Raw genomic sequence first — 72,089 nt, 5'->3', positions numbered from 1 at the left:
ACATGTGTGTGTTGGCACCTCTATAATACCAGAAAAAAAGTTAAAGCACTTGAGAAAACACATGTGATTCAATTGTATTGATTATTACATGTTTTAGGATTTTAGAGGATGTATCTCAAAATTGCAGTAATGGGAAATGAAGGTCAAATAAGAGAAGTAAAGGAGGAAAGGAAGGATCATAAAGAATGAAGTAACACCTCAGAGTTATTCTACCTGGTATAGTACTAGGAATCATCTGAACAAACCAGCTTTTAAATCTACATTCTTACTTTGAAGTTGAAAATCTCATCACTTTTCCTATGAAAAATAGGATAGCAAAGTCAGTGTCAGCTACCCAGGTTAGAACCCAACTCAATCTCAGTTTCTTCTTTTGCATAGCATGGTGAATGTGAGAAAATACCTGAAAGAAATATTTTCAAGATGAAATAAGTCATACATGTAAAGAAATAAGCACAGTCCTGATGTGGTAAGTGCTTGTGTGACTGCAGTATAATTTTCACTCCATTTGTTCTGGAAAAACAAACCCACAACCAAAGGAAGGTGAAGAACATCAACATTTGAGAGGACAATTTTTGGAGAAACCACATCAGCACTTGATATGACAAGTGCTTTAAATCTAAAGTTAGAAATCTTAAGAATCGATGAAAAAAGGGGACCAAACATGGAATTTTATGGACAGAGAATAAGCAAGAAAAGTCAAAAAGACCCTACTGAGGAGGTTGTTGAGGAGAAACTAATACAAACAAATAAAAGTTTAATTTGGGAATTGAAGAAATCAAACATTTCTTTTAGAGCAGAAAAAGAACCAGGAGATTTAAAGTCTCAACATTTGCTTTGGGGCCCACAATGTCCACTAAATTCTAAGGCCAGTGACCCATCACAGACAAGAGGCTGCTCTGCTGAGGGGCCTTCCCAGGGCTCTCTTAACATCCTTGTTCCTCAGGCTGTAGATGAAGGGGTTCAGCATGGGGGTGACCACGGTATACATCACTGAGGCGATTGAGTTTCTCTGGGAAGAATGGATCACAGCAGAACTCAGGTAAACCCCTAGGCCTGTTCCATAGAATAAGGAGACCACTGAAAGGTGTGACCCACAGGTGGAAAATGCTTTATACTTTCCCTCAGTAGAATTCATCTTCATTAAGGAGGAGACAATATGAGCGTAGGAAAAGAGGATTCCAGTGAGAGGAAACACACACAGCAGGGCAGTTGTCACATACAAAAAGATGTTATTAATTAGAGTGTCAGAGCGGGCTAATTTGAGAACCTGAGCCAGTTCACAGAAGAAATGTGGAATTTCTGTGCCTATACAGAATGTCAACCTCATTATTAACAGAATATGAATCAAGGATATCCAGAAAATGATGAGCCAAGATATCAGAACCAGGAGGCCACAAAGGCGTGGGTTCATGATCACTGTGTAGTGCAGGGGGTGGCATATGGCCACAAACCGGTCATAGGCCATCACGGTCAGGAGGAAATTGTCCAGTCCAACAAAAATTGTAAGAAAACACACTTGAGTGAGACATCCCATGTAGGAAATGTCTTTGCTCTGTGTCTGGATGTTCACTAGCATCTTTGGGATGGTGGTGGAGATGAAGCAGATGTCTATGAATGACAGATTGGAGAGGAAGAAGTACATGGGGGTGTGGAGGTGGGAGTCAGTGCCGATGACTAGGATTATGAGCAGGTTCCCAAGCACAGTGATCAGGTACATGGACAGGAACACTCCAAAGAGCAGGGGCTGCAGTTCAGGATCCTCTGAGAGACCCAAGAGGAGGAATTCTGAGACTTCGGTGTGGTTTCCTGATTCCATGTAGCTGGTGTGTCTTCTGGAGAAGGAGGCAAAACCAAGGTGCAATGATCATTCAGTTGGAACCTCAGCTAGTCAGCGCCTCTTGATTCCATGTTTTGATGGATAAATTCACCCTCTCCTGAGTCTTTCCAATAAGAGTAACTCACTCATTCAATTGGTAGCCCATTTCCATTTTAAATGTGTGTGATCACTCAGTTTCTTTCATTTAGCAGAAATCTCTCTCTCTCTCTCTTTTTCTCCTACTCACTGGTTCTAATTCTCTTATTCAAATCTATAGACATAAATTAATTTCTTCTTTGATATGACTCTTAGTTGAACACCGTTAAGATCTTTTCTTTGGTAATGTCCATATTTCCTTCATTCTAATAACTCTATAATAGTGATTAAGACATGGATTTGCAATTCGAACAACCTTAATACTGTGACCTGATGCTTCCAATTGATGTCACAGTGAACCTTCTTGTGTCTTATAATTTTTCTTTCTAAAAATGTGGTTACTGGGGCCGACCTGGTGGCACAGTAGTTAAGTTCATGCACTCTGCTTTGGTGGCTCAGTGTTTGCAGGTTCGGATCCTGGGGGCAGACCTACACACTGCTCATCAAGCCATGCTGTGGCAGCATCCCACATACAAAATAGAGGAAGATTGCCACAAATGTTTGCTCAGGGACAATCTTCCTCAAGCAAAAAGCGGAAGATTGGCCATAGATGTTAGCTCAGGGCCAACCTACTTCATCAAAAACAAAAAAAAGTTAAAAATGTGGTTACTGCTATTACCTTCTTTGTAAAGTTTAGAAATACCTTTATGCACAGTAGGTGCTCAATAAATGATGGTTATCATCATTATTAATCTGTTCCTTGTATGACAATTATTTTTGATATATAACTCTACAAAAGTATGGTATAGAGATGTGATTTAGAAGATAGGATCTTGAGTCAGACTTCCTGGAATAGAATTTTGGTCCACCAATTTACTGTGTGACCTTGAGGAAGTTATTTAATCTTTCTTAGCTGCAGATATCTCTCCTATAGAACGGGAGTAGTAAATATTCCCTGCATTGCAAATCTGATGAGTGAATTAAATGAGACGAAGCATGTAATTTTTCTAGTGTGATTCCTGTGACATACAGAAGATGTTTGACAAATGTGAGTTTCTGTTCTTAACATCACAATAAATATGTCTTACATGGCCATCATTTCTCAATATTCTCTCTAAACTAGGGTAATCATCAAGGATGGAATTCTGACCATTATAAACACAACAGCTCTATCACCTCTTTTGATCACCATTCAACACTTCTGTTTAGTGAAGGTCCCCATGGCTCCCCCTTTCAGAGACTGCCTGCCAGGTGGTTTCTTCCACGGAGAGAAAAAAAGATGTGGACTACATAGATAAGAGGAAGAAACAAATCACAAACCATTAAAACAATGTACAAAGCACGTGTGAGAGTGTTTGCTCATGTGTATGTGCTCAGAAGTAAGGAAGTATTGTACTAAAAATCAGTATAGTTAATTTAAAAAATATGATTGATTGATTTGATAAAAAAATATTCAAAGCTTCAATAAATAAAATCTTCCTAAAAGTTGAAAGGCAAATTTAAGATCTGATGATAAATGTTTACATTCTCTGTGACAGAAAAATGTCAATGTCATTAATGCCTAGAGGATGCTAATTAATTAGAGAGAGAAAAAAGTTATTGATGATCAATTTACTCTGGGGAGGTGAGTGGAAAAGGCTTCACTGAAATATGAATATTTGAGCTGTGAGAGGAAGAATGAGTAATTATTAACCAGGGGAAATAAGGAAAGGGCAGTCATTTTAGGCTGAGAGAACAGAATTCAGAGTTGCCATATGAGTTGATGAGCTTTGGAATAGAAGCAATTTGAAAAGGCAGTGAGATGGAGAACAGAGAGTGAGGGTCAGGAGGCCAGAGTGTGTGAGGTCAACAAGTCCAGCATCCTGTATTATTCCTTCATGTGCCTCTCATGTTGGTAATTGTATGTTTATTTATGGGTCAGAGGACATGAGTGTTTCTGCTCACCATTCTCTTTCCAGTGACTTACTTGGGGCCTGGCACAAAGAAGTTGCTCAACATATACAAATGTTACATGGATAATAAAGATTGAGACCCAAAGCATCAACTATGACACAAAAAAAGAAATCTTCAAGCTCACATATGCCTGACTATAGACACAAAATTGAACTGTAAAGTTAAATATAATGAAGTCACATCTATTTTAAGAGAATAATATATCATGAATAAGTAATACTTATTCCAGGAATAGGAAGCTGGTTTAATACTGTGATGTTTATTAACATAATTCATCACAAATATAGGTCAATGAAGAGAATCATAACCATAATCACAATAGAAAATGCATTTGAGAGAATGTAACAGCAACTACTGTGGTTAGCAGCCTGGACAGAGTCTCTCGCTAAATGAGGAAACCAAGAACAATTTCTTAGCCCAATAAAGAATGGTTGTTTTATAACTGCAGCCAAGAGGCTGTTCTACATTAAAAAAGCTAAAGTATTTGTGTAAATTCATGAACAGGCCAAGGCAGTCTACTCCAACTTCAATCACACAATAGTCTCCTGAGCATTTAAAAAGATTGGTAAGATGAGAAAAGGAAATTGGGCAAAGTACCGAACATCAGAAATAATTACATCATTTGTACATGATGTTGAGGACACTAAGGTAAAACAACAACAATCAGTACAGAACTATTAAGTGCCATCAGTGAGTTGTATCTGCTGCAAAAATAGTTAGGAAATACAATAGAAAAAATCCAATCACACAAGCAATAAAATAGACAGTACCTGGTGCATAATAGATCTCCAGTGAGTGGTTAGTGAATAAATGATTGGACACAGGAAATCCAACAGCAATCTACAATTTATGAGAAAGAGTAGAGAAGAGGTGGAGACTCTCCGAAAAATAACTCTTATCAGAGAAAGCCTCTAGATTCATAAAAGAGACAGAAAGAAAAATAACAAGAGCTGGGAAGGACTGGGTTAAACAGAAACTAAAGTCCTTCAAAGTACAGAGACTTCATCACAGTAAACTAAATAAATATGGGACTGTCCCAGTCTTGATACTCTAGAGGTAAAACCCAGTACAGACTTTCTCTCCTCTTTTCCTTCTTACTCCACCAGCCCTCACTGGTATACTTTGACCCTTTCTGACTGATATCACTAAAACTTTCTGTTTTCTGAGGTCTGTCACTGGGAAGCCCAATTGGTTTTGCATTTGACTGGGATCAGAGAATTATGGGTGAGGGTCAAAAGAAACATATTTAAAGTTTCCAGTCTCTAAGGGCTGAATTCTCAGAGCTTCTCATTAAATAAATTGTTGTACTGACTGTCCTCACTCCAAACAATTCAGCTCTCTTGGGGTGCAAAGATAAGAGAATGAAAACTCATCAGCCAATGTTGTATCTGTGTAAGCAACAGTGGGGGAAGAAGCAGCTATTTTTTTTCCACGGAGAAATTCCTCTTTTGGTTTGATAAAAAGTGACACGGTGTCCCCTAAGGAAAGTTTAATTTCTACAGGCATCAAACCTAGGGAAAAACTCTCTGTGATGTTCTTTTCTTGAAGAATCTTTGTTGATTTCAAGTATCACTTGGTATCCACAATGTCATGGAGGCAAAAGATCTTTCTGAAGAAAATCACAGTGGCTCATAGTTTGGGTTTTGTTGAAAGGGCTAATCAAATGAGAACTAAAAAGTATCCCTTGGCATTTGCGAGTAACATGGAAGCTTTTCTTGCTATGAGGGATAGTGCCACTTGTTACTTCTAAATAAAGAGACAGAGGCAGAAATAATCCAAGTACAGTGGGTTGAAGAGTGAATATTGAAGCAACATAGGTAGCACATATAAATCATATATAAAGTCTGTCAGGAAAAGGTAGTACAGAGGTAAAATAATGTTGAAAGGGAGTATAGAGTATGTGAGAGTTAAAAAAAAATAGTGGAAGATATGGGAAGACATTTCATTTTGAAAAGAATGATCATATTTCATGCAGACATTCGGATACACAGAAAGTGCTCACTACATAATTCACAGGATACAGTATACACTAAATCAACGCCGATAATAATGTGCTGTGTCTCCAATTTAGAGAATACATGGGTCCAGAAATCAAGGGTTAGAAGTAGAGGTGGCCCCACCTAACATCACTCCCGGGGAGCCACTTGGGGAGTTTGTGCTTCAGGTCTCCACAAATCTGGCCTCTGCAGGTGTTGAGGTCTTGATTCCTAAAAGATAACACTTCCAGAGACATGGCAAAATCCCATTAAACTTCAAGCTGTACTCCTGCCTGCCACTTCAAGTCTCTCATGCCAAGAAGGGTCACCACCCTAGCAGGTATAATTGACCCAGTCATTGATGTCATTGTGTGACCAGGACAATCTGTATGCACCGGTAGTCTGCTCTGCTCCCAGTGGGAGCAGCCCAGGAGCAACCTCAGTGTAAACACAGTTGTAGATGCAGATAGCTATTGGTCACTTATGTTCCCATAGCAAGAGAGCTGAGTGGTGTGACCTTCATTGAGGCAGGTTCCTTCAGCTGAGGGCAATTCTCAAAGACAGTGAGGTCTGAGGAATGTCAGATGGCTGCACTCCTTGCACCTGGAAGAATAAACCCTTAATCTTGAAAGAGGATCTGGGCAATGCAGCACAGCATTCACTAGAGTCCATCCCTTTGGACATGTGGATCAACCTTTTTTTTTTTTTTAATTTAGATATAATTGACATGTAACATTATCTTAGTCCCAGCTGTACAACATAGTGATGCAATATTTGTACATGCTGCGAAATTATTACCACAATAAATCTAGTTAACATTCATCACGTGTTGTTACATTTTTGTTGTTGTTGTTATGAGAACTTCAAGATCTACTCTCTTAGCAACTTTCAAATATACAATACAATATTATTAACTATAGTCACTATTCTGTGCATTTATTTATTTAAGTTTGTACCTTTTGGCCTCCTTCACCCATTTTCCTCCCCCGCTAGCAACCACATCTCTAAGTTGTTTTTGTCTGTTTTTTTGTTTTTAAGGCTGTCTTTACTAGTATGTTAAAGGACAATACAACATGGGTCAATAATGCTTGTCCCAGGAATTTAAATATGCTTTAATTTTAGGAAATTATTTAACTTTAGGAATTATTATTAATTACATTCATTTGTTGCATAAATATGTCAACATAAAAGCTGGCAAGTTCAATAAGAATTGAAATGTATTTGATGACTTTTAACAGCCGTTGCTGCAAATGGTGGGATGTATGCATGTGTGTCAGGAGGGATACTGGCTCTCAAAGTAGAAAAATAAGGATATATCTTTCAAACTATAAATACTGTGCATTTTTCAATGAGATAATGCTCTTTTCAAATGGAAGCATTACGAAGTGACAATTAAAGATTATACAAGAATTGCTGCTATAAACCATAGGTATTTAATATTAAAGTAATAATTCAAACAAATGCATTAGATGAAAAAAGAAAGCAGAGTTAAGTATTATAATGTTGAAAACAAATATACCATTATTAGTAGATAAGATTTTGGAGGTGGAAGGCCCTCAGATGTCTGAAGATGCTGCCCTGTGTGGGAGCTTCATCACCCATTTCAACAAATCCTCTAGGGCAGTTGTTTTCAAATTTTAGACATGCATAAGATCCACCTTCATGGATTTTTAAACACTAATGGCTGGGCCTGACCCTGGAGTTTCTGATTTAGTAGAACTGAGATGAACGACAAGAGTTTCCATGTCTAACAAGCTCCCAGGGGACGCTGATGCGATCTAGGCATGCTTTGAGTGACACTTGCTTATGTCCTAGTTATGTTATGTACCGACACTTGTTTAGTACCCTGGTCTAATAAAAGTTTTCCCACCAGTGTATTCATTTCCGCTCCTCCACCTATATCATCTTTTACTAGGATACAATGGCTCTTTCAGATGGCATTATGGAAACCCCTAGTGGCTCTAGCTGTTTTTCCTAAAGAAAGTTTTCCCCAGAAATTACGGAGAGATGCTCCAGGCAGGAAATTTATAACCCATATTCCTGGGAGGCCCAAGATGGTTTACTCTGGGGGCACTGGAACCTTATTTAAAGTTTCCAGGAACTTGAAGGTTGAATTCTCTGACCTCCTCTTTTAATAAATTGTTCTATTTTCTTTCTTTCTACTCTTTAAACAATCAAGCACCTTTGCAGTAGATGGGGAATAATAGAAGCAAAATTTTCTGCCACTTCTGTTTCCCTGAAGAAAGCGCTTGAGAGAGGCAAATTTCTTTCTTCCAATTATTCCTTCTTTATCTGGTACATCCAACCATTCATAGTCAACAAGATGATTCTGGATATCGAAAATAGTTTCTTTATCTTCCTTCAAAGAAGTCTCCCGGGGCTCCTTCAGATTCTGCCCTAATTCTTTCCTCCCCTTCACAGGATTTAATTTAACAGTTAGATGTTTCAATGTTACAAGGAGCCCAGTGTACTTGGCCCTCAGAATCCCATTGTCTCAAAAATGAAATGCATGACAAAGTCTCTGTTTTCAGAAGGAGAATGAAGCCATTAATGACATTGCTACTGAAAATCAAGCATTTTGAAGAGTGGAGATATCCCTTAGAATTTATGGGGACACATGCTTACTGCAGACCTCAGGGAAAGCAAACATGATGGAGGTAGAAGGACTCCAGATGAGTTGGTTGAAGAGAGACTGAACAGAGTGGAAACAGAAGTTACAAGTATAGACCAAATTCTCCACAAGTTTGGAGCAATACCCCAAGGAGAGTATGGGTCTATGAGTGAGTTTCATTTTCATTGAAAGAAATGGGAATGTAGGACATTCCCATGACATTGGAAATTATAATATTGCATACAGACATTGGAATATACAACACAAAGAAAGGATGAGAGACAGCATAATTTCCCACAAAAGTAGGAAGGGATGGGATTCAAAAAGTTCAGGTGGAGGTTTTTAAGAGGCTGGCAGGCATTACTAAAATAATTCTACAAATAATCATTTAATTACAATGATGGCTAATGTTGTGATGCATGGTGTAGTGTCTAATGAGAGAATATATCCAGCGGGACCTTATAACCGAGAACTGAAGGATTATGGGTAGGATTCAACCCAGCACTGAATTGTCTTTCTAACTTCTGACCCTCTCAATAGAAACTTCTCCCTTTCTCTCTACAGTTAATTGATTTATGCTGCCACCTGGTGGGCCGATGATCGCCAGCCCAATACATTTGACCTCTGAGATAATAACACCAATATGGTTGTGGAAATTTATTAAAGAAACCTTAAGTAAATTGGAGTCCAGAAGGCCTTTAAGGGGAACTCTCATCACACCTCGTCAATTACACCAAACAGGAAGAAAGGGAAACTTGCATCTTGGACAGAATGTAAAACTACTTTGCTACCGAATAAAGACTTCCCTCCTCTTCCGCCAGTAACAGCCCAGATAATGAGAAACTGGCAGCTCAGCCAATGAGAAGAGTTGCCACCCTGAACTGTTACTTTACACCAATGAACTTTCATTTAGAACAGCCCCTCCCTACTCTCCCTTTTCCTCTATAAAGGCAGCTCCTCTTCTTCCTTTCCTTATTTGCCTATGTTTTGCCATACCACGCACATTCCAAATTGCAATTCTTTTGGCTATTCCTGAATAAACTCATTTTGAGACAAAATAATAGGCAAATTTACTTTTTAAGTTGACAGGGTGTTGGGTATGCCCCACATCTCAACCTTTTCAAGATGAAACTGATGTTTTATCTTCCCTAAAATGTTGCTTTTACTGTTATTCCCATGTCTTAATAAGTTAATAAGTTAACACCATCAACTCTGGCACCTATGGAAAGTGTTCTACTCAAGTGCTTCTCAATCGGTTTGATTTTGCCCCCTATGGGACAACTGGCAATGTCTGGAGACATTTCTGATTATCACAACTCAGTCCCGGCATTTAGTGGGTAGACGACAGGGATCTGTTTAAAATCTTATAATACACAGTATAACCCCTCATGACAAATAATTATACAGACCACAATGTCAGTGTTGTGGTAGGTTAGAAATCCTGGTAAACACTGTTGAGGACTAATGTTAAACTTTTTAACTAAAAAATCCCAACCATTCTCTATTATTTTATAATGATATAGAAAATATTATTTGAAAGAAATCTCACAATCTTTCTTCATTATTTTTTGCTAATTCTTCTTTTCAATGTGGTTAAATTTATATAACATAAAATGTACAATTTTAAGCATTGTTAAGCCTATAATTCTGTATACTTTGCATTAAGTATATTCACATTGTTGGGGAACCATTGCCACCATCCATCTCTAGCACTTTTTTATTTTCCCCAACTGAAATTCTGTCACCACTAAATACTAACTTCCCACTTCTTCCCTTCCTCCCTTTCTCTACCTATAAAATTGACTACTCTTGGTACCTCATATAAATGAAATTGTAGTATTTGGAATATCTCAATTTTGATATTTCAAACCTCAACTTCTGATGTCCCCTTTCATTGCCAAATTTTCTCCACCCACTGCCCTTCCTGATTCAAAGGAATTCTATTCTTTCAGTTGTTCAGGCTCCAAACCCTGGACTCATTCTTGTTTCTTCTCTTTTTCTTACACCCATATCCTGCATGGCAACAAATCCACTCGGCTCTACCTTCCAAATATAGCCTAACTGACCACTTCTCAACCATTTTGCTACTATCTCCGGTAGGTCCTAGCTACCTATATCTCACCTGGCTTGCTGCAGTCAGCTTCAAGCAGGCTTCCTCACCCCATACAATCCATTCTCAAGCCAGCATATGGAATGATTCTTTAAAATCCTAATCATATCGTGTGTCTGCTCAAAACCCAGAAATGACTCCCCTTGTCACTCTGAGTAAATTAAAACAAAAGTTCTTCAATGGCAGAGAAAGCCTCACATGATCAGACCCTGATACCCGTCCACCTCTTCTACTATGCTTCCCCTTACTCTTTCTGCTGAAGCCACATTCCTCCCAGGCTACATCCCACTTCAAGGTCTTTTTACTAACCATACCCTCTGCCTGGGGCGCTCTTTCCCCAGATATGTACTCACCTAAGTCACTCACTATCTTCACAAATGTAACTTTCTCAATGTGCTTTATTAAGACCATCCTTTATAACATGACAACCAGCCTTCTCGGTGCTCCTGATCCTCTTTATCCTTGGGAGTTGGGCCTAAAATATTGACTGACGCATAATAAATACTCAGTAAAAATAGGTTTTATGAATTGAATAAACAAATGTCGTTCTGAAAGGGCTGCCAGTGACACTGTCTTCCGACAACAATTTATTTGTGATAGAAAGAGCACACAATTGTATCAATTAGAATCCTTTTCTGAGATTTTTTTTTGTTTTACACGTGAGCAGCTAAAATAAGTCTTTTTAATTGTGAAGCTATCAGTTGTGAGTTGTCAGAACTGCTGGTTTTTATGTCTCTTTCCATGTGGAGGTAACCAGTCTGAGAAAATAAAGGTGATAATCTGAAAGAAAATCCTCATAGTGTTTGAGCCCCTGTATCCAGTGTACAGCTGAGCCTCTGCTCAGCTAGGATAAGATGAATCAGGAAATTCTCTTCTATCACTTCCAGCAAAGAAGACCTGGCTGCTAGTGCAGACTTATCTTTCTGTGAGCCAGGACAATGAGATGATCATGCCCTATGAAAATCAACAAGGAGTGTCATCACAGACCCTCCACCTTCTCAGCTCAAGGCCTTATCAATCAATTGTTGGCAAATTCTATCTCACACATGTCTCTTGTGGTAGTTTGACCGTAGCCTACCAAAGATGTCCATGTACGAATCTGCAGAACCTGTGACTATATTACCATAGATGCCAAAAGCATTTTGCAGATGTGATTAAATTAAGGATCTTGAGATGGGAAGATTATCCTGAATTGTCTGGGTGTGTTGAGATAATCACAAGCATCATCAGAAGAGAAAATCAGAAGGGTTACAGGGAAATTTGGAGATGCTATACTGTTGACTTTGAAGACAGAGATAGGGGCCATGAGCCAATGAATGAAGGGGGCCTCTAGAATCTGGAAAAGGCAAAGAAACAGATTCTCCTCTAGAGCCTCCAGAAGAAAGCAGCTTTGCTTATACATTTTAGATTTCCGACCTCCAGAATTATAATATAAATTTATTTTGTTTTAGGCCACTAGAATTATGGCAATTTGGTACAGAAGAAATAGGTAACTAATACATCTTTCTTTCAAAACCTACCCATCTTGTTGCTACTGGCTTAGGTCAGGTCCTCATTATTTCTCCCCTGGACTGTTTTCACAGCCTCTTCACTATTCCCTCTTCCTCCAATTTCTCACACTGAGGACAATCATAAAATCCTCATATGATACATATGATTACGGCATGGAACTGGTGATTAATAGCTTTAAATATCTTTAGTATGTCAAATTAGATTTTCAATGGTCTGTCCTCCATCTACATATCTGACCTTATTTCTACTATCTCAGCCATAAGTTCCACATATCTTCCTGATATGCCTCATTCTTGAATGTCTCTTGAATGTCACTGAAACCTATTCTGTAGTTAAATTTTTACTGATTTTTTTTGTTATTCAACATTCAAACATAGCCTCCTATTAGAAGTTTTTCATGAATAGCAAGTGTTGGCCAAGATGTAGGAAAACTGGAACCTTCATGCTTTCATGGTGAGAATGTAAAATGGTGCAGCCACTTTGGAATATAGTTGACAGTTTCTTAAAAAGTTAACTATAGGGGCTGGCCTGGTGGCATATTGGTTAAGTTCACATGCTTCACTTGGGTGGCCTGGGGTTTGCAGTTTTGCATCCCAGGCACAGACCTAGCACTGCTCGTCAAGCCACGCTGTGGTGGCATCCCACATAAAATAGAGGATGATTGGCACAGATGTTAGCTCAGTGACAATCTTCCTCACACAAAAAAAATAAAAATGTTAAGTATAAATTTACCATATAGCCCAGTATTTGCACTCCAAGTCATCTACCCAACAGAAAAGAAAATACGTGTCGACAGAGAGGCACGTGAACAAATGTTCATAGCAGCATTATGCATAATAATCCTAAACTAGGTATATCCAAATGTCCATCAGCTGGTGGCTAGATTAAAAAAATGTGGTATATACATACAATAGCATACTATTCTGCAATTAACAGGAACAAAATATTGATATATACTTCCACATGGATGACCCTCAAAAACATTGGTAAGTAGAAGAAGCCAGATACAAAAGATGACATATTGTATGATTCAATTTATATAAAATATCTAGCAAAGGCAAAATTATAGAGACAGATAGTGATAGATGGCTTTCTAGGGCTGAGGTGGGAGTTGGAATTAACTGAAAATGGACAGAAGGGTAGTTTTGAGATGATAGACATATTGTGACGATTGCCTAACGATAAATTTACTAAAATCATTGAATTTACATTATCATGGGTGAATTTCATGTATGTAAATTATACCTCAACAAAAATGTTAAAAAATAAATGCCTAAAGAGCTTTTCCTGGAATTACTCAAGATAAGTTGAAAACTTTTACCTTTGTTTTCCACAGGATCAAATACACAGCAATATTATTATTTTCATCCCTCTGTATTGCAATCATTTGTATCTCTCTGGTCCCCTGCTCAATTTGTACACAGTAGACAATACACACACATTGGATTAAACTTAATAGAATCAAAGTGAATTGAAACCACATCAAATAAGTCTCTAATGAATTGCAAGTTTTGAGTAACTTTGCAGTCCTTACTGTCTCCAATAATTATTTCTTTTTTTCTCTCAAATTTCCTAAATCCTTTCATAATTTTGTTTTGACACATCACAGTCCTTATCACCTGTGTTAGTTTCCATTCCCACAGAAGCACATGATGGGCCAAGGATTCATGTGCAAGCATTTTATTGGAAGGAGCAATAAATAGTTGGGAGACAGTAGAAGTATACACAGGGAAGAAATTACATCCAATAAAGCTGGCATTGAATCACCTACCTAAGGAAATGAGCAGAGTTTTCATCCTGTGGGAAATTCTGGAAAATGACACAAAGTCCAAACCTCAGAATTGTCCCAGCTAAAGGCTGAAGGGGAATGTATTCCCCAAATCTCTCCCTCAAAGGCCGTCTCTGATGAGGCATCATTTCCTGTCACTTCTGTTTCCACATACTGGGCAAAGTAGGTTCCGGTTCATGCTGGGCATTGGCAGTTATACAATGGAGATGCTGAGAGGATTTCAGGGAACATGGGAGGAATGTTGACAGCAATTTCTACTCCATCCTTCCCTGTAAACTCAATTCTATCAACATTCTTGTCAATAAGTAACTTAAGTTCTCAACACATTCCACATGTGTGTAACTAGGATTCCTAATGGCACTTCCAGAGTGTCCCAGAAAACAGAAAATAAATGACACAAGAAAACAACTCTGTTTCTATTCTATTCATTATTATGTGTTTTAGGATCATAGATGGTATATCTCAAAATTGCAATGATGGGAAATAAAGGGCAAATAAATGAAGGAAATAAGAAAGGAATTAATTAAATAAGGAAAGAAGGATCACAAATAGTGAAGCAACACCTCAGAGTTATTCTAAGTGGTATACTACCATTAATCATCTCAACAAACTAGCTTTCAAACTTACATTCCTACTTTGAAGCTGAAAATCACATCACTGTTCTTATGAAAAACAGGGTAGCAGTCAGTGTCAGCTGGCCAGGTTAGAGTCCAACTCAATGTCAGTCTCGTCTCTTAAAAAGTAGGGTGAATGAGAGAAAATGTCTCAAAGAAATGTTTTCAAGAAGAAATAAAATCATATGTGTGAAGTAATAAGCACACTCCTGATGTGGTAAGCAATTGTTACTACTGTGTAATTTTAATTCCATTTTTTTTTAGAAAAATAAGTCCACAACCAAATGAAGGTGAAGAACATCAACATATGAGAGGATAATTTGGGGGAAACCACATCAGCACCTGATATGATAAGTGCTTTAAACTGACAGTTAGAAATCTAAAGAATGACTGCAAGAAAGCTGACCACACATGGAACTTTATGGACAGCATATAAGCAAGAAAAGTCAAAAACCAATTACTGAGGACATTGTTAAAGGGAAACTAACACAAAAGCAAATAAAAGTGAAGTCAGGGGAGTTTTGGGAACTGAAGAAATCAAGCATGTCTTTTAGAGGAGAAAAAGAACCAGGAGATTTAAATTGAAACACTAGCCTTTGGGGCTCAAATGTCCCCTAAGTTCTGAGGCCAGTGACCCATCATGGACAAAAGGCTGCTTGGCAAAAGAACCTTCCCAGGGCCCCTTTCACATCCCTACTCCTTAGGCTGTAGATGAAGGGGTTCAGCATGGGGGTGACCATAGTGTACCTCACTAAGGCAATCAAGCTTCTCTGGAAAGAATGGGTCACAACAGAACTCAGGTAGACCCCCAGGTCTGTCCCATTGTACAAGGAGACTGCAGAGAGGTGAAAACCACAGCTGGGAAGTGCTTTATACTTGCTTTCAGTGGAGGCCATCCTCATTAAGGAGGAGACAATCTGAGAGTAAGAAAACAGAATCTCAGTGATAGGAAACACACCCAGTAGGGTAGTGGCTACATACAAGTAGATGTTATTGATAAGAGTGTCAGAGAGGGCCACTTTGAGAACCTGAGCCACTTTACAGAAGAAATGTGGAATTTCAGTGCCTATACAGGTCAGCTACCTCAGCAGTAGAATATGAAGCAGGGGACCCAGGAAATGATGAAGCAAGACATCAGAGAACCAAGACGCCACAGAGGTGTGGGTTCATGATGACTGTGTAGTGCAGGGGGTAGCATATGACCGAAAACTGGCCCGAGGCCATCAGAAAATTGTCCAGCCCAAGAAAAGTCATTAAAAAATATACCTGAGTGAAGCTTCCTATGTAGGAGATGTCTTTTCTCTGTGTCTGGATGTTCACTAGCATCTTTGGGACAGTGGTGGAGATGAGGTAGAAGTCAACAAAGGACAGCTTAGAGAAGAACATGGGGGTGTGGAGCTGGGAGTCAGAGCTGCTGGCTAGGATGATGAGCAGGTTCTTGATTACACTGACCAGGTATATGGGCAGGAATAGCTCAAAGATCAGAGGCTGCAGTTCAGGATCTTCTAGGGGACCCAGGAGGAAGAATTCTGACACTTCTGTGTGGTTTCCGGCTTCCATGTAGCTGATGTGTCTTCTGGGGAAGGAGGCAAAAGCAATGTTCAATGAACATCCACCTGGCACCTCAGGTAGTTGGCACCTCTTGATTTCACCTTTAGGTGGACAAACTCCACCCTCTGTTGATTCTTTCCAATGAACCGATTCACTCAGTCAAGTGGTAGCCCATTTTCATCTTAAATGTGTGTGATCATTCAGACTTTCTCTAACTTAGCAGAAACCTCTCTCCCTCTCTTTTCATTTCCTACTCACTGATTCTAATTCTTCTATTTGAACCTATGGACATAAACCAATTTATTCTTTGATACGACTCTTCCAAAGTAATTGAAGACAGTTAAGGTCTTTTCTTTGATAATTTCCATACTTCCTTCATTCTAATAATTCTATATAGTGGTTAAGACATGGGTTTTCAACTCAAACAATCTTAATTCTGTGACTTGACACTTCATATTGGTGTGACAGTTAACTCTCATGTGTCTTATTTTTTCTTTCTTTCTAAAAATGTGGCTACTGTTATTATCTTCTTTGTGAGGATTAGGAATAGCCTTGTGCACAGTAGAATCTCAATAAATGAAAGCTATTATTATTATTAATTTCTTTTGTGACAATTATTTTTGAACTATAACTCTCCCAAAGTACAGTATAGACATGTGATTTAGAAAATAGGACCTTGAGCCAGACTTCCTGGAATAAAATTTTGGTCCACTAATTTTATGTGCAACCCAGAGGAGGTTATCTAATCTCTCTTAGCTGCAGATACTTTGCCTCTACAATGGGAGTAGAAATATCCCCTACATTGTTAGATGAGTTAATTAAATGAGATGACACATGTAAGTTTTCTAGTGTGGGTCCTGTGACATACAGGACACTTCATACGCGAACTTTTCTTCTTATAATCACAATAAATCTGTTTTTCATGACTATCATTTATCATATTTCCCTTAAACTAGGGAAGTCATCAAAGATGGAATCTGATCATTATAAACAGAACAAGTCTGTTACCTCTTTTGACTGTCATGCAGCACTAATTAATGAAGATTCCTGTGGTTCCCTATTTCAGAGACTGCCTGCCAAGTGGATTCTTCCAAGAAGAAGAGGGAAAAGCATGTGGACTACATAGGTAAGAGGAGGGAACAAAATCACAAAACCATTCAAACAAAATAAAAAGAATGTGTGCTCATGTGTACATGCACAGAAGTGGGGATACATTGTATTAAAAATCAACAAAGTTACTTTCAAAAATTATGGCTGATAGATTTAATAAAAAATATTCAAAGCTTCTATAAACAAAATCTTCCCAAAAGATGAAAGGAAAATTCAGGAGTTAAAAATAAATGTTTACATTTTCCATGATAGAAAAAAGATTCAGTGTTATTAGTGTTGGAGAATGTTAATTAATTAAAAAGAAAAAATCATTGAGGACCAACTTAGTCTAGGAGGTAGGTAGAAAAGTCTTCTATGAAATATGAATATTTGATCTGTTAGAGGCAAGATGGAAAATTGTTATCAGAGGAAATAAGGAAAGGGCAAGTATTTTGGGCTGAGAGAACAAAATTCATGGTTGCCCTGAGGGTGAGTGAGCTGGGGAATGGTAAGGATTTGTGAGGCCAGTGAGATGGAGAACAGAGGGGGAGGGTCAGGAGGACAGAGTTTGTGAGGTCCACAAGTCAAGTATCCTGTGGTATTCCTGGATATGCTTCTCATATTGGTAATTTTATGTTCACTTGTGGGTCAGAGGACATGTTTTTGCTCACTATTGTCTTTCTAGGGACTTCCATGATGCCTGGCACATAGTAGGTGCCCAACACAGACAAATTTTAAATATATAATAAAGATTGATACCCAAAGCATCAATTATAACACAAAAAAGAAATCTTCAAGCTCACATATGCCTGAATGTGGACATAAAATTTAATAATAAAGTTAAATCAAATGCATTCATTGGCACTTTAAGAGAACAATACATCATGAAGAAGTAATATTATTCTAAGAATGGGAAGTTGGTTTAATACCGTGTTTTTTGTTAACATAATTCATCAGAAAACTAGGTGAAGGAAGAGAAATCATTACTATAATCACAGTAGAAAATGTATTTGAAAAAATGAAACAGTTGTTACTGTGGTTAGCAGCCAGGACAGAGCCTTGAGCTAAATGAGGACATTAAGGACAATTTCTTAATCTAATAAAGAATGGCTGCTTTACAACTACAGCCAACATGATATTCTAAAATATAACACTAAAATGTTTATGTTAAATTCATGAACAGACTAAGGCAGTCTACTTCAACTTCAATCACTCAATAGTCTCCTGAACATGTAAAGAGAGTTGTAAAATGAGAAAAAGAAATTGTCCTGTGTACCGGACATCAGAAATAATTGTATTATTTGTAGATGATATTGTGGACACTAAAATGAAACAGCAACAGTCAATACAGAATTACTAAGTGCTATCAGTGAGTCAAATCTGCTGCAAAAATAGTTAGAGAAAAGAAAATTCCAATCACATTATGATAAAGTAGGCAATATCTTGTGCATAATAGATCTCCAGTAAGTAGTTAGTGAATTAATGATTGGACACAGGAAATCCAACAGGAGCCTACAATTATGGGAAAGAGTAGAAAAGAGGTGGAAACTCTCTGGAAAAATAACTCTTATTGGAGAGAGGCTCTAGATTCCAAAAAGAGACAGAAGGAAACAGAATAAGAGCTAGAAAAAACTAAGTTCAGTAGAAACTAAAGTACCTTCAAAGTATAGTGACTTCACCTTTGTTGACTGAATAAATATAGGACAGTCTCAGTCTCATTTCTCTAAATATAAAGCACTGCACCCACTTTCTCTCCTCTTTTCCTTCTTACACCACCAGGCCTCACTGGGACACACTGACCCTCTCTGATTGTTACCACTGAAGCTTTCCATTCCTTGAGTTCTGTCCCTGGGAAGCCCAATTGGGTTTTCACATAAGCAGGAATCAGAAAATTATAGGAAAAGGGGAACAGGGATATTTTATTATTATCTCAAGATTTGAAATCTCAGACTCCTCCTTAAATAAATCATTTTATTGACTTTCCTCTTTCCAAATAATTCAGCTTCCTTGGGTACACAGATAAGAGAGTGGAAAATTTTCAGCCAATATTCTGTCAGTGTAGGCAACAGTGGTGGAAGATGAAGGCATTTTCTCCAAGGAGAAATTCTTCTTTCTTTGGTTTGACTTAAAAGTGACAGGGCAATGAGAGGGAAAATGGTGGGGTGAGCTGACCCAGGACTCTCTCCCCTCCAAACTACAACCAAAGAATTGGAAAAACTGAATTTCAACCAATAACCCTAATACCAGACCATCAGAAAACTACAGCTACAAGATGACGAAGGATGGAGAGGCTGCAGCCAGCCTCGGAGGAGCTGGAACTGGGTAAGAGAGAACTTTGCTCCCTCCCCTAGAGACTGGGATCGCTGCCGCAGGTGAGGGAAGGAGCGGGGGAGGGGCCGTGTGACTGGGGGATCAACCAGGACTCCTGCCGCTGGTGCAGTGGAAACCCACTGACAGGGGAAAGGTCCCGTGTGCAGGGACCCCATCAAGCCAGGGCCCTGGGAGACCAGAGAACGAGAGCTGATCGGAATCCAGATCGGGGCACGAGACAAAGTGCCCCTCCTCCTGCAACCTGCGCTGTGCACCACCATCTTGGCTGAATGCAGAGGGCTCAGAACGTGTGGCTCTCAACCCCCATCTAGTGGCGACAGGCTGCAACAGCAACCAAATACTACCATCATGCACAAAAACTGCTCCTCTACCATTCAGCAATTTATAAAAGCTCCAGACCAAAAGGAAAACAGTAAAAACACAAAATTAAGTCCTGAGGACTTGGAAATAGGTAAACTAAGTGAAAATGAGATCAGAGTAGCTATCATCAAAAAACTCAATGAGGTAGAGGGAAAGATAGAGAAACAAGTCAACGAGTTCTGGAGTTACTTCACAAAAGAGATTGAAACTATAAAGAAAAATCAAACAGAAATACTAGAGATGAAAAATACAATGGACCAGATAAAACAGAATACGGATTCCATGAATTCCCATGTAGAAACCATAGAGGAGCAAATTAGCATAATCGAAGATAGACAGGCTGAATGGCTCCAGACAGAGGAAGAAAGAGAACTGAGGATAAAAAAAAAGGGGGAAATATCAGAGAAATAGCGGATTCAACGAGGAGAACAAATGTAAGAATCATCGGAAGTCCTGAGGGAGTGGAAAAGGAAAATGGAGCAGAAAGTGTGCTTAATGAAATTATAGAAGAGAATTCCCAAATCTAGGGATTGAGGGAGAAATGTGTGTGGAGGAAGCTTTCAGATCTCCTAGATTTGTCAATGTAAAAAGACCTACTGCAAGGCATATAGTAGTAAAAATGGCAAAAATGAAAGACAAAGAAAGAATACTCAGGGCAGCAAGACAGAAGAAAATAACCTACAAAGGAACTCCTATCAGGCTTCAGCCGATTTCTCTACAGAAACCTTACAAGCTAGGAGAGAATAGAATGACATATTCAAAACTTTAAAAGATAAAAATCTTCAGCCAAGAATACTCCATCCAGCAAAAATATCCTTCAGATATGAGGGAGAAATTAAATATTTTCCAGACAAACAAAAGTTAAGGGAATTTGTAACCAAAAGTCCTCCACTATAAGAAATCCTCAAGAAGGCTCTCATACCTGAAAAAAGAAAAGAGAAAGGGGTTACAAACCACAGAGTAGGGAGACAGATAGATAAAACCAGAATAGGATAATAAATATTCAACTATAGCATTAGGATACAGGAAAGGAAACCACCAAAGCAAAGACGATCTTATCACTCTAACTAAAAACTCATAACACGAGTTGGAATAAGAGATGAAAATAGTAATTTAGGAGGGGAAGAGCAAAGGGACTAAATCAGTCTAGGCCAAGTAAGTAAGAGGCCACCAGAGAATAGACTATATTATACATGAGATTCTAAATACAAACTTCAGGGTAGCCACTAAACTAAAAAACAGAACAGAGCCACAAAACATAAATAAGGAAAAATCAAAGAAAGCCAGCATAAGAAATTGCAGTATCAAATGGGTAGGATAAAGCACCCAGGAAGAGAAAAGCAGGAAAGCCAGATAATGAGCAACACATTGACAGCTTTAAGTCCACATGCATCAATTATCACTCTCAATGTAAACGGATTGAACTCTCCAATAAAAAGACACAGAGTGGCAAAATGGATTAAAGAACAAGATCCAACAATTTGTTGCCTCCAGGAAACACACCTCAGCCCCAAGGACAAACACATGCTCAGAGTGAAGGGGTGGAAGACAATACTTCAAGCTAATAGCAAGCAAAAGAAAGCAGGTGTTGCAACACTTATATCAGACAAAGCAGATTTCAAAATAAGGCAAGTAAAGAGAGACACAGAGGGATAATATATAATGATCAAAGGGACACTTCATCAAGAAGAAATAACGCTTATAAATATCTATGCACCCAACACAGGAGCACCAAAGTTCATAAAGCAACTATTAACAGACCTAAAGGAAGATGTCAAAAACAACACAATAATAGTAGGGTACCTCAACACCCCACTCACATCAATGGACAGATCATCCAGACAGAAAATCAACAAGGAAATAGTGGAGCTAAATGAAAAACTAAAACAATTGGACTTAATAGACATATATAGAACACTTCATCCAAAAACAGCAGAATACACATTCTTCTCAAGTGCGCATGGAACATTCTCAAGGATAGACCATATGTTGAGAAACAAGGCAAGCCTCTACAAATTTAAAAAAAATTGAAATAATAACAAGCATCTTCTCTGATCATAATCCTAGAAGGCTAGAAGTTAATTACAAGAAAAAAGCTGAGAAAGGCACAAGGATGTGGAGAATAAACAATACGCTACTGAACAAGCAATGGATCGTTGAAGAAATTAAAGAAGACATAAAAAAATACCTGGAGACAAATGAAAATGATAACATGCCATACCACCTCATATGGGATACAGTAAAAGCTGTATTAAGAGGAAAATTCATCGCAATACAGACACATCTTAACAAACAAGAAAAGTCCCAAATAAGCAATCTTAAACTACACCTAACTGAATTAGAGAAAGAAGAACAAAGCCCAAAGTCAGCAGAAGGAGAGAAATAATAAAAATCAGAGCAGAAATAAATGCTATTGAAACGAAAAGGGCGGTAGAAAGGATGAATGAAACAAACAGCTGTTTCTTTGAGAAGATAAATAAAATTGACAAACCCCTAGCCACACTTACAAAGAAAAAAGGGAGAAAGCTCAAATAAACAAAATCAGAAATGAAAGAGGAGAAATAACAACAGACTCTGCAGAAGTATAATGGATTATAAGAGAATACTATGAAAAATTATATGCCCACAAAATGGATAACCTAGAGGAAATGGATAAATTCTTGGACTCTTACAATCTCCCAAAGCTCACTCAAGAAGAAGCAGACAATTTGAACAGACCAATCACAAGGAAAGAGATTGAAACAGCAATCAAAAACATCCCAAAGAATAAAACCCCAGGACCAGATGGCTTTCCTGGGGGATTCTACCAAACTTTCAGAGAGGATTTAATACCTACCCTTTCCAAGCTATTCCAAAAAATTAGGGAGGATGGAACACTTCCTAACACAGTTTACGAGGCCAACATCACACTGATACCAAAGCCTGACAAGGACACCACAAAAAAAGAGAATTACAGGCCAATATCGCTGATGAACATAAATGCAAAAATTCTAAACAAAATTTTGGCAACCAGAATTCAGCAATTCATCAAAAGGATCATACATCATGATCAAGGGGGATTCATACCAGGGACACAGGGATGGTTCAACATCCACAAATCAATCAACGTGATACACCATATCAACAAACTGAGGAATAAAAACCACATGATCATCTCAATAGATGCAGAGAAAGCATTCACAAGATCCAACAGCCATTTGTGATAAACATTTTGAACAAAATGGGCATAGAGGGGAACTACCTCAACATAATAAAGGCCATATATGACAAACCCACAGCCAACATCATACTCAATGGGCAAAAACTGAGCGCCATCCCCCTGAAAACAGGAATGAGACAAGGATGTCCTCTATCACCACTCTTATTTAACATAGTAGTGTAGGTCCTGGCCAGAGCAATCAGGCAAGAAAAAGGAATAAAAGGAATCCAAATAGGGAGAGAAGAAGTGAAACTCTCACTGTTTGCAGACGACATGATCTTATATATAGAAAACACCAAAGAATCCATTGGAAAACTTTTAGAAGTAATCAACAACTACAGCAAAGTTGCAGGGTATAAGATCAATTTGCATAAATCAGTAGCATTTCTATATTCTAATAACAAACTAACAGAAAAAGAACTCAAGAACACAATACCATTCACAATCACCACAAAAAGCATAAAATACCTCAGGGTGAATTTAACTAAGGAAGTGAAAGACCTATACAATGAAAATTACAAGGCCTTTCTGAGAGAATTGGATGATGACATAAGCACATGGAAAACATTCCATGTACATGGATTGGAAGAACAAACATAGTTAAAATGTCCGTTCTACCTAAAACAATCTACAGATTCAACGCTATCCCAATCAGAATCCCAATGACATTCTTTACAGAATTAGAACAAAGAATCCTAAAATTCATATGGGGCAACAAAAGACCCTGAATTGCTAAAGCAATCCTGAGAAAGAAGAACAAAGCCAGAGGCATCACAATCCCTGACTTCAAAACATACTACAAAGCTACAGTAATCAAAACAGCATGGCACTGGTACAAAAACAGGTGCACAGATCAATGGAACAGAATTGAAAGCCCGAAATGAAACCACACATCTATGCATAGCTTATCTTTGACAAAGGAGCTGAGGGCATACAATGGAGAAAAGAAAGTCTTTTCAACAAATGGTGCTGGGAAAACTGGAAAGCCATATGTAAAAGAATGAAAAGTGACCATTCTTTCTCACCCTTCACCAAAATAAACTCAAAATGGATCAAAGACCTAAAGGTGAGACCTTAAACCATAAGGCTTCTAGAAGAAAACGTAGGCAGTACACTCTTTGACATCAGTATTAAAAGGATCTTTTCAGACACCATGTCTTCTCAGAGAGGGGAAACAATAGAAAGAATAAACAAATGGGACTTCATCAGACTAAAGAGCTTCTTCAAGGCAAATGAAAACAAGATTGAAACAAAAAGACAACCCACGAACTGGGAAAAAAATATTTGCAAGTCATATATCTGACAAAGGCTTAATATCCATAATACATAAAGAACTCACACAACTCAACAACAAAAAATCAAACAACTCGATCAAAAATTGGGCTGGAGACATGAAGAGACATTTCTCCAAAGAAGATATATGGATGGCCAATAGGCACATGAAAAGATGCTCATCATTGCTGATCATCAGGGAAATGCAAATCAAAACTACACTAAGATATCACCTTACACCCATTAGAATGACAAAAATATCTAAAACTAATAGTAACAAATGTTGGAGAGGTTGTGGAGAAAAAGGAACCCTCATACACTGCTGGTGGGAATGCAAACTGGTGCAGCCACTATGGAAAACAGTATGGAGATTCCTCAGAAAATTAAAAATAGAACTACCATACGATCCAGCCATTCCACTACTGGGTAGCTATCCAAAGAGCTTGAAGTCAGCAATTCCAAAGTCCTATGCACCCTAATGTTCATTGCAGCATTATTTACAATAGCCAAGACGTGGAAGCAACCTAAGTGCCCATCAACAGATGATTGGATAAAGAAGATGTCATATATATATATATATATATATATATATATATATATATATACACACAATGGAATATTACTCAGCCGTAAAACAGAACAAAATCGTCCCATTTGCAACAACATGGATGGACCTTGAGAGAATTATGTTAAGTGAAATAGGCCAGTTAGAGAAGGACAATCTCTGTATGACTCCACTCATATGAGGAATTTAAAAATGTAGACAAAGAGAACAGATTAGTGGCTACCAGGGGAAAGGTGGGGTGGGGGGTGGGCACAAAGGGTGAAGGGGTGCACCTACAACACGACTGACAAACAATAATGTACAACTGAAATCGCACAAGGTTGTAATCTATCAACTCAATAAAAAAAATAAAAAGAAAAAAAAAACCTCAATGAGATATCACCTCACTCCAGTCAGAATGGCTATCATTAACAAGACAGGAAACAACCAGTGTTGGAGAGGATGTGGAGAGAAGGGAACCCTCGTACACTGCTGGTGAGAGTGCAGCCACTATGGAAAGCCGTATGGAGTTTCCTCAGAAAGTTAAGAATAGATCTACCATATGATCCAGCTATTCCACTGCTGGGTATTTATCCAAAGAACTTGAAAACACAAATGCACAAAGATACATGCACCGCTATGTTCATTGCAGCATTATTCACAATAGCCAACACTTGGAAGCAACCTAGGTGGCCATCAAGGGATGAATGGATAAAGAAGATGCGGTGTATATACACAATGGACTACTACTCAGCCATAAGAAATGATGAAATCAAGCCATTTGTGACAACATGGATGGACCTTGAGGGTATTATGCTGAGTGAAATAAGTCAGAGGGAGAAAGTCAAATAGCATATTATCTCACACATAAGTAGAAGATAAAAACAATGACAAACAAGCACACAGCAACAGAGATTGGATTTGTGGTTACCAGAGGGCAAGCAGGGGAGGGAAGAGGGCGAAAGGGATGATTAGGCTCACATGTGTGGGGAAGGATTGTAATGAGTCTTTGAGTGGTGAACATGATGTAATCTGCACAGAATTCGAAATATAGTTCAATGTACACCTGAAAGTAATATAATGTTATAACCCAATGTTACTGCAATAAAAAAAAAGAACTTTAACCTTTACTACAAAAAAAAAAAAGTGACAGGGCGTCCCCCAAGGAATGTATCATTTCTGTAAGAACCAAACCCAGGAACCAACTTTGTGTGATGTTCTTCCCTTGAAGAATCCTTGTCAATTTCAAGCATCACTTGGTGTCCACAAAGTCATAGACACAACATGCCCTTTCTGAAGAAAAGCAGAGTGGTTAATAGTTTTGGTTTTGTTGACAGGGCTAACCAAATGAGGACAATATCTCTTGACATTTGCTGGTGGTGTGGAAACTTTTGTTGCTCTTAGGAAGGGCTCCATTTATTACCTCTAAATAGAGGAGCAGGGACAGAAATAATCCAGGTGTAATGAGACAGAGTTGGTATTGAGGCAACATGGGTGGCAAATATAAATCACCTGTAAAATTTGTAAGAGAAAGGAGGACAGAGGTAAAACACAGCCTAGAGGGAGTATAGAGGTATGGGTAGTTTAAAAAAAAAATAATGGAAGATATGGGAACATGATTTAATTTCAAAGAGAATGATAATATTTAGTGCAGGCATTTGAATACATAGCACATTCTGGCTACATAATTCACAGGATGCAGTGTACACTCCAAATCAATGACAATCATAATTTACTGTGCCTCCAGTTTATAGAATTCATGAGTCCAGAAATCAAAAGTTGGAAGTAGAAGTGGCCCCACCTACCATCACTCCCTGTGAGCCACATGGGGAGTTTGTGTTTCAGGTCTCCATGCTGCTGGCCTCTGCAGGTTTAGAGGTCTTGGCTCCTAAAGAGATAGCACTTTCAGAGACATGGAAAAATCCCATTGAACTTCTGCTGCCCAGGACCTCAGGTCCCTCATGCCAAGAAGAGGAGTCACTGTCTGCCAGGAGTAGTTGACCTGGTCATCAACGTCACTGTGTGACCATGAGAATGCACATGGACTGGTACCCTGCTGTGCTCAGTCAGTGGCTGTAAGAAGCCAAGAAGCAACCTCAGAGCAAACACAGGGGTGGATACAGATGGCTGTGGGTCAGTTATACTCCCACAGAAAGAGATCCGAGCGGTGTGACCTTGAATGGGGCGGGTTCCTTTAGCTGAGGGCAATTCTCAATGAGGGCTAAACACTGAGGGCTGTCAGATGGCTGCACTCCCTGCACTTGGAAGAATAAACCCTTAATTTAGAAGGGAGAAGTGGACAACACAGCACAGGATTCACTATAGTCTATCCTTTGGCTATTTGGATTGTGACCTGCAACAACATATACAGTGTCCCATGAGAGCTTATTTGTGATGCATGGAAGTTTGGAGTTGAGAGAGACTTTCCTTAGGAAATGAGAGCTAATCTGAGAACTGAAGGATCATGAGTAAGACTCAGCCAAGCATACTCTTGTCTTGCTGACCTGCTTCTCTGTAAATTCAATTCTCTCTCCCACTACTGCCATCAGGATAGAACACCAAAAGAGCATATGACACTGCCAAGTGGATATTATTAGTAGGGTAGTTCATAGGCACATCAAGCTGAACCTCTACAAGAACAAATTCAATGTTTTTTCCTTCATTTATTTTTTTCCTTCCTTCCTTCCCTTTCTCCCTCCCTCCCTTCCAAACATGTTATATCAGAAAGAGTAACACCATTGACAATGTCAAAAGATCCACACAAGGAATTGTCTAAATGGTTAAGCAATAATAACATTATGTTAAAATAGGCTTAATAGCTAGTCTTTACCTTTTTTGTGTGTGAGGAAGATTCACCCTGAGTTAACATCTGTTGCCAATCCCCTTCTTTTTTTGCTTGAGGAACATTAGCCCTGAGCTAATATCCATGCCAGTCTTCCTCTACTTTGTATGTGGGATGCCTCCACAGCAAGGCTGATGAGTGGAGTAGGTCCACACCCACAGGATCCGAACCTGTGAACCCCAGGCTGCCGAAGCAGAGTGTGTAGAACTTTAACCACTTGGCCACAGGGCTGGCCCCTAGCCTTTACTTTTTTATTAGCATTTATTACAGTCTCGATTTTTACTATTTATTTGTACATTAATGTATTCTCTTTCTCTCAATAGAATATAAGCTCTATGAAAATGGGCCTTTATTTTGCTTCAAACTTCATACCATTCCTGGAAGATAGCAGGTAATAAATATTTAGAGGCACAAATCAACCACACCAATGCTAATACTAGAATTAGAAATGCACTTGGGCATGCAGATGTTTCCAATTTGCTCTTTCTCACAGTCTTTGCCTCATAGTAAACATCATCTACACAAACTGAACATTTGTAACTGTCACAAATTTATATAGTAGATTTCCTCTTGTTTCTTCCATTAATCCATCTGTTAACTTCAAAATGTCTTGTTTTTCATATTCATTTTACTTACATGTAAAAATTTAGGTAATTTGCCTCCTTAAAGCAAAAACCCAGATCTAGTAGTGGTGTAAATAACAGAATAGGAAGAAAACAAGAACTATCGTTTAGATAGCATGTTTCCCACGTGATGAATAAAAGGGAATAGTTACAGATGGGTATATTACACACATCTTGGGAACTGTAATGGACTGAGTTGTGGGCCCCCAAAATTCATATGTTGAAACTCTAATCTCCAGTACCTCAGAATGTGATGTATTTGGAGGAAGGGTCTTTAAAGAGGTAATTAAGCTAAAATGGGGTCATTAGGGTGGGCCCTAATCTAATTCGAGTGATGTCTTTATAAGAGGAGGAGACAAGGACACACAGAGAGACTCCAGAGGCACTTGTGCACAGAGAGATGACAATGTGAAGAGACAGCAAGAGAGCAGCCATCTGCAAGCCTAGAGGAGAGGCCGCAGAGGAAACAAAACATGCTGGTACTTTGATCTTGGACTTCCAGCCCCTAGGATGGCCAGAAAATAAATGTCTGTGGTTTAAGTCACCTAGGCTTTGGTATTTTGCTGTGGCAGCCCTAGAAAACTAAGAGAGGCACCAATTAAAAATCCTCTTGCCCCATTTTTTTACTCCAGCCATGTCTTCTTTAATTATTTCAATGGAGACTGTGAAAAGCTTCGCACAGCTGCAACTGGAAAGCACCTTGCCTCAGGCCCATGTCACATTCCTCCTACTTTCTGTCCTGAAGCTTCTCTTATACCACTATATGGAACACCTGAGGGAATCTGCTCTGTACTCATAAATTTGCAACTCAGAAATGTGGGAGGTTGGGGTCAACCCCATGGCCTAGTGGTTAAGTTCGGTATGCTCTGCTTTGGGGGCCTGGGTTTAGTTCCCAGACATGGATCTATACCACTCATGGGTGACCACACTGTGGTGGTGAGCCACATACAAAATAGAGGAAGTTTGGCACAAATGTTAGCTCAGGGTAAATCTTCCTGAAGCAAAAAGAGGAAGATTGGCAAGAGATGTTGGCTCAGGGCGAATCTTCCTCAGCAAAGGTAAAAAAAGAAATGTGGGGATGTTAATCCCTCTAGGATCATCCTTGGCCAATAGAAGACATGAGCTGATATCTTTTCACCTACCTACTGGAAAGTTCTGAGACACATTTCATAATGCACCTCGGAAGGGTTTGGTGGCATTGAGCACTAGTCACCCATAGAGGGATCAAAATGACAACGATTCCTTTTGTTGTCTTTCCTTCCTTCTCTTTTTGACTCCCATTGTTCTGTACCCCTACTCTTTGTGATCAAATTTTCTCCCAAAAAACCATCTGCACACAGCCTTTGTATTGAGGCCCTGTTTTCAAGGAAACACATTATAAGATGGGAGAAGGGCAGTAAAATAATGCTTTGGTTTATGAAATAGTAATAAAATTGTTAATTTTCATGAAATAATGCTAAATAATTTGCAGTTATATTAACATGCCTTGTCATTGTTATACCTCAATGTCCTCGTGTATGATGTTTCTGATTTTAGACTTGACTCAGACATTCCAGTGACAAGAACTTACCATACAGGTACACTCATACTCATGTAAAATTTTCTATGTACAAAGTTATTCATTGCAGCATTGTTATATAAAAATATCGGCAACACTAGAGTCACTACCTGTCAGTCACTAGAGAACAACTTAGATAAATGAAGGTGCACTTGTACAATGCAATACTATGCAGCCAAGAAAAGCAAGATGAATGGTTAATTCACACACACACACACACACACACACACACACACACACAAACTACTCTAGCTAATAAACAAATTCAGCAAGTTTGCAGAGTACAATTTCAACACAGATAAATCAATGTTTCTATACACAGCAATGAACAATCTGAAAAACTCCATTACAATTGCATCAAAACTAATAAAATACATAGGGAGATAGTTAACCAAGGAGGTAAAAGACTTGTATACTGAGACCTAGAAAACTTTGCTGAAAAAAGTTACAAAGGACCTAAATAAAACAATGATGAAATACAACTACACACCAATTAGAAAGAAAGTATTGTATGATTTCATTTATAGGAAAAATCTAGAAAATGAAAACACAAATCTATAGAGACAGAAAGTAGATCTGTGGCAGCTTAGACATTAAGGGAGTAGGAAAATGGGGGCATGACAGCCAAAGACACTTTTGGAGTGAGGCAAAGTTTCTAAAATTGTGATGGTTGCACCATTCTGTGAACATACTAAAAAACACTGAATACTATAATTTTAAATGGCTAAACTGTATGGCATGCAAATTATGTCTCAACATAGCTGTTGCAGAAAACAAACAAAAGAGAAAATCTTGATAATGGCTACATCATAGGAGCAAAAGAAATGTAATGACTCTGAAGCACTTGGAGCTTAAGATGCAATAAGCTTTAGGTGCCATTATATTTTTACTTCTAAATGTTAAAACTTAATATAAAACTCTTGTAATCAAGAGTATTATACGGGCATAAATAAACGTTACTGGCACAGAAGAGTCTAGAAATTGATACGAGCATATATCAGAATTTATTGTTTAATAAAGGTGGAATTTCGAATCAGTAGGTCAAGGATAGTTTATGAATAAATGACACTATGACTAGTGGCTCTCTTTCTGGAGGGAAAAAAAATGGATCCACTACCCCACACCACATGTCAAAACACATTCTTTGAAGATTAAAGACTAAAATGTCATTAAAAAAATTTTTAGAAAACACTAGGAAAACTGAATGTAATCTAGAGTTTGAAGAGAATTTTTTAGGTCAGGCAGGAAACCTAGAAATTATTTTTTTAAAAAGATTCTTTTGGCTACATAAAAATTATTTTGTACAGAAAAATTAACATAGCAAACTGGATATCAATTCAATAGATCAATAAAATACATTTAATAATACACATGAACAATTCTTGTAAAATGTGCTAGTAAATCAGGATTTTTAAAAGATCTTTATTAACTCCGCAAAGGCCACCCACTAAAAACCACAGCAAACTGGATCACCAGAGAAACTTTAGAACCATTCCTGAATAAGTGAGGAATGCCTGCTATCAGTGCTATTTCACAAGCTAGTATGGGAGGCCCTGGACCATATGGTAAGATTGGAAAAATAAAAACAGAAATACATACTTGAAGAAGATGTAAATTTACAGAAAAATGTCATTAAATTCGAAATGCAAGGGAATCAATGATCAGACTTTAGCATGGTTTTCTGGACAGAGTTTTGGGACCCCTTTCCCTGGTTAACAGGCAAATCTAGCAAGCAAACCGCATAGGCTTTAAGTCAGTACTACAAAATCCAGGCTGTACTGTGGCGCAGCTGTGCAGGCCATCTTCAGCCTGTGTCAAATTACCTTGCAACTCCACATGTCATGACAGAAGATCCCAGCTGGACAGACTCACAACAGGAAGAGAGAAAGGGGTACCTCACTCTTATATTTCTCAGCTGCATTTCTTAGAGGCTGAGGGACAACTAAGGATCCTGGTCCTTGCTGCCTTCCACTCATAGATAACATCAGCATCTCTGAATTTGTTTGATGTATAACCAAGAAATCTTAATTATGTTATCTTCTACGTATAATCTAGAGAAAAGCCCATGTGTACTCTATCCTTTTTTAAAAACATATATGAACTCTATTTGTAAGGCTTTTTCTTCTTTTCCTCTTCCCAGCACACACACTGTTTTGTGAAAGAGATATAGGAAACTCACACACCTTGGAGCAGTTCCATCAGAGCACTCTGTTGAACTGTTTTCCTGGGGTTCGAACTCCTCACACCGATTGTTGAATAAACTCCTTAACTAGTATCATGTGGACTCTTCCAGTCCACATCTAGCAAAAATCACATCTAGCAAAAAAATTTAATAGATAGGTAAAACACATTTAATAACGCACACGAACTCTTGATAAAATGCGTTATTAAATCAGGGTTTAAAAATCTGTATTAACTCTACAAAGGACATCCACCGAAAACAATAGCACACATGATTACCGGGGAAATTTTAGCTCTATTCCTGAATAAGCTAACAATGCCCAGTACCAGTTCTATTTCAAAAAAAATAAATAAAAAGAGAAACACATACTAGAAGAGGTAAAAAATAAAAGATTTGCAGAAAATGTCACTACACTGAAAACCCAAAGGAATCAATTTTAGAGTTTAGCATGGTGTCTTTCAAATAAAGGCCTAAAGACGGAATTGACTGGATTGACAGGATTATCAATACGGGAGAATCACTGTAAGGGCTCTAGGAACGAGGGGAGAAGAGGGAGAAAAACATTTTAATGCTTCGCCCTTCAGGCTTGACTATGCAGCGTCCACACGCGCGCTGGGTCTCCTCCCACCTCCAGCCCCGCCCTCAGGGATCGGCCGCGCCCTCCGCCCGTAGTTCCGCCCACAGGTCTGGTTCCATCCTCAACCTTGTCCCTGGGCTTGATTCGGGCCCCATCCCCCACGCCGAGCCTAGCCGGGGCCCATCCGCACCCACGCGGGAGGAAAGCAGAAATCCCCGCTCCGAGGTTGCCGAGCGGAGCCGACTGCTCCAGCGCCAGAGCCCCGCCCCTTCCCAACCCCGCCCCCGACAGGAAGCGGAATGACGTCACAATTCGCCGCGGTTCCGGCGGCTCCTACCGCGGTGCATATTGAAGCTGTTCCTGTCAGCTGTGGTCCAGCGCAGCTCGGGTTCGGCGAGGTGGGCGCGAAGGAGGGGGAAGCGGGCGGAAGAGGGAGTCACGGGACGGGCTTGGGCGGCCGCCCGGGGCCTGCTCAGAGGGGCCTGGCGCGCGCCGCTCGCTTCCGCCGTGGCCGCGGGGCCTCCCGGCAGAGCCAGGTCCTAGACGCCGCTCGGCCGTCGTGCCCCGGGAGGAGCCGGATCTGCAGTGGGGTGAGGGCGCTTCTGTGGGGTCGCGTCATCCTCTGTGCTCCCCTTTCAGAGGCTCCACAGCAGCCTTGTGACTTTCCTGCAGGAGGAAGAGGATTTCCGCCTTTCTGGCGGGTTGACTGCGGTCCGTGTCCGCGTCCCCCCGGACGTGGTGCTTCCGGCGTCTCTGGTGTGCGCCGGGGAAGGTAGGTTCCAGAGGCCTGTTTCCTTTCATATGCGGAAGAATGTTTCATCTGAGAATTTGGCTTTGACTTTGCACGGTCTTTATTTATCTTTGACACATATTCGGGTAGGAATATGATGTGCTTTCTTAGATGTCCATGATGTGCGTATTTCTGTATAGAAATGTTAGCATATTTAGACCATAGTCTATCTGCTAAAGAGGAACAAGAATACTCATCTCTCTCTTCATCTGAATTTCCTAAGCCTGTTTCTCCCTACAAAACTTCCAAACATGAGCCAGTCAGAAAAAACAGATGGAGGCTTTTTTTTTTTGCCTATTTCTAGAATAAACTTCCTGTAAACAGAATGTTTGCACTAATTATAATTTTTCCCTCTTCTTTTGTTTGAAAAATCTTAAACCTAAATAAAGTGTGAATATCCAGTGCAATGAATGTCCATTGAAGTAGATTCACTCATTTTTAGCGTTTTGCATGTTTGCTCTCTAAATAAATATCGATTTTTTGATAAACTATTTGAGACAGTAAGTTGAAAATAAATTTCAGGCATGATACTTGACTTTTAAATACTTGGTAATGCATCTCCTAAAGATAAAGACATTGTGCTAATAAAACCATAATAGAATTATTCCCCCCCTGAAGAATTTATAATAATAATGTCATCTACTGTCTATGTAAAAACTAAAATCCTCCACATTGTTCCAAAATATGCTTTTGGGTGTTTTTGGATCTAGGATGCAATCAAGGTTTATATATGGCATTTTTTTATGTCTTTTAATCTCTTTTAAAATAGAGCATTGGCTGTTGCTTCTTTGTTATATTGACTTTTTGAAGAGTCATACATTCTTTTAGAAAGTCACACTTTTTGACGTTTCTTTGATTTTTTAATTCAGATGTAATTGACATACAACTCTATATTAGTTTCAGGTGTACAGCATAATGATTCAATATTTGTATATAGTCTGAAATGATCACCACAATAAGTCTAGTTAACATCCATCACCACACATAGTTACAATTTTTTTCCCTTGTGGTGGGAACGCCTAAGATCTATTTTCTTAGCAACTTTCAGATATACAATACAGTATTGACTATAGTCGCTATGCTGTACATTATATGTACCCAGGACTTATTTATGTTATAACTTGAAGCTTGTACCTTTCAATCACCTTTATCCATTTCTCCCACCCCCAACTTCTGACATTCACTCATCTGTTCACTATATCCAAGAGTTTGAGTTTTTTGTTTGAGTTCCACATATAAGTGAGATCCTGTGGTATTTCTCTTTGTCTGTCTGATTTATTTCACTTAGCATAATGCCCTCAAGGTCCATCCATATTATTGCAGATGGCAGGATTTTCTTCTTTTTCATGGCCAAATAATATACCATTGTGTATATATACTACATTTTCTTTATCCATTCGTCCATTAGGTGTGAGGTGATACCTCATTGTGGTTTTGATTTGCATTTCCTTTATGATTAGTAATGTTGAGCATCTTTTCATGTACCTGTGGGCCATCTGTATGTCTTTGGAAAAATGTCTGTTTAGATGCTCTTCCCATTTTTTAGTTAAATTGTTTATTTTTTTACTGTTGAGTTGTCTGAGTTCTTTATGTATTTTGAATATTAACCCCTTTGGCAGATATGTGACTTGCAGAAATTTTCTTTCATTTTGTAGATTTCCTTTTCATTTTGTTGATGGTTTCCTTTGCTATACAGAAGTTTTTTAGTTTGGTGTAGTCCCACTTCTAAAAAATCATCTCCAAGACCAGTGTCAACGAGCTTACTGCCTATGTTTTCTTCTAGGATATTTATGGTTTCAGGTCTTATAGTCAAGTCTTTAATCCATTTTGAGTTAATTTTTGTTTATGATGTAAGTTAGTGGTCTAGTTTTATTCTTTTGCATGTGGTTGTCCGGTTTTCCCAACACCATTTATTGAAGACACATCCCACTGTGTATATTCCTGGCTCCTTTGTCATAAATTAACCATACATGTGTGGGTTTATTTCTGAGCTCTCTGTTCAATTGGTCTATACATCTGTTTTTGTGCTGATACCATCCTGTTTTGAATGCTGTAGCTTTGTAATATGGTTTAAATCAGGCAGCGTGATAGCTCCAGCTTTCTTCTGGTCTAGAGACTTCAAAAGATCACTTACAAAATATTTTGTGGATAATATTGTGTACCTCAAGTTACATTTCATTAGAAAGACATAGATTTATATTGTCCTTCTGTTAGTGATGCTACATTTGATTACTTAAGGTAGTAATCACCAGAGCCCTTCTTTTTAAAAATAGAGTTCTTCTTTTGAATAAGAAAGTCATAAATGGGGTGATATTTTGGCGCATTCAGAATCTTACTCCACAACAACCTTTCTGTCAATTGTTTTAGCATCTCTGAGTAACCAGCAGTGATCTTCTGTATATGTTGTTTCAGATTTGTAGAAGTACACTTTCAGGGCAGGATTTTAAGGTTGGATTTCTAGGTCAAAGGACAAGTACATGCTTAATTTTGCTGGATATATAGACCCCTTCCATAAATCCTGTGCCATTTGGTAGGTTCTTTTTTTTGTTTTTGAAGATTGGTACCTGAGCTACCATCTGTTGCCAATCTTGTTCTTTTCTTCTTCTTCCCAAAGCCCCCCAGTACATAGTTGTATATCCTAATTTTAGATCCTTATGGTTGTGCTATGTGGGATGCCACCTCAGCATGACCTGATGAGCAGTGCCATGTCTATGCCCAGGAACTGAACCGGAGAAATCCTGGGCCACCGAAGTGGAGTGCATGAACTTAACCACTCGGCCCCAGAGCTGGCCCCCATTTGGTAGTTTCTAAATCAACTTAAAAACGTGTTTAAAAATCATCCTGGGGGCCAGTCCCATGGCCAAGTGGTTAAAGTTCCATGTGCTCTGCTTCGGCAGCCTGGGTTCACGGGTTTGGATCCCTGGCATGGACATACTCTGCTCATCAGCCATGTTATGGAGGCATCCCATGTACAAAAAATAGGGGAGAATTGGCACAGATGTTAGCTCAGAGCTACTCTTCCTCAAGCAAAAAAAGAGGAGGATTGGCAACAGATGGTAGCTCAGGGCTCGTCTTCCTCACCAAAAAATAAAAATAAATTTTAAAAAAGTCATTCTGGAGAAACAGAACAAATTTTAGTTTTAACTGCAAGGCACTTGTGTTCAAAAAGGTATCTAATCCACTTTCTTCCTGAGTAAAAATACTCAAATAGATTTTCAGAATTACAGTGTTTAGGCTTATTTCTAGTGTTCACACACATTTTGTATACTTCCTGTTTAATTATTGTGTTGTTTTTCTATTTTTTTGTGACTTCAATTTGTGCATATCTCCCCCTGTAACATTTTCGTGGTAAACGGCAATTCTCTGACAATCCACAGATGATCATTATGTTACTCTAATGAGCTACACTGTGTGCCAGGGACAGGGAAACAATGGCCACCAAAACAGAGATAGTACTGCCACCATGAGGCTTACAATCTATTTAGGAAGACAGATTTTAGATGAATTCTGGCAAGTTTATTATCTAGACATAATAACAGCTTCATGTGAAAAGAGAAGATACATTGGGAGGGGTTGATATTTCAATCGAGAATGAAAACATGGATATGATTTAGCTAATCAAGTCATTGAGCTAGGGTGAGGAGGTGTAGAGTGAATGAAAACATTGCAGATGAAGGGAACTTCATGAGCAAAATACTAGAGCAGTTGAGAGCTCAGTGTATTTCTTAAGCTGAGGAAAGAAGATTGGCTGAAGCAGAGCAGAACCAGAGAATGGTGGGAGATAAATTGGAGTGTGGGAACAAGACCAGAGGAATTACATACTCTGAACTACATTCTAAGGCCATGGGAAACTTATGAAATATTTTAAGAAAGAGAGTAATTTGAGTCTACTTACAACTTAAAAAGAATACACAAACTCCTAGTTTGAGAATGGTCTTCAAGAAATGTGAGGTTGAAGGCACAATGAATAAGTTTTAAAACACAATGGTGGTTACCTACAACTGGGTTATTATTATGAAACAGAAAATAAATGAGAGTTTTATAGAAGGTAAAATTGAGAGAATGTTAATTACTAGATAAAGTTAATCCTTCATCTGTTGACTTACTAGAAGAAAATTTGCACTTAGTCCTTAAAATAGTTAAGACATAGTGAAAAAATTGAATTCCTCAAATTTTCTCACAGTCTCACTGAATATTCTCTTTTCCAAAGACTAAATTGTAATGTTAACTGCTAATAACTTGTATATAAAATAAAAATGGAAAGGATATGGAAGTGAATGGTTAGTTTAATTGGTCTCTTGATTGTGGTTGATATCCACGGGTTACTTTTCCAACATCTGGTTCCACAGTTCGCTTGCCCTCCGTGAGAACCTTAGCTGATCTGGCTTGTGCATCTGATGGAGCAACCTAAATCTTTATTCCCAGAGAGTCCAAAGCCTTCATTGTCCTGCCTTTTTTTCAGTTGTAATTTTCTATTAACTTTTTCTGTGGAGTATGCAACTGCTAGGAGGTTCTAGGCTCATCCTCCTTGCCCCAGTTGTACTGCAGTAACCCACTTTCCCTTTGGTTATAGAGAACAATTACTCCAGGCAGTAGATGAAGCCCCAAATGGCCAGGTGGCAATCTCATCTTCTGTTTTGGTGGAACCATAATTATGCCCCCTCTGGGAAGCATTCTGCATTAGAGATTAAGCTCTCCAAACCTTCAGTGCTCTAAGTTGCTAGGATTGGAAGCAAAAATTCTGTCAAGGAGCTGTTCCCACATTTGCCCATCAATTCCTGGACCCGTGTATTCTGGCTGTGGGGAGACAGTACCATGTAAGGCTATCTGATTCAAAGCGTATACTGTGTCCTGTAAGACAGAATGTTATTGTTTCAAAGGGTTGTTTCACAGTTGGTGCTTGAAATGGGATTTTCACTAAGCAATTCCTTTCATTTATATCAGCTCCTTTTGAGTGTTGAGCATATGTGGTAAGACCAGACCAGTTGATTCCATGAACATGCTCCCACTGTTGCACTTTGTAATGAAATGTGTTTCTTAATTAGAAACAATGATGTGTGAATGCCATCACTATAGGTAAAGCATTTTGTGAGTCCGTGGATGGTGGTATAAGCAGAAACAGTACTAGCAGAAAAGCAAATCCATATCCAGAACATGAATCTATTCAAGTGAGGATGGATCTTTCCCACCTCCGTAGTCGAGGAGATGCAGTATAATCACCCTGCCCCCAGGTGGGTGACTCGTCCACTCCAGGGAATGGTGTCATATTGAACAGTCAGTGTTCATTTCTGCTTTTAGCACATTAGCCACACATTAAGCAATAGTGTTAACTGGGTCATCCTTGAAAAGGGGAAGTCCATGCTGTTGAACCCGTATGTAAGGTTTATCCCTACTACCATGCCATTTTGTTCATGGGCCCATTGAGCAAGCACTGGGGTGGCTTGGGAAAGTAATGGACACCTGCAGACTGTGTCGTTTTGCCCACCTGATTATTAGTAATCTCATTTACAGTGGGTTGCCTTTGGTGGACGTTCACATGGGGCACAAATAACTTCACAGTCTGTCAGTGCAGAGATGTCCATTCATACACCTTTTCCCACAGTTCCTTGTCCTCAACCTTCCAATCTTTTTCCATCCACATCTTTGATTATCTAGCCAAAGGATTGCCAACCATTCATGAATCAGTATCCAAACATAGGGTCAGTTCTCACTGCAGACCCAATGGACAGCCAAATATACTTGTTGAAGTTCTGCCACTGGGAAAATTTTTAATCACTACTATCTTTCAGAGTCATTCTTTCAGTAAGGATATAGAGCTTCAACTACACCACCAGATGATTCAGGCTTAGTATGCAGACTCATCTGTAAACCAGACTTTTGTCTCAGTCAGCAGGATGTAAGGACCACCATGGAAAACTATACACATGGCCTGAGGAAGAGTGGGTAGTGCAATCACAGTTGTTGAAAGAGCCTTTGCAACTTACCATACAATTCACTTGTACTCACTGTAGTTGCCTGAGCTTGATCTCTTAGGAGCGTACATACTCCCCTGTTTTCTTCTGGTACATATCTGCAGAGTTGGATTTATTTTGGATGTAAGCTGTTATCTCCTGCCTTATATCTTATACCAGTTCCCTTGGATTTTGTACTAGCTGTGCGTCTAGGTGATTATAGTGGGTCTTGAGAGTGAACATTCCTTATAAGGCATCTGCTCCAAGTGAGATTATCACAGAGTTGTCAAGCAGGGGAAGGCTAGTCGTTTCAAAAACCAAAGGGCAAGCTACTTACTTCATGGTAAGGGAGGGTCAGAGTGTCTTGGATGTTGAAGATTGTGAGTTTCATCTGGGTCCACTAGATGTCCCCATTTCAGGTTTCCTCTCATTCTTCCCAGATCAGTGCCCTCAATTTCACATTAACTACTGCATGAGACTGAATTTAAGTATGGTTGAACAATTACATTTTGCATTTGATTTTCAGCAATATCTTGCCCCTGTGACCACAAAACATGAGTTTTTAAGAGCTGTCATGGAATCTCTCTGGTCCCAGACTTTGACTTGAACTCCAGGTTAGCAGATCTGAGTTTGCCGTTCTCTGGGCAACTGCACTCAAAAGAATCCATCCCTCATCACAACCATTATAATCATCATTATTGCTGTAATCATTAAGTATAGCATTCACTTAGTCTCCCAAGGCAGGTGCTTCAGTTGGCGCTGTATTACAATTAACTAGGTACTAGCTTGACTGTTGTGGCTTTATGAATGTCTTTCCCATTGGCAAGGAGCTCAGCTCTTTGCTGAAGTTCAAAGGCTTGACTAAACCTATCCCCAGATCTCATCTTTACTCCTTGTCTCGAGGGATCACTGTCCTTCTTGATTCTGTTTAAGTCTGCATGAAATCAAGAGACAGAAATTATACTTTGATTTAAACAGGAGAAGTGTAATATAAAGATGTAAAGAGAATTCTAACAGATGTCTTAGAGTTGATGGAGAGTACCTAAGGAAGGCCAAACTTGTAGGGTGGCCCTCTCCCCAACACTTAACTTGAGACCTTGTTGGAGAAGGTGTCATGGCAGGCCATTGGATGGTGCGGTAGTTCACTGGGTTGCCAGGGCCAGAGCTAGTCAGCAGTCAGAGGGCAAGCAGAAAGCAAACCTCTGGAATGCAGACAAGCCATGACTGGTGGGTAGATGTGAAGTGAATTGGGGTGGCATTACATGTGCACGACCTAGAGCACTAAGTATCCATATAAGGAGGCCGTGGGAATCAACTGACTGATGCACAGATTAGCCAAGGCTGGTGGATGAGTGCTCAGAAGAAGACAATGTTGTTTTTCCCATCCTTACTTTCTTAAGATAAATACATTGCTGAAAACTGAGATGTGTATTGTGCTATGAACAGTTATTTAGCTATAGTCTGGGTATACTTGAAGAGTGGTGTGATGAATCTCCACTGTCTGTCTATCACTAATCACTGGGTGCCTTCAGTGAGCCAAGCTCTATTCCACACCTTGTATTGCAAGCATTGGCATCCAGAACAGACATAGGCTACCCGTGATATGCAAAAAAAAACTCCTCTCCAAAAGAAAGCTGATCCTAATACCAGACAACATTGTCAAAAAGCCTTACTACAGCTACAGAGGTCATTATAATAAAAGATTCTGTTTCTCCAAAAATATAAAAATTCAAATGTGTATCCACTCAGTAATACTGTTGAAAATATATAAAGCATTGCTTGAAGTAAAAGAAGTAGACAAGTCCACAATTCTAGTGGGAGATTTTAATATATTTCACCTATATTGTTTCACTAAACAATAGAGGAAAATCAATTAGGATATACAATTAAAAATGATATGTAAACTGCCTAATATATAGAATAGTGTATATAGTAACTGATTGAACTCAGTGCTTGTCTAGTGAGTGAGTAAGGAATGTACTGGAAGGGGCAAGGAGGCTTTCTAAGGAGATAAATGTGTTCTGTATTCTGTGACTGATGATCACACAAGTATATGCAATTGTCAAAACTAATCCAGTAAATGCTTAAGATGTCTGAATTTTTCCATTAATTATATCTCAATTATGAAATAAACACAAATCATTCTATGCAGACACCATCTGGGAAAACACATTTGTGGGCCTATTCAGCCCAATGAGTTTGAAACCCCCCAGTTTAAGACCCCTGGTAGTAAGTACAGTTATATTGTGAGTCTAGACACACAGCTTTTGTGACCATATGTGTTTCTGGGTTTTAGTCTTCTGAACTGTAGAATAAGGACTGGGGTTGTGAGGGTGATAGTGGTTAATAGATAATGAACTGTGGAACTTTCATTGTTTGTCATTATTCAAATACCATTTTGTAGGTCAGCATTTGGCTTGTTAGTCTGTGTTGGATTTATGGAAAGTTATTGATTTTTTAATAAAAGAAAGTTAACTGTTAAATATAGAATGTTGAAAGAGAAACATGGAAGAAGTCTATGGAAGATACAAATAAACAGAAGCAGATTTGGTGGAAACGTAACTGATGAATAATATGAAAAGGTGGTTGTCTGAAAAGACTGAAAGAATAAAGAGATAAGCCAGTGATAAGAACTTAAAAGGAGGCCCAGAGCTTCAAGCTTCTCCAAACATCCATCAAGGGAAGCTCAAGGATGTTGACTGAATAAAATGTTTTGTTTTTCTTCCCCTCATATGCCTAGCAGCAGTCTACACCAGTGCTGTTCAATACAAACATGATTGGTAAATCATGTATGTAATAAAAATATTTTAAGTACCCACAATAAACAAAAATGGAAAAAGTAAGATTATTTCTAAGAATGTATTTTATTTTAATATTTTATTTAAAATATTACTTAAGCATGTAATAAATATTTAAAAATTAAGATATTTTACATTATTTTCTTCATTCAGAGTATTCAAATTCACTGGACACTGGGGTTTTTTTTAATCCATATACTTGATTTATATTTATATCATACAAAATTTACAGTTGAAATATTCAAGTTGTCCAAAGCATAAAAGTGAGCTACAAGCTTCTAGTGAGACATCTGGTAAAGAATGGTCCTCAGTAAATGGCAGTTGATGTTACTGATGCTCATTATAAAGCATACTCTTTTAGTAGCTTTCAGCTATGTCATTGGGTAGAACGAGCTAATTTATTGTGTTGGATGACTGATAATTAAAATTTGTTGATTAATAATTGATATGAAACAGGACTCCAGATAACCCAATCTCCAGACGGATGGAGATGGCCCTATCCACTTATATCCATAAGCTGCCATAAAATAATCTTGGTTCAAGGAAAGGAGTGTTCAGGCAAATTTCACTAATCAGTCTTGCAGGATGGTGACCTCTGATTTGTCCCATGGTAATTCCTTGGTAATGCACTTTTTCAGAGGCTGCTTTAAGTTCTCCCTGTATGATATAGAGTCCTTTGGTCTGGGCCTGGGCACTCATGCTGCTGGTTCATCTAGGAGGAGCTGAAGTAGGCTAGAGAATGCTGTGCTCTAAGTCAGCTTCCTTGTGTAGGTGCATTAGGTAGAGTTGCTGCATAATCTCATTCATGAATTTTATTGCTTTGACAAATGAAGAGTCACATTACTTAGGGCTTAGGTTTCCTTACCTGTGAAATGAAACTATTGTTCCTTTCCTGATGGGCAGCATGGCTCACAATCCCCTTTTCTGGCTGCAGGTGAGACAGGACTTCTCTTGTCATTTGATGGCAGTAGAGTGGATTTTCTTGAGTGTACAAGGATATTTGGGAATTTAAAGCTAGAAAGGAATAATTTCTAGGCAGGTGAATTTGGGAATTATGGTCATCTCTTCTTCTCTTCCCCTAGGTCTTCTTTCTAAGGATCCGTTCTGCCTTCCTGAGGAAAACTGGAAGCAGAAAGAATGGTGACTGACTGTTTGACACATCGTTCCCAGGTGCGAAGAAAGTGTATTCTACAAAATTACATACTGTATCCGCCAGACAGACACATTTCCTTCTAGGTAGACCTGTCTCCAGAGCTTCTTAAAGAAATGAAGCCAATAAGGATGGAGTTCCTGTTGAATTTCCTCACAAAGTGGTGCATCATATTGGTGTTGGATTACCCTGAGTAATCTGAGTATTTCAGTTATTGCTACCAGCTGTTGACTGATGAGGGTGGCTGCATAATTTTTATATTGTTTGGTATGCTGACAGATGGTAAGGAAGATGAGGGTGTGCATTTCTCCAAAGAATTTATTCATCAGCATTTACAAGTAACTGCAATTTTCTTAGGAGTGTCCTGTAAGAGGGAAATAAGACAAGAACTTTTAGTCTAGTTGGGGTGAGATAAGTTCATGTATTACAGGTTCCATTAAAGGTATAACTGAAGGATATCAATCATAAGTATAGATAGAAGAGTGCTTAGGACCATGCACCCTGTGAAAGTTGGTGAGAGACCTTGGAACCCTCTGTTGCCATTAGGTCTCCCATCTTCATTGCCCAGTGAACATTGATGGAGATGTTACTTTACTGAAGCCAGCTTGTATGTAATGGTTTAGGATTCCATGACCTTTGATGATGTGGCTGTGGACTTCACCCAGGAGGAGTGGGCTTTACTGGACCTAACTCAGAGAAACCTATACAGAGATGTGATGCTGGAGAACTACAAGAACCTGACGACAGTAGGTAAGGCTGCCATCATTGCTGTAGCATCTTATGGAACAGGTAAATATTATGTACTTAATATGTTCCTGGATGGGTGGTGTCAAATCTGAGTACAATGGGAAATAAGATACACATGGTCTCTGCATTAATGGGTTTTTATTCAGCGTAGTTGCTGTAAAGCTGTGGTTCTAGGACTAACAGCATCACCATCACTCTGTTAGAAATGTGCATTCTCAGATTCCACTTTGACATACGGAATGAAACTCTGGCGTTGGGGCCTAAGCATCTGTGTTTTAAAAGACACTGGACACAATTCTGATGGACACCAGAGTTTGACAACCAATGGTGTAGTAGTTTCTCCATGAGAATGAAAATCTCTTTTTGCACTTTTATTTTCTCTTGCAGTGAAAGTCTTATTGCTTTGTAAATGTGTATGTGTACATCTGAATGTGGTTTCAGGAGCCAGAGATAAACAATCTACTTGGGACACAGGAAAGGGATTTTTGCATTTTTATCTCATTTGAATGATTTTACAATATTCATTAGAAATATAGGACCGGTTCGTTGAAGTGTTTATTGTCTTTTACAGGAGCCTTGTCCATTAATATGTCTTTCCCTGTGGACAGGTTATCAGTTGTTCAAACCCAATCTGATTTCTTGGTTGGAACACAAAGAAGATTTGAGGACAGTGGAGAGAGGAGTCTGCCAAGGTAAGCGTGAAGAACAACTATGGCCAGTGAAAATTTCACTATGTTCGGAATTATAATGAGGAGACTTTTTAAGATGTGCTTTCTCTCAGAAGGCTGAGGTCATTGGTCTCTGATGCTTTGGGATGTCTTCATGTTCACATATATTCTTACTTTACAATTACTCAAAGTTTCCTGTGATCTCACCAAAGACCTGTTCTGGGTTTTTTTTTTTTTTTTTTTTTTAAGTTTATTTTAGTGTATGCTCTTTGTCCAGATCTTGCTTGCTTTCCTTCTCTGATAACATTCTCTCTCTTTTCCTATCATATTTAATTTTCATTGGATCATTTTTTAATCAACTACTCAATTTTGACTCCATATCCTTATCATTGTTAAATTTGTGACCTAGCCAAACTACTCGTCATGCTTTTTCTCTTTTTACCATGTTTAATTTGTAAATAATAACCAATGAGCCTATTATTTTTATTTCGTTTAACCTACCGTTTCTTTTTGCAAATTTTACATGTGTTATTCTGTTTTACTTTAGAATGGGAAATGCAGCTTAAAGCCAAAGACTCAACAATTCCTCCACAGGATATTTTAGGGGCAAAAACATCCAATGGGATAAAAACGGTAAGATCAGTAAGTTTGAAAAGAGATATTTCTCATTTTCCATATTCAATATAGACTGGGAGTTTCATTTTCTAGAAGATCAGCATAAGTGATAGATATTTGAGATAAGTGGCGTTCACCCAAGAGAGAGTCAGTTCTCTGGTGAGATATTATGAATATGATGAATTTGGTTGAAAACCTAGCTTCAGATTTATTGCTTCATAATTCACAAAGGTACTCATTTCCACCTATGTAACTAGACACTGGGTTTTTAAAACAATTCCCTGAAACTGTGCAGTGATCTCTTAAGATCAGAGTAGATCACACATCATCTGGGCAGGAGGATTTCATCATTCAACTTGAGCGAAATCAGCAGGATAGGAAGTTGTCTGAATGTAATGGAAATGGTAAAAATCAGACTGGCATCATAATGATGTTTCTGTTTTGAGATGGGTAAGATCAGTTAATCTGAGAAATCTTTTATCCTTCTTCATCAACAGGAAAGAAGCCACAGTGGATGGGAACTCTGTGAATGTAAGGAACATGGAAAAGAGTTCAGTGAACAATCATGCCTTAAGACACAGAGAACTCCAAATGGAGGAATCATTTATGAGGATGATCAGTATGGAAAAAGCTTCCTTACTCTGCACAAGAGATCCTCTACTAGAGAGAAACTTTCTGTGTTTAATGAGTGGGGAAAGACTGTCAGCTTGACTCCAAATATTGTGTCTTGGAAAACTAGCATGGAAGAGAAAGCCTTCAAATGCAGTGGCAGTGGGAAAGCTTTTGTTAATCAGTCTTACTTTCAGGCAGAAATGATAAGTCACAATAGAGAAAAACTCTATGAACGGAAGGAATGTGGAACAGCTTTTATTCACTCCACAAGCTTTGGTGTACAGGTGCAAGTTCAAACTGGTAAGAAACGTTACGAATGTAAGGAATGTGGGAAAAGTTTTCAGTATTTTGTGTGCTTTAAAATTCACATGGGAATCTACCCTGGAGAGAAACGCTATAAATGTAAGGAAATTAGGAAAGCCTTAATTAGCTCTTCTAACCTTGCTAAACATGTAAAATCTCATACTGGAGAGAGGTCCTTTGTATGTAAGAAGTGTGGAAAATCCTTTAGAAGTTCTTCATACCTTAATATTCACATTCAAATTCATGCTGGAATACACCCCTATAAATGTAAGGAGTGTGGTAAAGTCTACTCTGCATATTCAAGCCTAACTAAGCATGTAAAAACACATACTGGAAAGAAGCCTTTTGAATGTACTGTGTGTGGGAAAGCATTTGCTGATTCTTCGTGCTTTGTCATTCACTTTCGTACCCACACTGGAGAGAGACCCTATGAATGTGAGGAATGCGGGAAATCTTTCACTGTTTCCTCAGGCTTAACTAGACATGTAAGAATCCACACTGGAGAGAAATCCTATGAATGTAAGAAATGCGGGAAAGCTTTCATTTGTAGCTCAAATCTAAGTCAACATGTAAGAATTCATACTGGAGAGAAACCCTATAAATGCAGCGAATGTGGGAAAGCCTTCATCAGGCATTCAGATTTAACTAGACATAAACGAATTCACAATAGAGAGAAAGCCTATGATTGCAATGAATGTGGGAAAACCTTCAGAAGGCATGCATACTTAACTAAACATAAACAGATTCATACTGGAGAGAAATCCTATGAATGTATGGAATGTGGGAAAGCCTTCACTGATTCCTCAAGCCTAACTGGGCATTCAAGAATTCACACTGCAGAAAAACCCCATAAATGTAAGCAGTGTGGGAAGGCCTACGCTTTTTCGACAAGCCTAAGGAGACATGAACGTATTCACATTGGAGAGAAACTTTGAATGTGGTAAATGTGGGAAATTCTTTACTACTTCCACATGTCTAAGTACGCATTTGAGAATTCACAGTAGAGAGAAGCCGTTTGAGTGTAAGATATGTGGAAAAGCATATTGACGTTTGCCTTGACATTTTGCATCCATGTGAAAACTCACACTGGAGAGAAACCCTATGAATATAAGCACTGCAGGAAAGCCTTCACTATTTCCTCAAGACTAATTGAACATCTAAGAATTCACACTGGAGAGAAACCCTATCAATGAAAAGAATGAGAGGACGACTTCACTTGGTCCTTGGTCAGTAAACACATACAAACTCAGTGGAGGAAAGCCCTATGAATGTGAGGAATGTGGAAAACCTACAGGTGTCCATGTTTGCTTCAAATACGTGAAAGAACTAATACTAATTAGATGTCCCAGGAATTTAAGCCATATGGGAAACCAAGCAGAATCTACTACAACCCCACGTGTAAGGATTCACACTGAAGCCACTAAATGTACTATGTAGAGCTCCAGTTTATAGGGTGGTTCTGTACATGTAGTTTGAACATGTGCCATTCTGCCTTTATCATTTTTCGGAATGGTATGGCTTTCATTCTCATGATAGCAATATTAAGCTGGTGTAGTTTCTACACCTTCCAGGTTGCAGCTTGGCCGAAGATGGTACTACCAGATTTAGAGTTAGCTCAGTTGTCTTATTATTACTGACTTCACGTAAGATTGTGAAGATAGTGACTACTTGAATCAGTTCACTACTCACAGTCAATCTACAGTGCCTCATGCCAGTCAAGGTGGGGGATATAATGTCTCTATAAATTATCTAAAGATGCTTTTGTATCTCACACCTGATCCTTTTGCATAAAAGGTGAGGGTGCAAGCAAGAGAAAAGTTTAGAAAAAGTGAGGTTTTACCTATTGGGACACACCATGATTTCATGACTTGTGTGGGAAGACAACCACCTTAGCACCTGGGAGGACCTTCACACTTAGGCTGTGCAAGATGAGGATGAGAACAATGACTGTTCTGTTTCACCCCTGTGTCCAGCACCACAGCCTGGCACAACAATCATACTATGTTTCCGGCTCAAGCAACAGCTGCTGCTGGTGATCTCACTTGCTGCTTTGTTTGTCAATCCAACTATATGCTGTGAAAATGGAGAAACTCATGTAAACTTGGCTGGTCCTGATAATCTGCTGTGCTTGCTGCCATCACTGGCAGTTCCTGGATGTGAACCTTGGTTGTAGACTCAAACCAGGGCAACTTCATTGTAGCATCAGTGATACAAATTCATATAGTTCTGGTGCTTGAGCAGCCTTGGTTACATTATGGTTGGCCATCAATGCTGCAGTTGCTTGCTGACACTTTCTTGAGGTGTAATCAACAATTCTAATGATAGTGCAAATCAAGCTTAACAAATCCTGAGCAGGAAATACCTGTGCACCTTCATCTCTCTTGCTCCTGCTCATCTTATTGAGTATGTGAAGAATGCAAGACTGACTACTCTTCCCTGGGCCATTTCTTACAAGTGTGTTTGCAGTGAGGAACCATGAGAGATGAGATCATCTCTCCCATTGAGATGAAGAGCAGACTTGCTTACTACTTAACATAAACTAGGCTCCAAGTTTCAGCATTATTCTTCTTTAACAAAACAACGTGCAGACAAATATGAGGGCCCTTGCCATCACCTCCGAGAGACTTGGGGACAAAAGTAACCAGTACAAGCTTGGTGATGCTCATGATGCTGCCTATACGGTGAGTTAATTAAATATTTTGTCTCTGGCTTCAGTGTCTCAGCTTCTCTGCAAACATTCATGAAATAGTGACAAGACAATACTTGGAAGAAAGGGATAATCAAACTACAGGTCCAGCAGTTTTGTTTATGAGAATCGTATGTTGATAAGACATGGCTTTCTGGAAGAGGAGGAACAATGGCGGCCAGGCTAGATGTGGAAACAGAAGGGTATCTGCAACCTGGTCATGAAATCTTTTTCACCACAGATTTCCTCATGATGTGTGTTAGAGGGGAGGGATAAGGATCTCTGCTGTCCTGCTTACTAATGAATCTTATCATTAAGTGCATCAATAATTATATCAGCCTGGTTTTCCTTAATTTCTTAATCTTACTGGACCCTTAATTCTTAAATCTCATTTTATACATAATTAGTTTGGAGTTAAAAATTTTTTATGTAAATGAAATATGGTTTTTAAAATTAATTTATTTTTAAATTGAAACTTTTAGTCCATAATATAGTTACTAATAAATTTGGTTTTATATCTAGCATCTTGTGTTTTTCACTGCTGAACCCATTTTTCTTTCCTCTCTCATCTTTTTTTTTTTCCAGGTAAACGATTTTACTGTTGAAGATTGAAATTTATATGTATTAATTATATTTTACTTGCCCCAAGATCCTTTAACTTTTTTCTTCTTTTTTAAACTTTTTTAATTGCAGTAACATTGAATTATAACATAATATAGCTTTTGGATATACATGATAATATATTTCGAATTCTGTGTAGATTACATCATGTTCACAACCCAAAAATTAATTATAGTCCATCCCCTCACATGTGAGCCTAATCACCCCTTTTGCCCTCCCCCCCTTCCCTGTGGTAATCACCAATCCAATCTCCATTGCTATGTGTTAGTTCTTCATTGTTTTTGTCGTCTACTTATGATTGAGATCATATGCTGTTTGACTTTCTCCCTCTAATTTCACTCAGGGTAATACCCTCAAGGACCAGCCACGTTGTCACAAATGGCCAGATTTCATCATTTCTTATGACTGTATTTCTTATTTTGTATTCCATTTGTATAGATACCACATCTTCTTTATCCGTTCGTCCCTTGATGGGCACCTGGGTTACTTCCAAGTCTTGGCTGTTGTGAATAATGCTGCAATGAACATAGGGGTGCATGTATCTTTATGCTGTTACATTTTCAAGTTCTTTGGATAAATACCCAGCAGTGGAATAGCTGGATCGTATGGTAGATCTATTCTTAATTTTCTGAGGCTACTCCATATTGCTTTCCATAGTGGCTGCACCAGTTTGCACTCCTACCAGCAGTGTACAAGGGTTCCTTTCTTTCCACATCCTCTTGAACACTTATTTCCTGTCTTGTTAATTATAGCCATACTGACTGGAGGTGATAGCTCATTGTATTTTTGATTTGCATTTCCCTGATAGCTAATGATGTTGAGCATCTTTTCATATGCCTGTTGGCCATTTGTATATCTTCTAGGGATAAATCTCTGTTCAGATCTTTTGCCCATTTTTTAACTGGATTGTTGGGTTTTTTGTTGAGCTGTATGAGTTCTTTGTATATTTTGGATATTAACCCTTTATCTGATAGATGGTTTAGAAATATCGTCTCCCAATCATTAGGTTGTCTTTTCGTTTTGTTGCTGGTTTCCTTTGCTGTGCAGAAGCTTTTTAGTTTGATTTAGTCCCATTTGTTCATTGTTTCTTTTATTTCCCTTGCGTGGTCAGACGTGGTACTTGAAAATGTGCTAAGACTGATGTCAAAGAGTGTACTGCCTATGTTTTCTTCTAGAAGTTTCATGGTTTCGGGTTTTACATTCAAGTCTTTAATCCATTTTGAGTTGATTTTTGTGCATGGTGTAAGGTAATGGTCTACTTTCATTCTTTTGCATGTGGCTGTCCAGTTTTCCCAAACCATTTATTGAAGAGACTCTCCTTTCTCCATCGTATGCTCTTGGCTCCCTTGTCGAATATTAGCTGTCCATAGATGTGTGGGTTTGTTTCTGGGCTCTTGATTCTGTTACATTGACCTGTGTGTCTGTTTTTGTGCCAGTACCATGCTGTTTTGGTTACTATGGCTTTGTAGTACATTTTGAAATCAGGGAGAGTGATACCTCCAGCTTTGTTAGTTTTTCTCAGGAGTCCTCTGGCTATTCAGGTCTTTTTGTTGTTCCATATAAATTTTGGGATTCTTTGTTCCATTTCTGTGAAAAAATTTGTTGGGACTTTGATAGGGATTGAGTTGAATCTATAGATTGCTTTAGGAAGTACGGACATTTTAACGATGTTATTTTTTCTAATCCAAGAGCATGGAATGTCTTTCCACTTCTTTGTGTCTTCTTTGATTTCTTTCAACAATGTTTTGTAGTTTTCGGTGTACAGATCTTTCATCTCTTTGGTTAAGTTTATTCCTAGGTATTTTATTCTTTTTGTTGCAATTGTAAATGGCATTGCATTCTTAATTTCTTTTTCTGCTACTTCGTTGTTAGTCTATAGAAATACAACCGATTTTTGTACATGGATTTTGTATCCCGCACCTTGATTGTATTCCTTTATTGTTTCTGAAAGTTTTTTAGTGGATTCTTTAGGGTTTTCTAGATATAAAATCATGTCATCTGCAAAGAGTGACAGTTTCACGTCTTTTCCAATGTGGATCCCTTTTATTTCTTTTTCTTGCCAGATTGCTGTGGCTAGGACTTCCAATAATATGTTAAATAAGAGTGGTGACAGTGGACATCCTTGTCTGGTTCCTGTTCTTAGAGGGAGAGCTTTCAGTTTTTCTCTGTTGAGAATATTTGCTGTGGGTTTATCATATATGGCCTTTACTATGTTGAAGTGTTTTCCTTCTATACCCATTTTATTTAGAGTCTTTATCATAAATGGATGTTGTGTCTTGTCAAATTCTTTCTCTGCATCTATTGAGCTGATCATGTGATTTTTATTCTTCATTTTGTTAATGTGGTGTATCACGTTGATAGATTTGTGGATGTTGAACCATCCCTGCATCCCTGGTATGAAACCCACTTGATCATGATGTATGATCTTTTTAATGTATTGTATTCAATTTGCTAGTATTTTGTTGAGGATTTTTGTGTCAATGTTCATCAGTGATATTGGCCTGTAATTTTCTTTTTTTGTGTTGTCCTTGTCTGGTTTTGGTATCAGGATATCTTTGGCTTTGTAGAAGGAGTTAGGAAGCCTCCCCTCCTCTTCAATTTTTTGGAAGAGTTTGAGAAGGATAGGTGTTAAATCTTCTTTGAATGTTTGGTAGAATTCACCAGGAAAGCCATCAGGTCTTGAACTTTTATTTTCTGTGAGGTTTTTGATTGCTGTTTCGATCTCCTTACTGGTGATTGGTCTATTCAAATTCTCTACTTCTTCTTGGTCCAGTTTTGGAAGGTTGTATGTTTCTAAGAATTTATCCATTTCTTCTAGATTATCCACTTCGTTGGCATATAGCTTTTCATAGTATTCTCTAACTATCTTTTGTATTTCTGAGGTGTCTGTTGTAATCTCTCCTCTTTCATTTCTGATTTTATTTATTTGAGCTTTCTCTCATTTTTTCTTAAGTGAGTCTGGCTAAGGGTTTGTCAATTTTTATCTTTTCTAAGAACCAGCTCTTGGTTTCATTGTTTTTCTATTTTTTTAATCTCTCATTTATTTCTGCTCTGATTTTTATTATTTCCTTCCTTCGTGATTTTGGGCTTTGTTGTTCTTTTTCCAGTACATTTCCATGCACTTTTAGATTGTTCCTTGTCGAATATTAGCAGAGAGTCCTAGAATTAAGTCAAAAGTCAGGGGAGCCACTTATAGGTCCAGGTGGCAAGATGAACAGGTCCCCTGAGAAGTGGGACATCCTCTCCTTGAAAGAGGATATGTGTGACAGGGACATGGGTACCCCTGTGGAGAAGTGCTTGGTATCATCAACTGTACTGAAAGCACTATCTTGTGATAAAAGTTGATCACCTCCTTAAGGGGACACACCAGTGGAGGTTGCATGATGGCCCTGCTGTGGACAAAACTTACTAATGATGATGTGGACAGGTGTGATGATTCTCCAGCTTTGCCTGGATCTTACAGGCTTCACATTAGCCTTTTCTATCCCATAAGACTTTGGTCCTGACAGTCTCCCTCAGCCCCCAGTGGTGTCTTCCATGGAGTTCCCCATTGGCATTTTCCCTGGCCTTTTGGGGACCACTGCAGTCACAGCAGCTCTGGCCTTTTCTTCACTCATAGCCCAGATTTGCCTTCCAACTATTCTCCCTCCTCGACTCTTCTGCCACTTCTCAAATAAACGGTGTCCTGTGGGTCCTTGAGGAGAGGGATATTACAAAAGGAATTATTGCCCCTGAGAAGTGTGTCTTTCCACAGGTTACAGAAAGGCTATTAACCTCCCTGTGTGCAGGGAACCTACAAGTGACACAACACGTGGGCATTTAAAAGTACTGTTTTGCGTTAGGTGTAGTATTCTATGAAATGCTGGCAGAGCACTCTGGTTTTTTAATCTCAGTTTTTAACACACTACGTTCCTCGATTCAGGATCTGAATAGTAGTAATTTTAAAATTTACTCTTAAAATCTTTTTATTTGCAAGTTATAATGATTTTGAAATAATCAGATGTATAAATTTAATATTACTGATTAAGTCTCAAGCACTTTAAGGTTCTTCTGTTTATGGGTGGGTATTTTATTGAACTGCATCTGGGTGAGAGGCACTGCCAGCCAAGCCAATTTTGAATTTCTTTTCCCCCGGACCTGTGGTTTGGGGAGGCTCCATTAAGTAATGCTACTATTTCACAATTTTTTATTATGATAAACTATATATCACATAAAATTTACTCATTTAACCTTTTTAAGTTCACAGCTCAGTGGTGTTAAATACTCTCACGTTGTTGTTTTACCATCACCACCATCCATCTCTAGAACTTTTTCATCATCCCAAATTCATACTTGGTACTTATTAAACACTAACTCACCATAGCCTCTTCCTCCAGTCCCCAGCAACACCCATTCTAATTTCTGGCTCTGTGTTTATGGAGTAGACTCCTCTAGTTACCTTACGTAAGTGGAGTCATACACTGTATGGTGTTTTGTGTCAGGCTTATTTCACATAGCAGAATGTCTTCAAAGTCCATCCATGTTTTTAGCGTGTGACAGAATTTTATTCTTTTTAAGGCTGAATAATATTCCATTGTTTGTATACACATTTTGTGTATCCATTTGTCCATTGATAGACACTTGGGTGGCTTCCACCTTTTGGCTACTGTGAATAATGCAGCTTATGAAAATGGGTGTGCATATATCTATTTGATGTTCCTGCATTTCTTTTGGGTGAAACTCAAAGGGGAAATTGTTGGATATTATGATAATCCTGTTTACCCCATTCACTTTCAAGTTTTACTGTATCTGGATAGGTGTGTTATTCATAGGGACTTTGAGAAGATGTGGAAAATGGGGTGATTTTGATATATAGGAAGTCCCTAGTTTGGGTATCAAGATGTAGCAGTAGCAGCTATACGGCAGAACATTATATGTTTTTTTCTTTTGCCTCTAGATAGATATTTAATTATACCTCCTAGAAGATTGTGTATTGCATCGAGCAAGCTAAGATCCAGTTATTTTGCTTTAACTAGATATCCATTAACAATATTGAGAAGGATCTCACTTGTCTGTTAGTCAAGAATCACTAGGTGCCAGTGATCAAGGGTCAATGTCAGATACTAAGGGAACATTGGTAACCAAAAGACATAATGCTGCCCATGATATACAAAAACTCCCCTAAAGAAAGCAAATCGTACTGCCAAACAAGATAGACTTTGTCACAAAGCATTTCTTGAGACAGAGTTGATTCAGATAAAAGACTCAGATTCTCCAACATATAAAATGTTGAAATGTGAATCCACCTAATAATATTGTTACAAAATACATAAAGCAATGCTTGACAGAAATAGACTCTAAGTCCACAATTCAAGTGGGAGATTTAAACATCTTTCTCCCGTATTGCCTCTCTAAACAATGGAGAAAAATCAGCTAAAGTGTAGATTGGAAAATGATGAGCAAACTGTCTAATATGTGTACACATGTATCTTTTGCCTGTTGAAATCAAAGTGCTTGTCTGCAGAAGCGGTAAAGGGAATAGACTAGGAGAGGCAAGAGGGCTTTTAGGAGAGATGACTGTGTTCCGTATCTTGTTTAGGCTGGTGATTACACAAGGACGTGCAATTTTAAAATCATTTACAGAATACTTAAGGTTTATTTGATTGTATATTAATGGTATTACAATGAAAAAATTCTATGCAATTTCCACCAAACTAAACGCATTTGTGTGCCTCATCAGCACAAAGTCCCCCAGGTTGATAACTGTAGTATTAAAATCTCAACTTGGAGATAGACAGCTGGGTCTTCTTTTTTCCTGTGACTGTATGTGACTTCATGGTAACAAGAGGACACTGGTAACAAAAGACACATAATGCTGCACATGACATGCAAAAACTCTAATAGAAAGCAGATCCTAGTGTCAGACAACATAGAACCATGTATAGAGTTTCAGCCTTCTCAGTCATGGAGTTGTTGTGAAGGTGGATTTAGTTTGCAGATAATGAACTGTGAAACTTTCTGTTTGTCATTATAATACCATTGTGTAGATTACCACTCAGGCTGCTCTTCTGTTTTTGGTTTATTAAAGAGTGCAGTTTATTTAAAAGAAAAAGAATTGACCTTGAATTCACATAAGTTTAAAAGATCTGAAATGAACATGAAGGAAATCTGAGGAATAAAAGAATACAAATCAAAGCAAAACAAAAAAACTGATAAATAATATGCAAAAGTGGTTCTCCGAGAAGACGCACATCTGAGGAGACCTGTAAAATGCACAGATGTTGGAGAAAGTCTGATTTGGCATTTCCCCTCTGCAAAGGTGGGAGGGAGAGAGCAGACCTGTTTGATTTGAGTATTCTCAACCAAGACTCTCTTGAAGTTGCCCGCTACTTGAAAAGTATTCTGAGGGGGATTTTGTTTTTTTTTGTAAAAATCTTGACGTTGTTTCTCTAATCTTTTTGCATTCAAGTTGGTATAGTTAGTTTCCCTTTTCTGCCATTATCTGCCCCAGAATATTTGTGCCTCTGTGTGTGTATGTAGAAGACTCATTTTACTACCTGCCTGATTTCTCTCATCTTAAATATGCTTTTAGACTGATACGTCAATCATTGGCTTATTATCTACCTACTTTCATAGGAAGATTGGATCTTCAAGGCATCGGGTGATTTCTGTATTCACTACTTATCCCTTCTCACTTCCTAGCACAGGGACAGAATTTTATTATTTGCTGAAAGAATGGAAAAAGCCAGAGGTAAGAACTTTAAAGCAGTTACAGGACTCCAAACTTCTTCAAGGGAATGTCCACTGTATCAGCTGAATACAATATTTCACTTTTTATCTCTCTGTAATGCCCAGCAGCAGTTTGAAAGCATAATGTGACATGTAGAGTTTACATTTTTTCAGTAGCCATAATGAACCAAAAAAGAACTGAGATCAATTTTAATAATAAATTTTATTTAATTCAACGTATTTAAAATATTTCAACATTGTAAGCAGTATAAAGATTGAGATGTCTAAATCCTTTATACTAAGTCTTCAAATTTCACTGGATACTATATTGTCATTGGACGTCATTGATTTGTGTTTAGATCTCATACAATTGCAGTTGAAGAGGTAGATTCCAATATCCAAATATTTCCAGTAACTGTCTACCTAAGGCGAGAGCCTTGTAACTCCAGGAGCCCTGGGTGAAGATTTTGCTGCTGTTCTGCATGGCATGAGGAGTTGTCACATGGCCCTCCAGAACTGCCCTGCAACCCAGTGTACCAAGAGTCACCATGGGATGAACACAGTACATCAATGAAGAGTGTGGGTGTCTAAATATGTTTACTCACCAATAACTCTGGACTTTCTTCTAGAGACAAGATGTGATATGTTGAGACAGAGTTAAAGCCCTCACCAGACACTTTCACTTTGCCCTTATGTCTGTACAAGGTACAGGTGATTCATGGACTGCCGTACAATCCTCAAGGCACTCAAGTCTAGAGGAAATGCCCCATTGGCACCATTGGGGAAGTGGAAGGAAGAGTGCCACTGATAAAAATAGGAAAGAATGACAAAATGGACTCCATGATGTACTCGTTTCCATTTCTCATTCCATGATGTACTCATGGGAGAAAAGGGTGAGAAGTTAAGGAGATATATCTCAATGGGTCAGAAGTCAAATGGTTTACAAGCTCAGAGTGAAACATCTCACCTTCTCCTTTTGCATACAAATACAAGCTGACCCTGCTCTGCACCTCATTTCTAAGAACATTTGGCCTCAACTCAAAGCTCACAGCAAAGTTGTTGCCTTTCAGAGGTTATTTCCTGTGGAAAGACACATTTCCTAGGTGCTAAAATTTCCTCTAATATTTCCCCCACCCTCAGGCTACCCTTTCTATGAGAAGTGCAAGAGGTGTCAGGGAGGAACAAAAGGTGGGAGAAAGGCTGCTGAGAGGATGATGTGGGATAAGAGTGAAGAAAGGGCCAGAACAGCAGGTAATGAGGTGGTCCCAACAATGCCAGGTGACAATAGGACACCCAATAAATGGCACTTCTGGGGACTGAGACAGCCCTGAATAAGGACATCTGGGAGAAGAGGTCAATGCAAAAGCTATATCCCCCAGGTAAAGCTTGGGAATAGTCAGGAATGCAATAGTTTGCAATAGTTTGGAATAATGTCCCCATTACCATTTGTTTCACTGTTGATAATACCCAGCATTTGCACAAAGAAGTACCCAAGTCCCTGTCAGATATATCCTCTCCCAAGGAGGGGGAGACACTCCCACCACACAGGGGGCCAGCTCTAGCTTAAGTGGAAGTCAGGCAAAATCCAGTGCTCTAGCCAATTAAAGGATTAAGTGGAGAAGAAATGATAGTCTCATCCATTACCATTCAATACTCTGGGCTTTGGGAAATCTGGGTGGTATTGGAGTCACTATTTTAGAGTGAGGGAACGCCACTTCAGGGCTTCCACACACCCTTTCTACCACAGTCTCCTAGCAGGGTCAAGGGACAATAGAGGAACCTCAGACTGACTGGAAGACTCTAATAGCGGTTTTCGAGATCACCGAAATAACTGCTGGCAAGGTCAGGGAAGTCTAACCTCTGGTAACCCACCTGTATCTCATCTTATCTATAACTGTTTCCCTGAGACCCCAGTACTACTGAATGTCCTGAAGACCTAAAGTAGAGGATGATGAGCTCAAATCTTGATTTTCTCATCTGATGTCATAAGGGAGATGCTCAGTCTTTCACCCACTGACAAAACCCCTCCCTGTTAACAACATGAACCCTGCTTCTAGAGACTCCCCCAACTTGTCACTGAGGTGCTACAGTTTATAGGCTTGTGTGCCACAGATATGTGTATCAGGTAGCCTTTACTGTGTAACAAACCCAAAACATAGCAGAAAACAGTAATAATTTCATACCAGAAGCTTCTTGAAAACAAACTTGTACAGCTCAGTTCTGCTTGTTTCTGTTGGTCAAAGCAAGTCACAAGGCCAGCTCAGACAAAAGTATAAAAGAAAAAACACCTATTAAGAGAAGCATTACTTTTTTACGTTTGGTCTACCTATGTTACAGGGAAAATTAGAAAGTGACTGCACATACACAGAGAAAGGTTCAGGAAAGACCTGAGAAGACCTTAAGTTTACACCAAGTGCTGATCTGCAGCCTAGAGATAGCCTACAACAAAGAAGCAACAACAACAACAAAAAGGCAAAATCTGATGAAGGGGGAGAATTTGGTTTCCAGAGATACCACAGGATTAGGTTCAAATATACAGCATTTCACAAAAAGGTTCCAATATCCAGTGTTTCACAAAAAAAATCACAAGGCATACCAAGAAAGAGGAAAGTACGACCCATTCAAAGGAAAAGATAAATCAACAGAAACTGTCTCCAAAAATGACCTCATGACATATCTACTAGACAAACACTTTAAAACAATTGTCTTAAAGGTTCTCAAAGTACTAAAGAGGATATCGAGAAAGACAAGGAAACAATGTATGAACAAAATGGAGATATCAATAAAGAGATAGAAAACCTTTTAAAAAAGAAACCAGGAAGAGATTCTGGAGTTGAAAAGTGTGGTAAGTGAAATGAAAAATTCACTAGAGGGATTCAAACACACATTTGTACAATTCAGTAAAAAAAATTAGTGAACTCCAAGATAGGAGAATGGAAATAAGAAACAGAAGGAAAAAAGACTCAAGAATAGTGGACATAGCCAAAAATATCTTTGGGATAGCCTCAAAGAGACCAACATTCTCACTGTGGAAGTCCTAGAAGGAGAAGAGTCAGAGAAAGAATTAGAAGAAATCATTGCTGAATTCTTCCCAATTTGATATATGGGTTGAATACAGACATCAAAGAAGCTGAACAAACTCCAAGTAGATGAGTTCCAATTGACCAGATGAAGACATACCAAAATCAAACTTTCAAAAGACAGAGAAACTTGAAAGTAGCAAGAGAGAAGCAAGTGGTCACACATCAGGGTCCTCAATAGAAAGCTAAGCAGATTTCCCATCAGAATCTTTGGAAGCCAGAAGATTGTGAGCTGATATAGTCAAAGTACTAAAATTAAAAAGAAAATTCTACCAAGATTCCTATATCTAGCAAAACCATCTTTCAAAAATGAGGAATATGGGCCTGCCCAGTGGCACAGCAGTTAAGTGCACACGTTCCACTTCAGTGGCCTGGGGTTCACTGGTTTGGATCCCGGGTGCAGACATGGCACTGCTTGGCAAGCCATGCTGTGCTGGGTGTCCCATGTATAAAGTAGAGGAAGATGGGCATGGATGTTAGCTCAGGGCCAGTCTTCCTCAGCAAAAAGAGGAGGACTGGCAGCAGTTAGCTCAGGGCTGATCTTCCTGAAAAAAAAAAGTGAGGAATATGGGGCTGGCCTGGTGGTGCAGTGGTTAAATTCACACATTCCACTTCTCAGAGGCCCAGGATTTGCAGGTTCAGATCTCGGGTGCAGACATGGTACTGCTTGGCAAAAGCCATGCTGTGGCAGGTGTCCCACATAGAAACTAGAGGAGGATGGGCATCGATGTTGGCTCAGGGCCAGTCTTCCTCAGCAAAAAGGGAAGGATTGGCAGTAGTTAGCTCAGGGCTAATCTTCCTCAGAAAAAAAAAAAAAACACAATGACTAAAGTAAATCCCTCTTCATCAGTATTTTAAATGTAAATGGATTAAAGTCTTAAAGAGATTGGCAGAATGCATAAAAATACATGATCCAACCATATGCTGTCTACCAGAGATTCACTATAGATCCAAAGACAGAAACAGGTTGAAAATTAAAGTATGGAAAAAGATACTCCATGCAAATGGTAGCCAAATGGCAGCAGGGGTAGCTATACAAATATCAGACAAAATAGATTTTAAGTCTAAAGATTTTATTCTAAAGAGACACAGAAAAACATTAAATATTAATAAAAGTTTCAATACAACAAGAAGGTATAACAATTATAAATATGCACCTAATGACAGACCATGAAAATATAAGAAGTAAAAACTTACAGATTTGAAGAAAGAAATAGTTTTACAATAATATTTGAAGACTTCAATATCCCACTCACAATAATGGACACAATAGCCAGACAGAAGATAAGTATGGAAATAAAAGACTTAAACAACACAATAATCCAACTGGATCTAACAGACATGTACGGAACACTACCCAACAACAGAACACACATTCTTCTCAAGTACAAATGAAATATTTGCAAGAATAGACCACAAATTAATTCTGTATAGATTTAATAGCATACAAAGTACCTTCTCTAATCAAAACAGGATGAAGCTAGAAATCAGTAAAAACAACAAACTGGAAAATCAATAAAATTGTGGAAATGAAACAACACTCTTTAAAACAACCAATATATCAAAAAGAAATTACAAGGGAAATTAGAACATAGACAAAAATGAAAACAAAACACGGCATGGTAAAACTTATGGGAAGCAGTGCTAAGGGGAAAATTTATGGTGATAAAGGATTACATTAAAAAAGCAAAATCTCAAATCAATTTGAGTAACTAGAAGAGGAATAAACTAAACTCAAAGCTAACAGGAGGAAGGAAGTAATAAATATTAGAACAGAGGCAAATGACATAGATAACACAAAAAAATAGAAAATATCAATGAAACCAAAAGTTGGTTCTTTGAAAAAAATCAACCTAATTGACAAACATTCAGCTAGATGTGCTAAGATAGAAGACACAAATTTCTAAAACCAAAAATGAAAATAAGAGCATTACTAAGACTCTACAGAAATAAAAAACATTATAAGAGAACAATTTTGTGCATCAAAAGGCACTGTTAGAGTAGACAGGCAACCCACAAAATGGAAGAAAATATTTGCAAATCATGTATCTGATAATAGATTAATATCTAGGATATACAGAGAGCTCCTCAAGATAGACAACAAACAACCCAATTCATCAATGGACAAAGGACTTGAGTAGACATTTCTCCAAAGAATATATATGAATGGCAAATAAGCAAGCAGAAAAATACTGAACATCATTAACCATTTGGGAAACGTGCACCAAAACTACGTTGAGATACCACTACACACCCTTCAAATGGCTACTATCAAAGAACAGAAAATGAGTGTTGGTGAGGATAAGGAAAAGTTGACACCCTTGTGCACTTTTGGTGGGAACATAAAATGGTAGAGCTACTGTAGAAAATAGTATGACAGCTTCTCAAAAAGTAAAAAGTAGAATTACCATATAATCCAGCAACTCAACTTCTGGATATGCACCTAAGAAAACTGAATGCAAGTTCTTGAAGAGATATTTCTTTACTCTTATTCATAACAAACTTATTCACAATAATTAGAATGTAGAAATAAATCAAGTGCCCATCAATGGATGAATGGCTAAGAAAAATGTGGTATATACACAAAAGAGTATATTAGCCTTAAAAAGGAAGAAAATCCTGCAAAGTACTACAACATGAATGAACCTTGAGGACATTATGCTAACCGAAACATGCAAGTCACAAAAGCCCAGAAATACTGTAGGATTCCACTTAGATGAAGTACTCAGAGTAGTTCAAAATTGTAGAGATAGAAAATAGTGTGGTGGTTGAGAGGAGTTGGGCAGGGGGATAACGGAGAGTTAATGTTTAATGAGTATAGAATTTCAGCTTAAAACGACAAGAAAGTTATGGAGATGAGTGGTGGTGGTGGTGCTTGCACAACAATGAGCATGTATTTAATGCCACTAAAATGTCCACCTAAAAGTGGCTAAGATGGTAAACTTTATGAATATTTTACTAAAATAAAAAGGAAAGTACAGAAAGAATAAGAAAGCAAAAGCACAGTGATAGGGGCTGGCCCAGTGGCTCAGCAGTTAAGTGTGCACGTTCCACTTCTCAGCAGCCCAGGGTTCACAGGTTCAGATCCTAGGTGCAGACATGGCACCGCTTGGCAAAAGCCATGCTGTGGTAGGTGTCCCACGTGTAAAGTAGAGGAAGGTGGGCATGGATGTTAGCTCAGGGCCAGTCTTCCTCAGCAAAAAGAGGAGTATTGGTAGTAGTTAGCTCAGGGCTAATCTTCCTCAAAAAAAAAAAGAAGCACAGTGATATAGGTATATAAATACATAACAGAAATTAAATAAAAACAAAACATGGCAGATATGGTGTAGCTTACTCAAGGGAGTCTGAAATAAATAATAAGAACAGACTACTTTCTACCACAATGAATGCCAGGAAAAAGGAGAATGCACAAAGGAATTGTATTTGGAACGCAAATAAGTCCCAAACAGAATGTAGTTACATAAGGAGCAAACATTAAAAATGTAACCAAATACATTCATATTATATATTTTAAAATGGACAAAATGCCTAGAAACATATACAAAACCTGCTGAGTAAGAAATTGGAAGGCTTAGCTGTCCTATAACGGTAAGAAGAGTTTAATCAATACTTAATATCGTTAGAGAAGAAAAGTACCAAAACCAACTATCTTAACAGTTACCATATATCCAGATAATTTTACTAGTTCAGTGCACCCTGCATTAGAGAAATACATATTTCTTACCTTATGGAAACCGTTTAAGAATTAATAAAAGGTGGAAATACTTTCCGTTGCCATATAGGAGGCTGTCATAATCAGCATCTAAATACCATTCAGGAACAAAATAAGAGAAAAAGAATTACGTGTCAGTGTTACTCAAGCATATCATTAAAAGGCTTGTATAAAATATTAGTAAACAGAACCCAACGAAGTATATACACATATGTAAGAAAAAGGTGATTCTCTATGTCCTAGTTGAGTTTATTCAGGAATCCAAGGTCGACTTCACAATAGAAAACCAATAATTATAATGACCACATTAATTTTTTAAAATAGTCTTTTTATTTATGGATTCACTCAAATATTATTAGGTACTTATCATGGGCCAAGTGCAGTTCTAGGTGCTTGAATTTTATTAGTGAACAAATATGATTATTTCAGATGCTACAGGGGAATCATTTAATAAATTCATAGGCATTCAGTCTCCAAAATATGAAATATTAGGAAATTTTATAAACTTTTATAAGATGGCTACAAAAAAAAAAAAACAAGACAGGAAACAATCTTTTCCTTTTAATTTAAAAACCTATTGTGCATATAACATTGTGTACATTTAAAGCATGCAACAGGTTAATTTGATACATTATATATTGTAATATGACTGCTATAGTAGTGATAAAGAGCAACCTCATCACATTACATAATTATCCTTTATTTTGAGTTGTTGGAATAATTAAGTCTAATCTCATCAGATTTGATGATTGTAATACAATATTGTTGTAAACGATCTTGGATGATAAAGTAGGAAGCATATCCTTTTAGAATTGGGAAGAATACAAGGCTACTGCCTGTATTACTTCTGGTCCATATTGTATTGGAGGTCTCGTTCAGGCCCAAAACCAGACAATATATATATATATATATGACCTAGGGTTAAAGTAGAAAAGTAAAACTGTCATTATTTACATAGTTTCCTATGGTGAGAAAACTAAATATACTGTTATTAGAATAGATAAAAATATGTAAGAAGACTGCTAGTTACAGATTCAACTGCAGTCTTACATCAACAACCATCAGAAGAAATCTAAGATTAAAAATAGTTATAATTGCAAAATGATTATAAAATGCTGAAGAGGGGGACCAGCCCAGTGGCACAGCGGTTAAATTCCAACCTTCCACTTTGGTGGTCCCGGATTCACCAATCCAGATCCTGGGTGTGGACCTATGCACTGCTTGTCAAGCCATGCTGTGGCAGGCATCCTACATATAAAGTAGAGGAAGATGAGCGTAGATGTTCACTTAGGGCCAGTCTTCCACAGCAAAATGAGGAGGATTGACAGCAGATGTTAGCTCAGGTCTAATGTTCCTCAAAAAAATATAAATAAATAAATTTTTAAAGTGCTGAAGAGTAAATCTAACAAAAGTACACAATATTTTTTGAAGATTAGAAAATATTGAATGTCTTTGAAGAAAAACACACGGAAAGATAAACCTTCCTTATGGATTAAAATTCCAATGTATAAAACCTTCTAATTCTCCCTTCCTCAAAATGATTTAGAGATTCACAAATGAAGTGTACGCACTTAGAAAAAAATAAATAGGCCATTTTAATTAGAAAATTCAGGCAACAATAGAATAAGATATTACACACCAATGTTACCAAAAACAACTGCAAAAAAACTTCTCCAAGTTATCAGTAATGGAATAATTCAGGCATTTTAAAAAAGATAATTCAGGAGCCAGCCTTATGGCCTAGTGGTTGACTTCAGTGCTCTCCACTTCAGTGGCTTGGGTTTGCATTGGATCCTGTGTGCAGACCTAAACCACTAATCAGTCCTGCTGTGGCAATGTCCCACATACAAAATAGAGGAAGATTGGCCCAGATGTTAGATCAGGGCTAATCTTTCTCAACCAAAAAATGGGGAAGATTGGAAGTTGGAAGATGTTAGCTCATGGCAAATCTTCTTCAGCAAAAAAAAAAAAAAAAAAGTATTATGTCCTAAGTTAGATTTCCAGAATTACAAGGTTGATTCAACATTAGAAAATCAATGCACCATATTTAAAAACACACAGACATGTATATGCAAATCTGACCAGTGACAGAAAAGGCACTGTAGAGAAAAAAATAAAAAATGATCTTTCAATAAATGATCCTGGAAAGTTTTTTATCCATGTGAAAGAAATGATTAGAGATATAGTGACACCCTATTTAAAAGTGTATTCCAGCTGGATTAAGCACATAAATATAAAATTAAAAACAAGGTAACAGAATATATGTAAACAACAATGTAGAAGAAAATTTCTGAAGACATCAGTGAAGTTGAATAAATCTGACTTTCAAAAAATTAAGAATTCTTTTTTCTTAAGACAGCATGACAAATAAAAAGACATTACCTTGACTTCTGGAAATTTTTCTCATAAATATATCACACTGTCATCCACTAACCAACAGAAGTTGGGAGCAAATCTGTTTGATTTCTCTCATACAGTATTTAGTAATGCTATTGCTAGGAGTCCAAGCAGCAGGATGAAGCCAACCTGCAGGATTTACCTCTCCTATGTCTCCTAAGGACTTGGAGTAAGTCAACTGTGAATAAGACTCAGTAGAACTTGTAGGTTTTATTGCAGATAATAAATCATGTCATCTAAACCCAGTCTGTTATACATTGCAGTCCACACGAAGGAGTTAAGACTAACCCCATACCCAAGAGAATCACTTCATAACCCAATTTTCTCCAGATACAAATATAACATAAGTATACCCAGTTCACATCTGATCAGGATTGAACACTATATTTGATTTTGAGTGTAATACAAATCACTATTTTGGGTAAGTTTGAGTAAGCCCTATGGGAAGTGACACTAAGCAGCAACAACCTCCATGGCCATACATGACATAATCGAAGGCTGCTCAAGTGTGAGATGTGATTTTTTAATCTTTAAATTGAAACAAGTGAGAGATCTCCTCAAGATGGCAGCATAGATGGGCTCTGAACTCACCTTCTCCACCAAACACACCCAGGTTACAACTATTCTTGGAAAAACGACCATGGAGAGAGAACTGAACTCTGGATAAAAAGAACCCCCATAACAAGGGAGAGTCCTGACTGAGGCAGAAGAGGCAGAAATTCCTTCTGGAGAGAAAAAAAACAACCTTCCTGAGCTGTAGAGCTTCACAGCTGAGCAGGAGCCACCCTAAGGTGCACAGCCTTCCCTGGAGAAGCGGAGACCATAGTGGGGGCATGTTACCACTATAAGCATCCTGCAGACTCAGCATAACTGAGATGAGTGTCATAATATCTGGCTTCACTGGCTATTGGCTGCAACAGGGAATACCCCCAGAAAAGCTGTTGGACGTAAGCCAAAAAAAAAAACCGAGATCTTAAAGGGCCCATGCACAAATTCACTCATCTCAGAGAGCAACCTAAAATCACCAGAAAGAAAGGTGAACAGTCCTTTGTGAAGAGACTCACCTCGTAGGCTCTGGGTGCATCTCAGTGAGAGGTGAGACCTCTCTGGAGACTGAGACATTGGCAGCAGCCATTTTTGTGACTGAGTACAGGCATGCTGACACAGATGCTGGCAGATGCCATAAGAGCTTTTCCCCTTGCCTGTTAGCCCAGGGGTCTGCCAAACCCACTAGAGGACAGATTTAATCAAGTTGAGCCAGGGCAGGCAACCCACCCTAGGGACAGGCCCCACCCAACAGCAAGCCTTCAGGCTACTTGTCAACCTGCATAGAGTGGGTGCCTCAATCCTCTACAGGCAGGCAAGTGCCTCTGCCTTTGTGTGGCAGTGGCTATGTGAGGAGCAGGTGAACTATGAGGGGCATTGGTGGAAGTGTGGAGGCCTCTGCAGTGGGGCGACTGAGTATATCCCACGGGATGGGGAAGTGTTCACAGGCCAGGACAGTGTTGACAGTTGTGTGTGGGCATGTGGACGGTGAAGCTTATCAGTGGGAGAACATCTGTGCTTCAGAAAAGCCATAAACAGGATTGTCTCCCCTTCCAAAACCTGATTTAATTGGGTGCTCCCATGACTGGGGCCAGCCCCGCTCAGATGCAATCCTAAGAGAGCTGACAACAGCCTTGCAGGCCTGAGGCCTACAGCAATTGTAAGCCCCTGAACCTAGCAACCAGCTACACTGGCTGCCTACTCACTTAACCAAAACACTGCAACAGGAGTGTGCTATTAGACCTTGCAGCCAATGGTGCTGGGGCTCCCCAAACCTGATATACAAACAGCCAGCCAGGGAGGAAAGCCTAGACTCCCTTGCTACCAGCAGCGAGAGCAGCCCTGCCACAGCAGAAGAGTACACATGGCCCACACAGGGGTCACTCTTGGAACATTTGGACTGGTGACTAGAGGAAAGCACACTTCTGGGCCTCAAAAGGCATTACTTACATAAGGCCACTTCTCCAAAGTCAGAAGACATAGCTGACTCATCTAATACACAGTTATAAGCACAGAGAAAGAGGCATAATGAGAAAGCAAAGGAATATAGTCCAAGCAAGGGAACAGGACAAAACTCCAGAAGAAAAAATAAGCAATGTACCTGACAAAAAGTCCAAACAAAAACTCACAAGTATGCTCACTGATCCTGGGAAAACACTGAGCGAATACAGTGAGAATGTCAACAAAGAATTGTAAAATATAAAAAAGAACCAACCAGAAATAAAGAATACAATACTGGAAATGAAAAATTCACTAGAGGGACTCAATAGCAGAGTAGAGGATACAGTAGAATGGATCAGTGAGCTGATGACAGAATAGAGGAAATCACCCAAGCTGAACAGATAAAAGAATTAAAAAGAAGGAGAATAGTCTAAGGGAACTCTGGGACAATATCAAGCAAACTAACATTCATATTATAGGTGTCTCCATATAGAAGGAGAAGAGAGAGATAAAGGGACAGAAAATGTATTTGAAGAAATAATAGCTGAAAATTTTCCTAACCTGTGGAAGGAAACAGACATCCAAGTACAGGAAACACAGAGAGCACCAAACAAGATAAACCCAAACAGGCCCACACCAAGACACATTATAATTGAAATGTCCAAAATTAAAGATAAAGAGAGAATCCTAAAAGCTGCAAGAGAAAGGCAACAAGTGACATACAAAGGAAAGCTCATAAGGCTATCAGTGGACTTCTCAGTAAAAACCCTACAGGCTAGAAGACAGTGGCATGACGTATTTAAAGTGCTGAAAGGAAAAACCCTACAGCCAAGAATACTCTATCCTGCAAGGTTATCATTCAGAATGGAAGGAGAGATAAAGAAATTCCCAGACAAGCAAAAATTAAAGTTCATCACCAGGAAACAAATTCTACAAGAAATGCTGAAAGGACTTATTTAAATGGGAAAGAGAAGACCACAAATAAGCATAATAAAATTATCAAAAAAAAAAGACAACAAAATCACTGGTAAAGGAAAAAAATACAGTAAAGGTAGCTGGTCAACCACCTAGGAATATAATATGAAAGTTAAAGACAAAAGTATTAAAAATAACTATTTCAATCATAAGAGAGTAATGGATAGACACAGAATAAGAGATTAGATATGATTTCAAAAACATAAAATATAGGAGGAGGGGAGTAAAAGAGTAGAGCTTTTAGAAAAAGGTCAAAATAAGAGATTATCAACTCAATATAGATGGCTATATACATAGAATAGTATAAATGAACCTCACGGTAATCAGAAACCAGAAACCTATAACAAATAAACAAACAAGTAAGGGAAAGGAAATCAAACATATTACTAAAGAATGCCATCAAACCAGAAGGGAAGAGATGAAGAAGGGAAAAGAGAAGAACTACTAAAACACCCAGAAGAAAAGTAACAAAATGGCAATAAATACATATCTATCAATGGTACTTTAAAAGGAAAAGGGTGGCTGATTGGATAAAAAAAACAGGACCCATATATGTGCTTCACACAAGAGACACACTTCAGATCTAAAGACATTCACAAGCTGAAAGTGAAAGGATGGGAAAATACATTCCATGCAAATGGCAAGGAAAAGAAAGCAGGGGTAGGAATACTTAGATCAGACAAAATAGACTATAAAACAAAAAATCTACTGAGAGACAAAGAATGGCACTAAATAATGGTAAAGGGAACAATCCAACAAGAGGATATAACACTTAATAGCTATGTACCAAACATAGAAGCGCCTACATATATAAAGCAATTATTAACAGACATAAAAAGAGAAATAGACAGTAACACAATAATAGTAGGACATCTTAACATTTCATTTACACCAATGGATAGATCATCCAGACAGAAGATCAGTAAGGAAACAATGGCCTTAAGTGACACATTAGACCAGATGGACTTAGTAGATATATAGAGAGCATTCCATTCAAAAACTGCAGAATACACATTGTTTTCAAATACACATGGAACATTCTTCAGGACTGATCACATATTAGGCCACAAAATAAGTCTCAATAAATTTAAGAAGATCGAAATATTAGCAAGCATCATTTCTGACCACAAAGGTATGAAACTAGAAATCAACTACAGGAAGAAACCCAGAAAAGCCACAAAAATCTGAAGATTAAACAAAATGCAACTGAAAAATCATTGGGTTAATGAAGAAATCAAAGAAGAAATAAAAAATTACCTGGAGACAAATGAAAATACAACATGCCAAAATCTATGGGATACAGCAAAAGCAGTATTAAGAAGGAAATTTGTAGCAATTTAGGCTTACCTCAACAGACAAGAAAAATCCTAAATGAACAATAAAACAGTGTACCTAAAGTACCTGGGAAAAGAAAAGACAAAGCCCAAAATCAGCAGAAGGAAATAACAACAATCAGAGCAGAAATAAATGAAACAGAGACTAAAAAGCAATAGAAAAAAAATCAATGAAACCAAGAGCTGGCTCTTTGAAAAGATGAAAAAAAAAAATAAAAAAGGACAAACCTTTGGCTAAACTCACCAAGAAAAAAAGAAAGTTCAAATAAATAAATACAAAAGTTTATAAGAGAATACTATGAAAAGCTGCACACCAATAAATTGAATAACCTGGAAGAAATAGATAACTTCTTAGAATTACAGAACCTTCCAAAATGGAATCAAGAAGAAGTAAAGAATTTGAATCACCAGTAAGAAGATTGAAATAGTAATCAAATCCTCCCAAAAAAAAAAAGTCCAGGACCAGACAGCTTCTCTGGTGAATTCTACCAAACATTCAAAGAAGACTTTTTACTTATCCTTCTCAAAATCTACCAAAAGACTGAAGAGGAGGGGAAGTTTCCTAACTCATTCTACAAAGCCAACATTACCTTGATAACAAAACTAGAGAAGGAAAATGCAAAAAAAGAAAATTATAGGCCAATTTCACTGATGAACATTGATGCAAAAATCCTCAACAAAATGCTAGCAAATCGAATGCAACAATACATTAAAAAGATCACAAACCATGATCAAGTAGGATTTATTCTAGAGATGCAGGGATGGTTCAGCATCCACAAATAAATCAACGTGATACACTACATTAACAAAATGAAGAATAAAATTCATGTGATCATCTTAATAGATGCAGAGAAAGCATTTGACAAGATACAACATCTATTTATGATAAAAAGTCTAAATAAAATGGGTGTAGAAGGAAAATACCTCAACATAATAAAGGCCATATATGACAAACACACAGCTAATATTGTTAACAATGGAGAAAAACTGAAAGCTACCCCTCTAAGGACAGGAACCAGACAACGAAGTCCACTGGCACTATTCTTATTTAACGTAGTATTGGAAGTCCTAGCCACAGCAATCAGGCAAGAAAAAGAAATAAAAGGGATCCAAATTGGAAAAGAAGTGAAACTGTCACTATTTTCAGGCAACATAATTTTATATATAGGAAATCCTAAAGGATCCACTAAAAACTTTTAGAAATAATAAATGAATATAGGCAAGTTGCAGGATACAACATCAACATACAAAAATCAGTTGTGTTTCTATACACTAAAAACGATGTAGCAGAAAGAGAAATTAAGAATACAATCCCATTTACAATTGCAACAAAAAGAATAAAATACCTAGGAATAAATTTAACCAAAGAGGTGAAAGATCTGTACATTGAAAACTATAAAACATTGCCAAAAGAAATTGAAGAAGACACAAAGAAATGGAAAGATATTCTATGCTCTTGGATTGGACGAATTAACATAGTTAAAATGCCCATACTTCCTAAAGCAATCTATAGATTCAGTGCAATCCCTATCAAAGTTCCAACAACAATTTTCACAGAAATAGAAGAAAGAATCCTAAAATTTATATGGAACAATGAAGGACTCCAAATACCCAAAAGAATCCTGAGAAAAAAGAAAAAAACAGGAGGTGTCACACTCCTTGATTTCAAAATGTACCACAAAGCTATAGTAACCAAACATATTTACCATAACATATAGTACCAAAACAGCATGGTACTGGCACAAAAACAGACACACAGATCAATGGAACAGAATTGAGAGCCCAGAAATAAACCCACACATATATGGACAGCTAATATTTGACAAGGGGGCCAAGAACTTACAATGGAGAAGGGAAATTCTCTCCAATAAATGGTGTTGGTAAACTGGACAGCCACATGCAAAAGAATGAAAGCAGACCATTTGCTTACACCATGCACAAAAATCAACTCAAAATGGATTTAAGATTGAATGTAAGACCTGAAACCATGAATCTTCTAGAAGAAAACATAGGCAGTCTGCTCTTTGACGTGAGTTTTAGCAGCATATTTTCAAGTACCAAGTCTTACCGGGCAAGGGAAACAAAAGAAAAAATGAACAAATGGGACTACATCAAACTCAAAAGCTTCTGCACAGCAAAGGAAACTATCAACAAAACAAAAAGACAACCTAGCAGTTGGGAGAAGATACTTGGACTGAGGTCAGCAGGCCTGTTACCTGAGGCATGAATGGACATGACTCCTCCCAGGGTCTTGGTGAGTGCCAGCAGCAATAGCAATGCCAAATGCAGCTGCAGCCAAGTCCACATGGGGACATGGCTGTTTCCAAGTCTGTAGTTGGCATCATGGTCAG

At 38.3% G+C, this 72,089-nt stretch overlaps 2 protein-coding genes and 1 pseudogene across 4 annotated transcripts; 1 reads left to right on the top strand and 2 right to left on the bottom strand.

Annotated features, from left to right (window-relative positions):
- Positions 1 to 794: 794 nt before the first annotated feature.
- LOC106823672 (olfactory receptor 7D4-like) lies at positions 795 to 1,965 on the bottom strand. Its single transcript, XM_014829490.3, has one exon. It carries the CDS (start codon positions 1,814 to 1,816, stop codon positions 878 to 880), a length of 939 nt encoding a protein of 312 aa, XP_014684976.1. The 5' UTR covers positions 1,817 to 1,965; the 3' UTR covers positions 795 to 877.
- An 11,487-nt stretch (positions 1,966 to 13,452) lies between these two features.
- LOC139041281 (olfactory receptor 7D4-like) lies at positions 13,453 to 32,871 on the bottom strand (annotated as a pseudogene).
- A 12-nt stretch (positions 32,872 to 32,883) lies between these two features.
- LOC106823682 (zinc finger protein 266-like) lies at positions 32,884 to 49,664 on the top strand. 3 transcript variants are annotated; one of them, XM_070491912.1, is made up of 7 exons: positions 32,884 to 33,003; positions 33,278 to 33,377; positions 43,227 to 43,314; positions 43,960 to 44,044; positions 44,650 to 44,733; positions 45,257 to 45,342; positions 45,822 to 49,664. In XM_070491912.1, the coding sequence occupies exons 3-7, from the start codon at positions 43,282 to 43,284 to the stop codon at positions 47,172 to 47,174; spliced, it is 1,641 nt and encodes a 546-aa protein (XP_070348013.1). In that variant the 5' UTR covers positions 32,884 to 33,003; positions 33,278 to 33,377; positions 43,227 to 43,281; the 3' UTR covers positions 47,175 to 49,664. The 3 variants fall into 3 exon arrangements, with proteins under 3 accessions (XP_070348013.1, XP_014684987.2, XP_044607660.2); XM_014829501.3 differs by having other exon boundaries at positions 43,918 to 44,044; XM_044751725.2 differs by having other exon boundaries at positions 32,920 to 33,003; positions 33,245 to 33,377; positions 43,918 to 44,044.
- Positions 49,665 to 72,089: the final 22,425 nt, after the last annotated feature.

The sequence above is a fragment of the Equus asinus genome, chromosome 20 (assembly GCF_041296235.1).
Source record: "Equus asinus isolate D_3611 breed Donkey chromosome 20, EquAss-T2T_v2, whole genome shotgun sequence".
In the NCBI taxonomy this organism is placed as follows: domain Eukaryota; kingdom Metazoa; phylum Chordata; class Mammalia; order Perissodactyla; family Equidae; genus Equus; species Equus asinus.
This window is presented reverse-complemented; position numbering and strand designations above follow the sequence as displayed.

What these genes read in the sequence shown, in the direction of transcription:
- LOC106823672 (XM_014829490.3), bottom strand. Translation starts at nt 1,816, where the DNA reads ATGGAATCAGGAAACCACACCGAAGTCTCAGAATTCCTCCTCTTGGGT.
- LOC106823682 (XM_014829501.3), top strand. Translation starts at nt 43,282, where the DNA reads ATGGTGACTGACTGTTTGACACATCGTTCCCAG. An exon ending in GTTTGACACATCGTTCCCAG is followed by an intron (nt 43,315 to 43,917) that starts GTGCGAAGAAAG and finishes GTAATGGTTTAG; the next exon opens with GATTCCATGACCTTTGATGA. An exon ending in CATCCAATGGGATAAAAACG is followed by an intron (nt 45,343 to 45,821) that starts GTAAGATCAGTA and finishes CTTCATCAACAG; the next exon opens with GAAAGAAGCCACAGTGGATG.